This window comes from Toxorhynchites rutilus, chromosome 3 (assembly GCF_029784135.1).
Source record: "Toxorhynchites rutilus septentrionalis strain SRP chromosome 3, ASM2978413v1, whole genome shotgun sequence".
Taxonomy (NCBI): Eukaryota; Metazoa; Arthropoda; class Insecta; order Diptera; family Culicidae; genus Toxorhynchites; species Toxorhynchites rutilus.
In genome coordinates this window covers 80,089,986-80,162,074 of record NC_073746.1, presented here as the reverse complement: position 1 = coordinate 80,162,074, position 72,089 = coordinate 80,089,986, and the positions used below count along the sequence as shown (strand labels likewise).

Sequence of the window (72,089 nt, the reverse complement as noted above, 5' to 3'; positions counted from 1 at the left end):
ATGAATGCTCACGGGACGACGGTTTATGACCGAGCTGAGCGGCGTTTTTATTTGGATGTTTTTCCCTCTTCCTGTCTCGCTTTTTGTTTGCCAATGTACCGTGAAAAGTTGCGCGATAATGGATGGCACCAAGTTAAGCGAAACAAGCTGAGGTAAATATGTCCCAGTTGGACTATTGGAGGCTTAAACGAGCGAATTAATAATTTCAATAGACCGCGACCGTATTTTAGGTAGAGTTGGGGGGAGTGGCGGTATTGAGTGAACTAAACTTCGCGGTTCAATATGACCCAAAGGGGAGTTGTTCGAGTCGTTAAATTGCAATTCATGTTTTCCTTGTATAATTGTTCTCGAGGATTGGCGAAGGGAAACTTTCAGTTGAACAAGAAAACATTTGAAAAGCAGCAGTTCAACATTGCATCGTAACAGCTGCTCACCCATTACTGAGCAGACGAGAGTTTGCAAGCAATTATTGCACCCTCTTAACTTTTCCGCTAGCTTAAACTAATGATTATTCTTCATTAGCGTACGAGAAACAGAGCAAGTGGAAGACGGAGAGACAGAGTCGGGAGAAGTTGCTCTCTGATTTTCCTGCCCTTGTTTAAAGTCAACAGCGTGTGAAGGGAAAAAAATCTCGACAACTAGTCCTCGAACGATGGATTGCTGAAGGGTTGAATATTTTTTCCTGCCCCCTCCGATGCGATCATTCCGTCACCGTCAGTGCTCAATTTTTCGCAAGAAAAATGCACCAAGGAACATCTTTCAACAATTTCAAAAGCAGAATTCAAACTTCCACGATTTGAATAAATTAACTTTACCCACCTCATCCGGTTTTCCCGAGAGGAAAAACACACTTTATATTGCATGAAGAAAAATTAAGAATATTTCGTGCCCAGTGATCCAGAAAAGTAAAGATAAATCGGCGCAAAATGATTGGTAAACTTTTCGGAATTGTGCGCGGGAAAATAGGACCAATTTTTCCACCGAAAAGCAATCGGAGCAAACTTCTACCAAACGAGTGCATTTTCCGGGGTACTTTTCCACTTATTCGTGAACGACAATTTCCATTTGTGAGGAGCCAGAGCGCGACTGTGGCAGTGAAGCCACGAATCGCTTGGAAAGCCGTTGGGACAGGAATCGTCGTCGTCGGAAGGGAAACAGCATTCGGTTGCATATCTCGCGCTGAAATCACGCCGACAATGCGAAAGTTTTTTTTGCGTCACACAAAAGATGCTCATCGCGTGGACACACGAAATGACGACCGGCTCAACTCCCGGGACGGCTCCGATAAGGACGTGTTTTATTCGTAACGGGGCGATGTTCGTTTCGTCGCGTCGAGAAGTTGGATTCATGGAAAATACGAAGGGAGCGAGAAATCAAAACATGACCCGTTACTGCAAAGCGGCAGCCACCGGCGGCTCTTTTTATAATTGGAAAAACTTTTAATTAGGAGTTCGGAAAGTTGTAACAGAGCTCGTCGCGACTGGTAAAAGCATGCATATAAAATTCTAGCTCACACTGCCGGTTGACTTGTTGACATCGCCGGAAAAGAAGGTAGAGAGTTGGGGTTTGTTGTCAGTTGACGGATCTCAAGTTACAGCACACGCACATCACAGGGGATATAGACAACATACTTTGAAGGGAACAGAATACATGCGTTTGCTTGATAATGTTGAACGTGAGTTCCCAATATACGCTAGGATATTTCGAATCAATCATATGGTAATCATGATTATATTGTCATCAAAACGAATAGGGGAAGGGTGGTAAAGACGGACACCCTAAGTAAAAGTTGTTTTTTTTTTGTGAATTTCACTAAAAACATATAGCTATCTCACCAGAAATTGATAGTCTAGGTCTATTTTTCAAAAATAAATTGTCTTTGAGGCAGAAATTTTGCAAAATGAATGTGTACGGCATCTTTGAGAAAATAAGATTGAGTCGTGAAAGAAAAAAACTTGGCGGGAAAGATGTACTCGATAAATTTTAGAGGTATTCAAATATGCCTTAAAAATGATCTAACGAAAAGGCTACACTAAAATCACCTAGAAGGGCTTGTAATTTTTCTCATTTCTTCGTGTCTAAAATAGCTTTCGGCATTCGGAACGAGCAATTCGGATTACGTTTAAAAAATCGCTCTGCTAATTCGTCCATGATATGTGTGCTCCCGTGGCCGAGTGGTTAGCGTCATAACTAACATGCCGGGTGTTCGGGTTCGATTCCCGTTCTAGTCGGGGGAATTTTTCGTCAAAGAAATTTCCTCCGACTTGCACTGTGATCACGCGTATTCTAGAGCTTGCCACACAGAATGCATTCAAGGCGTGTTATTTGGCATAGAAATCTCAACTAAGTAGTAATAAAAATGACGCAAGTAATACTACGTTGAGACGGCGAAGTTCCTCTAGAAACGTTAGTGCCATTGAAGAAGAAGAAGAAGAAGAAGAAGAAGAAGAAGAAGATGTGGTTGCACTAGCAAACGTAGTTAGTGGGCATCATAAAAGAAGGAGTAGATAATCGAATTGCTTTCAAAACAATGTATTCGTCTTTTGTCTGCGGAGTGTTCGTCTTACCCGACATGATTAATATTTTATTTCCGTCAATATTTCTGGAGTAAACATGAAAAAACTTCACCGCTGGAAGATAAGTAATGGTAAAACATTCACCGTACCCTAACTCATCGGAATTTGATGTAGTATCCAGAAAATCATCGCGCCACCTAGTGAGAGTAGTCTACTTCTTGCAGCTGTACGGCACCCGCCATGTTTTTGGTGCCAACATCTCAAACGTCAACAGTATTTGTTTCCTTCAAAACAGCTATCCGCGTTGACGGCAATGAGCTTCGATAACGGCAAGGAGTTTAGGAGAGCGTCAAAGAATAGCTGATTTTCAGTCGGAATGAACGTTTTCAAAATTAAAATTATGAATGAAAATTAGCTTTCCCATATCAAATTAGTATTCTCTTTAAATTAAAAACATTTTTGTTTGCAGGTGGTGAAAAAGTCTCATACGAAAAGTGTTTATGAAGACAACTTTATATTATAATGAAAAAATGCTATAACAATGTTGGAATTGTATAGCCATATGGTTGAATGGAAGTCAGAAATACGTGTTTCAAGTAATTAAATAACATGATGTGAAAATTTTCATTCAAATTTTAAAATTTAAAAACCGGCTTCGTGTCTTCTAATCTGATAGAGTTTACACTAACGCAGTGGTTTTCAATCTTTTTCGCTCAATTCCCCCTTCACGAAAATTAATCCCAGTGCTTCACCCCTATCAGTATTTTGTAAAAAAGTCTGTAGCATATCAGGAAAATTATGCAAGAATACAAACGGTTTTCAAGATATATTCGCAAAATAATTGATTTGGAATCTCAGTATGGCACATGCGCCTGAACGATTTCCGCCAAAATCGTAATTCTTAAAAACGTTGTTGAAAAGCACACCTCATGTCTTTGATATCCACTCTGTTACTGTGTTTTTTCCCACCAGCAGCATTGTAGGAAATCCAGATTCACATAAATTCAACGCAAAAGACAATAACACTCGTTACGCTTATCCCGCATATCATAAGAATAAGAATCGATCATTTGTAGATCGATGAGTTTGGTCTGAAATTGATCCGAAACATTCGTCACTGCCAGTCGAAAAGCCATGTTTAAATTTATTCTTTGATATAAGGGAAATATGTTTCAAGTTTAACTTATTGTAAAAAGTAGTTGTTCAATTGAACATTACAATTCAGATTTGGAAATGTTTGCCGAGGATCGCAAATTTTAGCGTATCCAATGAAATTTTTGTGGTAATTTTTGCTAATCATTGTCATCTTCGAAGCGAACTAATGTGCAATATTCCCTTGCACAATTCCCCCCTTTTAATGACCAAATTCTCCACTAGGGGTGAATTCCCCACCGGTTGAAAATCACTGTCCTAAGTTTGGGACCCAAATTATGACCCTAATTTGAAGTCTCCACCAGACGTCGACCCATACCACTGTCATCGCCAATTACCAATTTACCACCATCTGACATATCGTGACGTCTATGATGAACTTTGATAGCAGAGGGATAGTCAGATAGGTGGTGACGATAGGTAGAGTGAGATAGCGATAATCGTGCCATACACCTGGCTTCTTGCTCAAGCTCGGCGCTCAAGGTCACTAAATTCGAAAAACAAACCCGGTGAGATACGTGAAAAATAATCAAATCTAACACTATCGAAATGAACTTTATTTGCTAAGTCTAAACCTGGGTTCACCATTCTCGAAGCCGAAAAGTGGAAATTCACATACGAAAACTTGATTGTACGATCACTGACAAAAAGAAACAAACTGTTTTGTTAGTTCGAGGCATTGGATTGTGAACGAAACGATGGGAAGCGACGTAACCATACCAATACAATTCTACGTAGTTGTTTACCAATATGAAGAATAGGAGGTGGGAAGATTAACGGGTTTTGGTTGTGTTAAACTTTGATTGTATTAGTAGTCAGGAAGATATGAAGTTCACATACCAGGCATATCAGTCAGCTACTCAAATGGCACAAAATTGAATGTGTCAACGAATAAGGCGTGGGGCACAAATTCCATAACGCGAGTAGGAGTGGAGAGGGGTCGAGGTTGCGTTACTTACTATGTATTAGGCGTTACGTAATTTGTGCATGACGCCTAACGTTGAAAGAGGATATGAAGGAACTAATTACATATTTCCAAAAAATATTGTTCGTATTCTTCTTCTTCTTAATTGGCACTCACGTTCCTAGAGGAACTTCGCCGTTTCAACGTAGGATTACTTGCGTCATTTTTATTAGTACAGCGCGGACTCGATTATATATAGTTTCTGATTTCTTTTCACTATATATAATCTAGTCAAAAAAAATATTTGTTTTATTCGTTTTTTTGCATGTATTTTTCGTTTTTTGAATATAAAAGAGGAATTAAAAGTCAGAAAACAACTTTCTCACATGGAAAAAATAAATTTATCCAAATTCTCTCAGGAAGTGATAGACGATCAAATTTGATGAAAAAAGTCATAGAAGGGTTGTGCCCGAGACACGACCGCATAGTTGACGTAGGATTCCGTTAGGCTATCTGTTGATTTTGGATATGTTTGAAGAATTACATCGTTAAACTCTTTGATAATGATTTGGTGGCACTCCGAGAAGGGCCGTTTTGTTTGGTGGTTGGGTATTGTTTGTTCACTCCATCAGTGTTTACCGAGTGATGATGACAGAAGGATGGTAAACAGTCGTTTGATGGTGCGTATCAGATAAAAGAGACCGAAGTGAAACGAGATATGAAGAAAACCGCCCTCTGTGATCCTAGATGAGATGCCTCCTGTGTTATGTATGGATGAAATAAAGGAAAAAAAATGTAAGGGGTTGTAGCTAGGACACGACCGCATTTTCGACGTAGAACTACGCAATTATATTATGCAATCCACTTGTTTACCACTTCGAATATTATTTTAAAATGCATCGAAACTTTTGAAATAGATTATGTTCTTCGTTACAAGTAAATTTGATGAACGTCCTTTTACGTTTGATATGATGCCTGGGACTACCAAAATATGTGAACGGAAGAATTGTTAAACGATCATTGTATTTTACATTTCCCTCCGAAATTATTGCACATCTCATGTTTACGTAGTTCTCGAACTGCGAAAGTTCATTCACCTCTAGTATCTGAAATGACGATTTTCCCAGACTTCTCAGTTTAAAAGTACGTTTAAGGGAAATATATTCCGGTCTGCACAACGACAAGCGAGTAGAAAAGTACTCAACACCAAAAAATACCCCCAAATTGCATATATCTGTAAAGCGGATTCCCCCAGGCACATTAATTTTGAAGTTTGTGTTAGAGAAGTTGGGGTGTAGTCTGTGTTGGGGAAACAGTAAATCGGGTCAATCAAGGCCGTTTAGATAACCCATGACATTTTACAGTTATTCAATTGTTCATCTCATGAGAAATAACATTTTATTAATTGTGATAGACGCGTAAAAATATTTCCTATCAATTGATGCAAACGTCTTTCCGATCTATTAAGAAATGTTCGAGTTATAAGCATTCGAAATACGGGCAGAGTTAGCAAACACATATCGGGAGAACAAATATATGGGAAAACTGAAATTCTTCCAGTTTTCATTAATTTAAACCTTTTAGAGATTAGCGAATTGTAATGTATAACATATCAAACAAATCTTAGAGAATTTCCGATTCGATTGGTATCATGAGAATCATGAGAATTCGTTCACAGTGAAAATAGTTATTAACGTTAACTTTATTTCATAAAAACGTGACCTGTTTTCCGATTTGGCACCCTTCCTGAAAGACGTACTTCTACGTCAAAACTCACCGATGTAATATAAGATAATTACAAATACCGAACACGATTATCAATTTCTCTCGTCAGTAAAACATGTTACTTTAATATAGAGAAAACATATTTGAAATGGAAAAGGTAATTTTCTTTCATAATTTTTACTTTCTGAGTGTTTATTCAACCCAATGTGAATTTTAATTTGACTAACAACACCTAATACTATATGTAGAGTATATGGGAAATCACTTTTTCTAATATTTCTTAACTTTTCCAATTTTTCTCACCGTACAAACTTTCCTTGGGTGAAAATTACCACGACAAAATAGACAGCTTAAACCAAACGACCCGTTCTAGAGCAGGAACGCACCTTGGTGTGCTCATTTATGAAAATTGAAATAAATCGTTTCATATATCAAGTCATTTTTAACCCAACTGCTACCATATGCAATTTTGATAAATTATTAAAATTAATTAAATTTTTCACAATACACGATCGGTCATTGAAATGAAATTTCACGAAGCAACCAACATTAAGGTTCCAAATTTCAATTTTATTTGCAAGAATTAATCGTATCCCTCACCTTACTTGCAATATAAAAATGCCCCCGACTTGCAAATATATGCAGATGTCCCTCGGGTAGCTTGGTTTTGATGTCTCTGTTAGGGAACACATTTCGGTAGGAATGAAAGTTCCCCCCAGGTTCCATGTATTTGCAATGCCGATTCCCCCCAGGCAGCTTGGTTTTGATGTCTCTGTTAGAGACTCGCCGCATGTGTCGTCAATTTCGACCAATCAGGAGTGGGTTTTTCCGTTAGGATAGGGGTTGAAATTTTTCAATTGTTCAATAGTTAGTTTCATGACATATATTATTTTCTTCAATATAAAAAATTGTTATGTAGTGCCAAAATCGATTGAAGCAAAAATTTAATCAATCAATCATGAAATTACTGTGCAATAAGCGTTTGAAATTGGACAATTTTCACGATGTGCTCGATTTCCGATTTCCAAATTGTACTCCAATATGTTCTCGAAAGACGTAATCCTACGTCAAAAATCGTTCTACGCATATGTTCGAATTTCAACAATTACAGAGTTATTGAACTTTTTTTCCGGACTTTGTTGCCTCACACTGGCTCTACATTACAAAGTAAGCTATGGAACACAATCATGTTGCTTTCATTTGAAATATGAGGAAATTTAGTACAGGATATAGTGGTAGAACATCTAAATTAGTGGATTTTAATAACATTTTGGAAGTGAAAAACTTAAAAGTTAATAATTAATAAAAGGTCATAATTTGTTTCATTCTAAAAATGTATATTAAACTAGATTGTTTCTATCAATTAAATTGAAGCTCTCTAACCACTCTACTATTTGTTCTTTGACACCCAACTTCTATCTTTATTAATTTGGCTGCTCGATATAAACAATTTTTTTCTGAAAATTCAAGCAAAATTTTCAAAAATCACGATTTTTACCCCACTGTACATGTAATAACCATTTAAATTACACTTTAACGATGAAGGGTTAAATTTATTCTTGAAATAAGTCATATCTGAAATATAAAAAAAATTCCATACTGTATATAATCGAGTCCAAAATTATATATAATCGAATCACATATAATCGAGTCTGTATATAATCGAGTCCGACCTGTACTTAGTTGAGATTTCTATGCCAAAGAACACGCCTTGGATGCATTCTGAGTGGCAAGCTCTAGAATACGCGTGACCACAGTGCAAATCGGATGAAATTTCTTTGACGAAAAATTTCCCCGACCAGAACGGGAATCAAACCCGAACCCCGGCATGTTTGGTGTGACGCTAACCACTCGACCACGGGAGCACATATTTTTCGTATTCTTCATTTAAAAAAAACTATGGATGGGTTATACCTATGATATAACCGCAAACTTGACGTAGGACTGCCGTTGGCTTAGTAATCATTTGTGTTTTTCAATTAGCAATAATCCCACTTCGTATGTTCCTAATTGGGTACGATATCACCGCTGCGCAGAACTATTGATTATATTATTCATTAAACTAGTGAATGAATGAAACAATTTACGAATTCAATTGTAAACAAATCCTAATTTAGGTCAATTCATGCATTATGGTAGCGGAAATCGCAGCACATAGTTATCAACATTTTGCCTAATCATCAAAGGGTATGCGTAGAAATTCAGTGAGCTGGCGACATGGAGGGACATGCAGTCTTGAATAACAGAGCCAAAACGTTGCATTTGTACCCGCTTTTGTAGACCGTGTTAGCAAAACGCATTCCGCAGTGTAAAAATGCATGGGGTATAAAAAGTACTGCAGAGATCTGGAATGCCGATTTTCCCAACTCATTGGTTTCGGAAACTGTGTTGGGAAAACACATTCCGGTTTGCAAGAACGCAAACGAGTACAAAAGTACTCGCTGCTTGCATCTATTTTGCCATGCCGATTTCCCCAGGCTTCATGGTTTTAAAGTCGGTGTTAGGGAAATATCCCGTTTTGTAAAAGCACAAACGAGTACAAAAGTACCAGCAGCTTTCATCTATTTAGCAATGCCGATTTCCTCAGGCTCCATGTTTTGAAGTCTGTGTTAGGGAAACATTCCGATTTGCAGAAACTCAAACGAGTACAAAAGTACCCGCTGCTTGTATCTATTTTGCAATACCGATTTACCCTGGCTCCATGGCTCCAACGAGTACAAAAGTACGTTGCTTGCATCTATTTTACAATGCTGATTTCCCCAGGCTCCATGGCCATGACATCCATTCATTCCTGCGATGGTACCTCAATCGCTGCTCAATTATAACTGAGTGGATTTCCGTGCGGCGCTCGCTTCTATACCGATTGGTGATTTCAATAGCCGGTTTTGAAAGCAATTTTAAGACTATTGAAACAAGTTTTTGGATCAAAAAGTAACAAGTATATAACGCATAGACATTTTATCTTTCGAATGAAGTGTTTATCATACCATTTCGTTCAGTTGTTTAGGAGCTATTAACGCTCAAAATCTCGGTCTCCGGCGTAACGCTTTCGTTTTCGTAACTTTGATTTTACACCCCGGTATAGAAATGAAAGACGTAGTCCTAAGTCAAAACAGAATATGTCACGAACTAGAATGTTTTATTTCTTTGAGCTCTTCTTATATCAGAATTAGTGTTCTAATGTATACTATGTTCGCATTTTAGAGCAACTTCATGGAAGTTTATCTCTTGTCAGCAATTGTAATTACCTTTTTTCACCATTAGGGTACAGAACACTTCATTCGTCTAAAACTAGGTCGCAAGCGGAAAACTTTTCATCTCAATCTAGGTCATACGGAGTCAATTAAATTTATTTTTCAAGTGCATTGCACATAAGAAAAACTTGCAACCTTTTTTCCCACGCACCGTGGCCTTATTCGAAGCAAACTGTTGTTTTGATTGGAGTGGCGAATGGATACAAATCTGCTTCTTCATTCAGTTTAGCTTCACTGCTTTTCTGTGTCGATTCGTGTAATTTGTAATTTACTGCAATTTGTGATGGAGAAAAAATAATTTGTAACATGGACTTTCGGACAAAACACGCCGAAAAGACAAACAGCGACGGACTGCAACAGGAATAAAAACCGTTCAAACCGTCATCGAAAAAGCCGAGGATTATTCCTAAACGATCATGCGCTGTGGATGAGCGACTAATCATTGAAGCGTCAGTAAAGCTGGTTACAAATCAAATCCTTCCTTTCCTTGCGTAGGGAGCCATACGCCTGGTTTTCGATCTTCTAACAGCAGCGGTAGGTATGACGGATGAATACCCGGTACCTCAAGGGTCACCTTTAAGTCAGTGTGGAAATGATTAAAGATGTGATTGCTAGCAAAATGAAGGAACCCTAGGTTTCATAAAAAAAAAGTCAGAGAAGGGTTGTGTCCGTGACACGACCGCATAGTTGACGTACGATTCTGTTAGACTATCTGTTGCACGATGATTTTGAATACGTTTGAAGAATTACATCGTTAAACTCTTTGATAATGATTTGGTGGCCCTGAATAGGGCCGTTTTGTTTGGTACAACCGAGAGATGATGACAGAAGGATGGTTATTAGACGTTGGATGGTGCGTATCACGATAGAAGAATCATCCATCCATCTCATCAATAAAACATGTTACTGTATCATAGAGAAAACATATTTTAAATGGAAAAGGAAATTTGCTTTTATTATTTTTGATTTCTGAGTGTTTATTCAACCCATTTCCATTTTCGCTTCAAACCCAACGTAACACGATGGTAGATGCCTCAATACGAATTTTAATTGGACTAACAGCAGCTAATACAATATGTAGAGTTTTTCGAATATTCCTTAACTTTCCCAACTCTTCTCGTTGTGTGAATCGTTTCATACGTGAAGTCATTTTTGACACAACTGTTACTATATACAATGTTACACATACACTTGTGCTGAATGTTTTACAATACACGATCGGGCATCGATATGGAATTTCACGAAGCAACCAACATTAAAGTTCAGGATTTGAATTTTATTTGCTGCAATTAATCGTATCACTAATTTTACTTGCAATATAAAAATGCCCCGGACTTGAATATATATATTAGGCTGTCAAAAAAGTCCTGCGGTATTTCCGCGAGGTGTCGTTGTAAGCGCGTAGTTCTAGTTGTATTCATTGTATCGAGTCATACTATAGCTTGTTGGAAAGGTATTTTTATAATATAGTCTTTGACAGTGTTTTGTTTGGTTAAGTCGTTTGTGAGTTATAGTGTCGCAAATATGGAGCAAAATTAAGAGAAAATCCGACATATTTTACAGTACTACTATGACAAAGGCAAAAATGCATCTCAAGCTGCCAATAAAATTTGTGCAGTTTATGGACCCGATACAGTTTCCATTTCCACCGCACAACGGTGGTTTCAACGTTTTCGTTCTGGTGTAGAGGTCGTCGAAGATGCGCCACGCTCCGGAAGGCCTGTCGTCGAAAATTGCGACAAAATCGCTGAATTAGCCGAGAAAGACCGGCATAGTAGCAGCCGTAGCATCGGCCAAGAGCTGGGGATAAGTCATCAAACCGTTATTAACCATTTGAAGAAGCTTGGATTCACAAAAAAGCTCGATGTATGGGTGCCACACACGTTGACGCAAAAAAAAGCATCTTTGACCGTATCGACGCATGTGAATCGCTGCTGAATCGCAACAAAATCGACCCGTTTCTGATGCGGATGGTGACTGGCGATGAAAAGTGGGTCACTTACGACAACGTGAAGCGCGAAAGGTTGTGGTCGAAGCCCGCTGAAGCGGCTCAGACGGTGGCCAAGCCCTCATTAACGGCCAGGAAGGTTCTGCTGTGTGTTTGGTGGGATTGTCAAGGAATAATCTATTATGAGCTGCTTCCCTATGGCCAAACGCTCAATTCGGACCTGTACTGCCAACAACTGGACCGCTGGTAGCACTCATGAAGAAGAGGCCATCTTTGATAAACAGAGGCCGCATTGTCTTCCATCAGGACAACGCCAGGCCACACACTTCTTTGGTGACGCGCCAGAAGCTCCGGGAGCTCGGATGGGAGGTTCTTTTGCATCCGCCGTATAGTCCGGACCTTGCACCAAGTGACTACCACCTGTTTTTGTCCATGGCGAACGAGCTAGGTAGTCAGAAGTTAGCCACAAAAGAGGCCCGTGAAAATTGGCTATCCGAGTTTTTTGCCAATAAGGAAGCGAGCTTCTATAACATGGGTATTATGAAGTTGGCATCTCGTTGGGAACAAGTCATCGAACAAAACGGTACATATTTGACTTAAAACAGATGATTGTAACTAATTTAATGAACAAATGAAAATTCAAAAAAAAATACCGCAGGACTTTTTTGACAGTCTAATATATTCGCAATGCCGATTTCCCCATGCACCTTGATTTAGAAATCTCTGTTAAAGAACACATTTCGGTGGAAACAAAAGCTCCCCCTACTTTCACGTATTTGCAATGTCGATTTCCCCCAGGCACCTTAGTTTTGATACCTCTGTTAGGGATCCCATTTCGGTAGGAACAAAAAAACCTTCTTTTATGTATTGGCAATGCCGATTTCCCCCGGGCAGCATGGTTTTTGTGTCCCTGCTAGGGAATAGAGTTAGGCTGTGTCTCGGACACAACCCTCCTGTGACTTTATTGTTATAGATCGATAAAGAATACCAAATCTTTTCAAACAACTGCGAAGTTTTGCAGAAATGTGAAAAAAGGACCCCGTAAAAGTTTGAAAACGGAGTGGCGTAGGCGTATGCTCCATTTCCCCTATGATGTGACGTAATTTGATTGTGATGCGATGTGATTTTTTTTTATCTGTTTTGATAACATAATAGAACGACCAGGGACTGCAAATTTCACACAACATCTTCCGTAATGGACGTTTAGCATAATGAGAGTTACATGTCTTCTTCCTTGTAAAAAGCACTTTCTCGAAAAGCTTGTCATGTCTAATATTTTGATCAAAATAGCCCATCCCAATGCAGTGCTACATTTACAACAGCAATTTTTTTTTTAGAACTATAAAACATGTACATAAAATATCCGTTTAAGAATCTCGTCAAATATTTAAATTCATTCCTCAATAGCGTATTCTATCATCAGGCATCAAGGGACAAAGCTTCTTGATGATGTTTAATTAACTCACCTGCTCAATTTTCTCTTTCGGATGGGTTGAAGCCGAGTGTTGATTGAACGGTAAATGTCGGATTTAGTGAAAAGCTGTACTCTTCTAAACTCTCCATCAAGGCGAATTTTGTAACAAAACTCAAAACATCCTCGCGTAAACTGTATCTGCTTTACATCGGATAAATTCGGATAGCATTATCTTATTTAACACGGATGTTTTCAATTGCATTTTGGATTAGAAAAAATCGGTGCTGTCCATAATTGTTTCAATCGGGTTCTCAACTACATTAGCCTGCTCGACGCATGCTAAAAAGTCGAAAAATGTTTAGAACTTTTCTCCTTGATGCTTCCTAGCTAAGATTATTTATACACGTTTGTGCTGTTCGAAATTTGAGACAGAAGAGTTCGGAAACTGAATTAGTGACTAAAATGGTGTTTGGAATATGAGTCAAATATAATTGAAATTATTGTTAGATTTTTTCCATGAGTAGGTTTTAGCAAAACAATGTTATTGCAGACAAGTGGAAGAAAAGGCTCGCATTCAAAAATCAAATAACTTTCGCGAAACAGTACCATTATGAGTAATAAGACACTATTTAATGATCAACAACGCGTAAGTGTTCGGAATTTGAGACAGAACGGTACTTTCAGAATCAAAGTGTCGGTGTTTTTCTTTGGACGCGTCAGCAGAATTTAGACGAAGCTTGTCGTTCAAATGATAATTATAATAATTCGCTACACGTCTTTTAGTGTTTATGTAATGTAACGGGAGGAAGGATATCGAGGACAAGGAGGCGATACAACCTTCACTTAAGCGCCAGGCAAGTTATTACACTTGCCGTGAAGGAGCGAGATTTGTCTCTTCAGTTTCCCGTGCCCGACCGTGAGACCTCAGGGCGAGTTCCTGCCAACGATCTTCAACCCACACTTGAATTGTCTTGGCGCTCACCAAGGAATAGAATTCAATCAAATTGGTATTCAAAACATCCAGGATGGAAAGGTTTCCTTTGAAGGTTTGCCTTCCCAGAGCCTATGCTACCTCGAACCCGAAAACCGAACAATTGAAAAGCCTCCAAACAGCCAAAATTCAATCAACATAAATTATAATGTGAAATACAGTATCTATACAGTTGTTTTCTATTAAATTCAAATTATCCCTAATCACAAATTTGCCTTAACTCTAGTACTTGCAAGTATTTTTTTCTGTGGCTCCCTCGGTGGTCGAGAACAAGTGCACTTGCTGCTACGCTGAGTGGTGTCTTCGCTAGATGGTAACGCACGTAATGGTGTATGCGCTTTCTCCGGATTGTAGTGTGACTTTTTCCGGGCTTATCGTGCGCGACACACGGCCTTCCCGGATGCCAAAGGTCGAACCGGCCAAAGTATAGGGATTTCAACACTCCCAGATTGGCACCTTCGCTTGAAGGAATTTCATCTTCAAGCGAAAACTCAATTAGGCCTAATTGTAAATTCATACTTTTTGTATAGTTACCTTAACTAATACACCACTCAAAATAAAATCTTTCTCTATAATTTTCTCGACTTTCACTGTGATTCTTTTACTTCATCTAGATCTAAATTCAAATTCAAATTTCAATCATTAATCACTTTATACTTGCAGAACTTCTATCACCTTATAACCACTTTCTTTGTGTATGAACTCCTATTGTTTCCTACTAACTCAAACGTAGATCCGTTCTCTAAGCCGGTTGAACTGAAAAAGACCTTTCAATCCTTTTCAAACCCAATATTGACCCATGGCGATCGACCCGAGAATCCCTTTCGTCAGCAATCACACAGACAACCGCATGTGGATTTAAATCGCTGACAAAACCCTTCTGGCGTCTTTCGGTACAACAGGATAGAGACCGCGATCTAGTACCTCGTAAAAGTTGTATCGAAGTTATAGCGTTAGTCTACAGTTAATACTTTTTTTTTTAACCGTATGGTAAATGTGTAACATCGTTACAGTAATCCCACATACAGATAACCACATTCCATCAAACATCTTCTCATACCGCGGAATAAAAGTTTTGCTAACACTGACAAATCCGTAAAAATCCGCACACTCGTAAGCCTGCAGAATCTGGCATCTCTGGTCGCCTGTGATATTTTTCGAACTCCACCTAACCTGGGAAATCAGTCAGGAGCGGTCTCTCGAACCCGGAATAATCTGTAATCAAAATCTGAAGACTTACCTCGACTCGCACGGTGAGATTGTACTCCTTTATCGTTTCGAAATCGAGCGGATGGTTGACTTTTATATCCGCCCACGTATCGCCATTGTCTGGCCGCTGCTGGAGGTAGAACGTGTGCAACTTGTTGGTCTGCGCCGTCGATCCCGGCATCAATCTGTAAAACACCGTGGGATTTCCCTCGATGCCGGAGCTGTACATTTTGTTTCGTTTTATTTTATTTTTTTTCGGAAGGATTTCGAGTTGAAATATGGGAGATTTTTTTTTCCACATCGCGGTCGACGGGGATACGGGAAGAAAACGAGAAAAAATATATTAGTATTATGAAGCTTGGGAGGGATTATGTTACGATTGATTGCAGATGGGAAATCTACGGCAGCTGTGGTTTTTGCCGGGGAAAATTTATCGACCTCCTATAGATTTCCCATCCACGCGTGGAGACCGTGTGTGCTCTCCCCCCCTTATTTTTCCCGAACTCGTATCGTCCCCCTTTCGAACAAAAACAATCCCACAGCAAACAAACAAAAATCAAAAACCAATATTGGAATTGGCGGGAGAAAAAATCGATCTGACGTTTATTGCAAAACTCGAACGCAAATATTCAAAAGTCTAAAGTTCAGAACCACAAAAAGCAAAATTTCCTTTCTTTTTTTGTCGTCGCAGAACTGAGGGTCGTCTGCTTTTGGAGCCTTTAAATTTTCCTACAAGAATGTGGGCAGCCAAGAATGGTTCGAGAAGGGGGACTTCCGAGGGAGAGAACCCGACCGAGAAATGTGCTAATGAAGAATAAAAACCAAACTCGCCATAACACGACACAGAAAAAAAACAATCAACTTCACCAGACCGGAGAAGAATTCTACTCAGATAAAATGAGTATTTTTGGGGAAGTTGCTTGTCCCAAAATCTTCCCGTAATTTTGTTTTTTCTCGTTATAACTCTTTCGTCTCCTGAAAGTTCTTCTCCCCGAAAGCTACCCGAGGGGTTTACGGACGACGGACAAGTGGTGCAATATATCGAGAAAGGGCGAGTTTGGTTTTCACTTTTCCAACAGATATGTTGACATATTGAATTCGGTTATAAAAACAGCTGAAGAGGAAAACGAAAATGAGCAAAGGATTATTTGGGGAAAGGAAAGGGTTAGACTCTGGGTGCAAAAAGGAGGAGGGGAAAGCATAAGGTTCAAGAGGAAATGGGAAAAAATTGAAATAGGATGGTCAAACGCTATGTTGATAGGTAGTTCGCTTTTCCGCTGCCAGAAACTGTCTTTTGTGGCGAATCGTGGAAAATTGAGTTGAAAAAGTTTGAGTTATTGCGGAAAGGAAAAAATGATCTACAGAATAGTTAAACTTGGGCTAGTGCATCGCTGTTTAGAAACTTAATTTTTATTACATTTTTGTCGGAGTATCAACATGTCTCGGTATGGATATGAAAAGAATTGAGAGCTTATAGGATATAGATCTAAGAATCTTGCAATATTTTCTCAATTCAATGCTTCGATGCTTGTATGACTCTTCGACAGAACAAAAAGTGTACATCAATCGAATAGAAAAAAATGGCACTCAACATACCTTAAAAGTCTACAAAATTGTACAAAGAAAAAGCATAACATTTTCAATGCATCTGTTCGAATTATTCTTAGTAAGTTTTTGTGGAGATAGAGTGAACTCGTGAGCAGATCTCGTCTTTTTCGAAACAACGAAATAAAAATGTTTTAATTTGTTCCTTTCACGTCAGCCATCATTTTCGATTGATTCATTTAGTCTATCTACCTACGTGAGGTGAAACCGGTATATTCTCTACGCATACTGAATCACCATTTCTTATGTTTCGTTCATTTCTGCTGCCGTTTCCTTTCAATTTGTAAAGCAGAAGCTTTGATTGATTTTCAAAACTGCTCGAATAGACTATATCAATTATCATCGTAAAAGAGTCAGAGAGCGAAATGAATTCGCTTGTGAAACAACGCTCGCAGTATTCAATTGAAGGTTTCATCTGTTTTATTTCACAAAAAATGATTAGCCTAAACCACATCTCAAAAAAGCAATATTGAAAGGACACAGCAGGACACAACAGTCACGTTTACCATCACATCACCGGTGCCGGTAACTGATTACTGATTACTAATTTCGTCTTGCCGTTTTCACTAGTTTCAGTGACTACGTTTCGAATACAACAACAAAACCTTCATTTGAATATTAGTTGCTCGAATAGATGAATGTGTCAATTCGCTCTGGAACGATTTTTGAGAACTTCACTGACTTCAACGTGGACACTGAGTTCGAGCGCGATCTTTCATTTACTTTGTTTCCAGTGTTCTTCAGTTTATTTGAAGTGTATTTGTCGACATTGGTTGAAATATCGAACGAAGAATTTGTCGGAAAACATTTGTATTGCGGATGAATAATTTGCTTTGCCCAGTGCAATGAATCGTTTGTGTAAGTTCGAAGGAAGTACACTAAAAAACCAAAAAGGAATAGTCAACATATTTATTTAATTCAATGAATTGTGATTGCGGGTTCGGTAGCGCAATAGTGCTCGATTTTTCTGTTTTTAGTGTAGAACCATGACTCTAAGGTCCCTTTCCGTGATTTAAAAAAGAATAGTATAATCAAAATCAGAGATATAAACCAAAGCAAAAGTTTTTTTGTGGGATTTAAGTGCGTCTAATTAACGATTCAGAGTTATTAATACTGTTACAATAATGCACTAAATTAACAAAAACAATCCCACTTATTTTGTATCTTTGTATCTACGAGAGTCATTATGCTGACTCTGAATAATAATTTTGCTATACTAATAGGAGTACCGGTAAGTTTCTTCTTTTTTCAAAAATTAACGCGTTATTCTGCAAAAATGGTCGTCGATGTTGAGGCATGGCCGGGGTATCCATACGTTGCCCGACGTTTTGGATTGTCGTAATGGACCCACGATTCGATACATCCTTTCTTTTATGCCGTTGGAGCAGTTGTTCGCAATTCATACGACACCCAATGTCCTATCTTTCGGATCATTCCCATTGCTTTTCAACGATCGGATATGGCTTGCTGAGCTACTCCAAGTTAATCTACAAATTCTGGTTGCGTTTGTGACGGATCTTGATCGAGTAAATTCTCCAATTCTACATCTTCAAACTTTTTTGGTGGTCCAGAACGTTCTTCGTCTTCCAAGTCAAAATTACCACTTTTAAATCGGGCAAATCACGTCTGACACGTTCGCTCAGTTGGAGCATTGTCACCATAAACTTTCACAAAAATGCGATCACTTTCCACAGCGTTTTTCTTCATATTGATGTAATGAAGTAAAAACACTCTCGTTGGTACGAAATTCGACATATTCGAAGTGGCAAAAAACTATGTTGTTTACTCTTCAACTTTTTAACATATACTGAAAAAGACGCGCAATGACACGAGCATTCCAACGAATGTATGGAAACTTGATTCACTGGAATAATAATCAAGTTATGCGATCTGTTGTAAAACCGAAGAAACTTACCGGTACACCTAATACAAACGGAGAGCCGGAGAAAGCATTTTCACCAATTTCGTCTGGGTGAGATGGTCATTCCAGCACTAACTGCCAAAATAGCTATTACTCAGTCGATAGTACAGAAATGATTAAACGAAAGGTACCTACTTCCAGGACACATTTTTACACAAATTCCGTTCTCAGATTTCCGTGAAAAGTGGTAATTTTGTTCCTTATCATAAAATATTAGATCCGTATTTTATTATTATTTTTTTTTATTAGGGTGCTGTTCGTGCCAGAAAAGTTTCGAGCATCCCCAACGAACGTGATCCACAATGTTCTCTGAGTTTATTGATTTCTTCTTTTCGATCTTTCGTTGTGAGAGAGAGAACAGCTGACAGAATATAGACAGAACAAAAGAGCAATAGGGGGATTCTGAATAATACCGACAAGTGCATTCACTGCGCGTTCGCTTAGTAAGCGATCGATCGTGAGTTCAAAACTCAGGGCCCTCATTGACCATCTTTGTGTTGTTACAGAATAGCTACGTCCACGCAACAATCATCAGCGATGGAGATCGATCCACGGTCGAAATAAGATCGATTCATCCATACAACTGCTCTGCTCTGCAAGACACATCGGACTGCTGTTCTATAAATAACTCAACAATGATCAATCAACTGTCTCCGCTGTCCGGTGGTCCAACTGGATAATGGAAGAACAGAAAGAATACTCTTACGCCTAAATGGCTACTGTGTGAATGTACCATATGTAATGGTATAGAAGGAATACTGGCGAATGACAATTGTGTAATGTGCTAATTATAGATATGATAACCATGTGACATGTACACGATTAAAATTCGGCTCTGTTACAGCTAAAATGCTAATAAGCCTTAAATAAATAAATGGGATAAAAAAAAAGTAAATTCACTTTATCCAGCGCAAGCTTCTAGCAAAGTATCAACATTTTGGCTCTATAAATATTCGTTTAATTTCAGGTAACGGTACTACAAATTATGCCATTGTTGGTGAATGCCCATCGTCACTCGCAACCCAAAGTTTAGAGACCAATAACAATAATGTAACACGGCGTCGATATTCTTTGTTTGGCCTTTTGATAGACCGCACACTAGGATCAAACGCAATTCAAAAGAAACGTTTACGAGAAACCGCAACATGCAACCAAACTGATTTGATCAACAAGATACCCATTTGTAATAGTGGAGAGAAACCGACATTTTCCAACCAGTATAATGTTACATTGAAAGGTATGTTGGAAGAATATTTCATTCATAGCTCATAACTTACCAAATAAGTTACCATAAACTTTTGAACCAGGTTTTCATGAGAGCCTCAACCTGAGCAGTCAAGGACCATGGTCAAATCTGATCCATCCAGGCATCGATCGTATTGCATTTAATGACACATCGAATTGGTCCACAAACTCCGAGCGAAAAAGACTAAGCTCAATCAGAGTTAGCTACGGTAAATTGAATTGGGTGATCTTTTCAAAATAGAGCAACTTATCAAACCGCTTAACCGCTTCAACAGATTCCATTTACCATTTGGATGAACACCCATCATTCCAACGTGTCCAAACATCCACTCCGTTGGACTCATTTCCTTTGAATCTTTCAATAAGCGAAAATTCCGTGGACGATACACCGTTAAATTTGGTGGTTATTAAGCAAGTCCAAACAAGTTCGTTCCGTCAAAGACGATTGTCAACACTGTTGGATTTGCGGAGAAACAAACCTATGATTATCCAGGATCAACTTGACATAGTTTCTCCTCAATTGGCGCAGGAAGAAAGTCGTAGATTCCCTCAGGCAGTAGATTTCAGCGATTGTGAACATGCAGAAGATTTCTCAGATGACAACATGGATCCAGATTGGTTGCCTGACGGGGATGCTACGACATTAAACGATTTATCAATTTATGAATATTTTGAGCAGTTTAAGAATGATCATTTATCTGATAATAATTCTGAAGTTTCATTGGCTATAGAAGAAAATGAGCATATCTTTCAGGCAGATGTAGGAGAACCACAGGCAAAGAAAAGTAAATCATTTTCGCCAAAGGAAAACAGAAAACTCAAAGAAAAAGGACTCCAGTATATAAAAAGAGATGGAACTCTTGTCCCAGCCAGGCATGTTCAACCCCCATGTGCTTGTAGGATGAGGTGCAATGAAAAATTTTCTGAACCTGTCCGAAAAAAACTTTTGGCCAGCCTACTTGACCTGACATACCCGGGACAAAATCAGTTCTTATCAAGCCACATAACTGTAATCAGTACAGTTCGTCCACAGGTAATAAAATACAACACAGTTATATTATTTATTTAATTTATAATTTTAACGGAATTTATTCGAATAATTCACTCAGAAAAAAATATAATAAGTTATTGTTTGCTATTTTATTTTCTCGTTCGTGTAGGTTCTTATTTCGCGGCGTACTTGGTCTCGGATCTATAAGCTCCCAGGAGTAGGAGGTGCGGTTAAGGTTTGCAAACGAATGTTTGTGTCTACGTACGACCTCAAGGAACGTAAAACTCGCGTTCTTGCCGATAAACTGGTCTCGGGTGCCGGGATCGCTCGAGATGACATGCGGAAAGATAATACCTCGAGAAAGAAAATTGATCCCGAACATGCTCAGTACATAGTCAAGCACATCAAATCATTCCCAGTTGAAGAAAGTCACTACAGTCGTGAAAAGTCATCCTGTCTCTATCTATCTTCTGATTTAACAATACATCGAATGCACGAGCTGTATCAGAACCAGTGCGGTGTAGATAACATTATTCCAGTACATTATAACACATACAGGCTTGCTTTTAATTCGCTGAATATTAAATTTCGAAAGCCTAAAGTTGACACATGCAACACGTGTGATATGATCAAAGTAGAGTTACAGGTGGAGAAGGACATTGTTAAACGAGAGGAAATACTTGTTCGAAAGGAAGCACATCAGTTAGGAGCTGGACGCATGTATGATGAGAAGAAACAAGATAGACTGCAAGCGAACACTGATCTATCAGTACGGACAATATCTTTTGATCTGCAAAAGCAATTAGCCACACCCTATTTGACTTGTGGTCGTTCTTTTTACAGCCGTCAGCTGTATACATATAATTTGACAATCTTTGAAACTCAAGTGGGTAAGAATATACCACTTTGCTACATATGGGATGAAACCCGAGCGAAAAGAGGATCAAGAGAAATCGGATCGTGCTTGTGGGCATACATGAAAAATTTACCAGTTTACGTTGAAAAGCTTAATATGTATAGCGATCGTTGCGCTGGACAAAATAACAATCGCATCATCTTATTTCTGATGATGTATGTTGTCGAAATAATGGCGTCTGAAGGGCGGAAATTAACTCTTCATCATAAATTCATGACTAACGGCCATAGTCATATGGAATGCGACACAATTCATTCTGCTATTGAGCGGGCGAAAAAAAGGACGCATGCCAACATAGAAACACCTCGTGACTGGAATTTATTCATTGCATCCATCAAACGAAACCCTCCAATTATTGTGAAAGATATGGAACAAAATCGGTTCTTCGATTGGTTAGCTCTGAATGAGCGGTACACAGTACCTAAATTCACCATGAATAACGAACCATTCAAATTCAAATCAGCTAGGATCTTCTCGTGCTCTACGGAAACACCCGGTATCGTTGCATTCAAACAAGATGTGACAGAAGAAAACCCTAATCACATTAATCTATTGACGTCGAGATCGGTTCCGTTGGAAAACCTTCAATTGAAACCCTTATATACAGCACCCATCCAATTACCTACAACGAAGTTGGAAGATTTACGACGATTGCTGCCATACGTCACACAAAAGTGGTATTATGAGGCTTTCCCTAAATCCTTGAAAACTCCAGGCCGAGGAAGGCGGTCAACACTTGCAGGAAATATAGGATTTGACTCAGATATGGATTCAGATAACGAGGAAAGTTGAACGTTATTATAAAATCTCGTGTTTAACGAATGAAATGCTGTTCAAATAAAATACTTAATAGAAATTCTTCTATATTCATTTATGGATTTTAATATAATTATCGCTAATTCACAAACTACGTTACGCTATTATTAGCTAAGTTTGCCGTCTTACTTCTTACTTCGCGTACAATTTAATTCTCGATAGAGCGGACCAAATCCAATTGCTTCGATGGGATCATGCTTCATGAGGCATGATCAAGTAATTTCTCTAATCTGCTGAGCGCCTTAGCTCCTTGTGATATGTAAGCGCACCACGAGAGAGATTCGATGTTGTACGTTTTGGCACAATCATTTGACATCGAGTGAGACTCGATGTTGTACGTGAAAGGGTTAACATTGTTTGTACTAGAAATTTGAAAATTTCGTATGCGTCCCAATGTTTCACCAGACCCTCTGCTTCTGTTTGCGCTTTATAGAATTTGTGAACACGCCGTACGCCCTAGAAATGCTTCAAAACATTCGCACATAAAAGAAATCAAAATGAGCTATGTACAAATAATATACACAAAATGACCTATGTGATATGTCCAATATACAACTCAGTTGATGAAAACGACCTATTTGATTTTTTTCACGTTTTCCCCATAAATTCATCGAATATAGATTTGGTATTCATTACTACAGTTAGTATATCAACATTGCTTGCCTGTAACAGCAACAGTGATCAAGAAAATTGATTCAGTTTAAAACACTTTCAAACAATATTTCGTCATCCTTTACCCACGATTTTCTCTGAATTTACGATTTGTTAGATAGGTCCTATTGAAAAGTTACGCGAGATATACAGTTTGGAAAAAAACATTCGTTTTATATTTCAAATATGGCTTATTTCAAGAAGAAATCTAACCTTTCAACGTTAAGGCGAAGTTTTAGTGGCTATTACATGTACAGTGGGGTAAAATCGAGATTTTTCAAGATTTTGCTTGAATTTTCACCAGGAATTGTTGTTCAATTGATAGAAACAATTTAGTTTAATATAAATTTTTAGAATAAAATTAATAATAACACATTAAAAATGATTAACATTGAAGTTTTTCACTTCCAAAATGTTAATTAAATCCACTAATTCAGTTGTTCCACTACTATATCCTGTACTAAATTTGTACCTGTACTAAAAAAGCGTCAGAATCGTCTTCCGTAGCGTACTTTTTAATGTGAGCCAGTTTGAGGCAACAGAGTCCAAAATAAAAAAAAATACTATAGCTCTGTCATTGTTGAAATTCGAACATATGCGTAGGAGGATTTTTTTCATCAAATATGATCGTCTATCACCTCCTGAGAGAATCTGGATATTTTTTTTTCATGTGAGAAAAGTGCTTTTTGACTTTAGGGTGATGAATTAAAAATCGAATTCCTCTTTTATTTTCAAAAAACGAAAAATACATGAAAAAAAACATATAAAAAAATTTTTTTTTACTCGATTATATACAGGATTCAATTAAATCCAGTAAAAGGAAATCAAAATCTGTATATAATCGAGTCCGCGCTGTATATGTGTTCGCGTTAATTTCTGCGTTTGAATTTAAATACAGGTCTGACTCGATCATATACAGACTCGATTATATACAATTTTGGACTCGATTAGATACAGTTTGAAAAAATATATTTTTTTTATGTTTCAAATATGACTTATTTCAAGAAGAAATGTAACCTTTCAACGTTAAGGTGTAATTTAAGTGACTAATTCATATACAGTGGGATAAAAATCGTGATTCTTGAAGATTTTGCTTGAATTTTCACGAAGAATTAATTATATCGATATTGCAGCCAAATTAAGATAGATAGAAGTTGGGTGTCAAAAAACAAATTGTAGAGTGGTTAGAGAGCTTCAATTTGATTGATAGGAACAATCCAGTTTAATAAAAAAAATCAGGATGACATTAATAATAATACATTAACAATTACTAACTTTTATATTTTTCACTTCCAAAATGTTATGAAAATCCATTAATTTAGATGTTCTACTACTATATCCTGTATCAAATTTTCTCATCTTTCAAATGAAAGCAACAGAATCGTCTTCCGTAGCGTTTTTTGTAATGTAGAGCCAGTTCGAGGCAACAGAGTCCGAAACAAAAAAAAAAGTTCTATAACTCTGTCATTGTTGAAATTCGAACATATGCGTAGAAGGATTTTTTCCATCAAATATGATCGTCTATCACCCTCTGAGAGAATCTGGATATTTTTTTTTTCATGTGAGAAAGGCATTTTCTGACTTTAAGGGGATGAATCAAAAATCAAATTCCTCTTTTATATTAAAAAAAAAAAGAAAAATACGTGCAAAAAAAACGAATAATTTTTTTTTTATTCGATTATATACAGGATTCGATTATATATAGTGAAAAGAAATCAGAACCTGCATATAATCGAGTCCGCGTTGTATTTGTTTTTACTGTCAGGTACATATCCGAAATTCAGAACGGTTGCGCGCGAACAGGTGCCCATGTCCATTTTAGGGTGGTGTGAAACATAAACTTTTTCGCTTTTCTTCCAAAAATGACTTTTTTCGAAAATTCATAAGTTTTGAACTACTGAACCGATTCCGATGATCGACCTATGAAATTAAAGCCAATTAGTTTAGCTTTTTTTAGAAAAAAATACTATGCTTGCGAAGAAAGTGTATTTTGTTTTCGTAATTATTTATTGTATTTGTTTTTCATAGTTTACATGGTCTCGGGACCAAGGGAGCTATTTTTTTAATATTTTTTCTTGAAAGATGAGGTTTTTTTTACATTACATATCCAAAAATCAGATAGGCGTTTTTTGTTCCTGAGTTATGATTTTTTCAAAATTAAAGTTATGAATTTTTGAAAAAAAAAGTCATTTTCGGAAAAATGGTGAAAAAATGTTTTTTTGAACCACCCTTAAATGGAAATGGGTGCCTTAATAACAAAAAAATATAAAAATACGGGTCAAATATTTTACGATAAGGAACAAAACTACCACTTTTCAAGGAAATCTGAACACCACTATATAGGTTTAGCAAGGAATGGCTGAACACACCGAACTAGAAAATCCGCACATTTGTGTCATTTAATGTAGAAACATTACCTTATTTACTAGCTCAATCATCCAAACAACCATTAATACTACTTTTTTTAGAATCTTCATGTATCTAAACAAGTCGTGAATATTCAGCCAAAAATGATTAGCCCTTTTCAGAAAAAAGGCAAGTGAAAAAATGTGTTAAGTCGATCGGATTCAAAAGCACGAATTTTATAATAGCGAATTTAACCTTTTATAAGGCAAATATATTTAAAAAAAATTGTCGCTGTACTTGGAATATTGCTCCGTTATTTTGTTCAACCAAAGACTAATAAATGTAAATACATGCCAATAAAAAATTCAAAACCAACATCGATCGTCTGGTCTACAATAGCTAACAAACTACGATCTCGGACGGCATAAAGATATTGCAAAAAAGTAAAACAAAATCAACTTCCGATTCGCATAGAATGTTGGCTCTCGGCAAATCGCAATGTAACGAATTATTAGAAAAGTTCAAAAGTGAAAAGTTTAACATCACCGTTGAAGACACTGGAAACCGTTGAAACTGCCTAAGTGAACGTTTTTCGTTTTCGTTCGAGAAACCATCAAATGACGCTGCTATGAGTTAGTTAATCTCACTTAAGTGGCTCATCTGATTCCCCAGTCGATTTAGCTCGGATTGACGGTGAATTCCCAACAAGAAAAATCTTTTTGTGTTTCATTTTCTGATATTGCAGTCGTTTTTGGAACAGAGCACGGTTCAATTCGATCAATTGCTTCGAGCGTGAAAAAAATAATAGTTTGTGTGAAAATCAATGAAGTATTTGTATGTTCTTGATACAAGACAAAAATCTCGAGTCATTCAGTCATGTGTCACATTTCTATGAAACAGTTTCAACGTAAATAAATGATCCTGCTGCGTATGGGTTCTTTGCATAATGGTGGAAATTTCTATCATAACATTGAATGACCAAAATTTGTTTATATCATTTTCACAAGTTCACTTTAAGTTGATCGTGTCTGGACCTTGATTTATATCATCAATAAAGAATAAAAAAACTTCTTTCTTCTTTCATCTTTCTTCTTTTCTTCTTTCTTCTTTCTTCTTTCTTCTTTCTTCTTTCTTCTTTCTTCTTTCTTCTTTCTTCTTTCTTCTTTCTTCTTTCTTCTTCTTCTTCTTTCTTCTTTCTTCTTTCTTCTTTCTTCTTTCTTCTTTCTTCTTTCTTCTTTCTTCTTTCTTCTTTCTTCTTTCTTCTTTCCTTCTTTCTTCTTTCTTCTTTCTTCTTTCTTCTTTCTTCTTTCTTCTTTCTTCTTTCTTCTTTCTTTCTTTCTTCTTTCTTCTTTCTTCTTTCTTCTTTCTTCTTTCTTCTTTCTTCTTTCTTCTTTCTTCTTTCTTCTTTCTTCTTTTCTTCTTCTTCTTTCTTCTTTCTTCTTTCTTCTTTCTTCTCTTTCTTCTTTCTTCTTTCTTCTTTCTTCTTTCTTCTTTCTTCTTTCTTCTTTCTTCTTTCTTCTTTCTTCTTTCTTCTTTCTTCTTTCTTCTTTCTTCTTTCTTCTTTCTTCTTTCTTCTTTCTTCTTTTCTTCTTTTCTTCTTTCTTCTTTCTTCTTTCTTCTTTCTTCTTTCTTCTTTCTTCTTTCTTCTTTCTTCTTTCTTCTTTCTTCTTTCTTCTTTCTTCTTTCTTCTTTCTCTTTCTTCTTTCTTCTTTCTTCTTTTTTCTTTGATGGCACTAACGTTCTTGGTGGAACTTTTTTATTAGTTTTTAGTGCCATAGTGTAACCACAGTGCATCGATTTCTATAATTTTATCTATTTTTTTTATAATAGAACTTTATTCTCATACTGTTCATTTATCGTATCTATTAATTCTTTTATTCTCATGTTTCTAGTTAGTTCCTAAGCAATTATGATTATTTTTCAATCAAATTGCATGGATTCGGCTGATGGTTTGCTTGATTTTGTTGTCTCGTTTATCCAACTTTGTGACAAACTGGCGCCGTGATTATCAGAAGAGAAATGCAATGAAGAAAAACGATCAAAGCCGATCAGTGTATTAGACTATCAACAAATATTCACGATTGACGAATTAGATTTTATTTCAGTTAGTTATTTATTGAATGACTTTTTTTTCAGCTCGAAACACACTGCCCTCATTATATTGATGACAATAACAAAATGAGTTCATTTTGTTCATATCGCTGACGCATGAACAAATTTGCTATAATGAATGAATGCGGCATTGAGTGGGGTTCATAACTTCGCTGTTATTTATACTATGAATATCAAAAGCAACAAAGTGATATTCATCACATTCGAAACGATATTCATTTTGGCATTGTTTTTGAGGTCAAATTTCAAAAATAAAAAAATTGGTCAGACTGGACCATTTAGAGAACAAAAACGCCAGAGTTCGATGAAACGAACTTTGCAAGAAATCGCGCAGGATTTTGTTTTTTTTTCGAGACAATAACAACGGCGAATATTCGATATGAAAATGGACACTGGGTGGAAAAATGAACTTCAAAACATATTGAAGAACAAAAGTTCATTTGCATTCATTGGTTGTCTGAATCTGTCATTTTGATTTTCGTTTGGAATATATAGGTTTTCGATGCAACCTAGCCCGAAAATCTATGCGTTTGAGCTTAGCGAAGATGATTTTTTCAACACTGAAACAGATAGGTTCTTGTTCGACTGGTTCCAATTTGGCCATAAGGCCATAATTTGTCTGTGCGAAAATAACGTTCATTTTTATAACATCAAACTGTAGTCGAATGTCTTTCACATCTTTTGACAGCATGATGTCTATCATCGATGACTAACTTCTAACTGATGATTTTCCATTCTGGCGATCAATAGTTCGCGTTTGAAGTTCAATTTTGTTCATTTTGGCCCAAAATTAAATACAAATGCACGATTCCATCAGAGGAATACAGACGAGCGACAGGGGTCAAACGAAGGAAAATTTTGCTGTCTTTTGCAAAGCGTTTCAAAATCAGTTCATAAATGGAATCCAAGCTGACCTATGCTTTACCCATGCACCGATATAGACCAACACTTGGGATTGTGGAATATTCACACCGAAATAATATATTTTAGACAGCTGCGGTTTACGAATAAACAACAACATACTTCTGCTTATTTCGACAGTGATGGCACTCGGCATGGGTGGAGGTATGAGCTTCGAAACGGTTGATGAATGCATGGTATTTTTTTTCTCAGTCCTTCTCTCATTCCTCTGAAGAGGATTAAAACCGTACACGTGTGCAATTTTGACGCTGCATTCTATTTATTTTTTTTTTCGCTCCACATTTATTTACATCCGCACACATGAGACTGGTTGGTGTAAACAGTGCACAACCATTCGCGGAAAGCCGCAGCTTCCGTGGCATCATTCATGATGCAGATGGAAATCGTAATCCACGGTAAAAGGGAACCAAGACTCCTGCGGAACTGTATTCTAACGATGGCGTTCCAGTTTCGCGGCATTAACTTGGAAAACTGGTCAACTGGTTCGCTCACAGTGTTACGCTTCAAGTATAATACTTTTTTCCATTTTAGCAGAAGCTTCAAGCTTCAAGGGCAGCTCTCGAACCCGGCGATATTCACAGAAAAAAAAAATATTATTTTTTGTTCAAACTACGATATGGGTCCTTCACCCCAAAACAACCCAAATCCACGTCGATAGAGATTTGGCGCGCTGCAGTAGCAAACCGACACGGAGCGAAACCTTTACGCCAACGCGCCGGAGAGAAGAGCACTTCACCATGGCGATCGGCTCCGTCGTCAGGATTATTATTAATCGTTTCCAGCTTTCACCTTGATATAAGCGCAATAAGCGCACCAGAAGCAGGCTTCGAGCTTTTTCAGCTCACCGTTATCCTCTCTCCCCGGTCCAGGGCCGCGATTTGGGATTTCACGGGAAAGGAGACAGCGCCAGGCCACTAATGGAAATCGCTATCCGACCCTCGTGTGCCAGCGCGGACAAGCACCGCTGTGAAAGCGTCGTTGCTATGGTTGGCAGCCGGATCGCCAGGATCTCGTCCCCGTCTTTAACGGCCCAAAGGGCAAAAAGAAAAGGCAAGCCACTGGGAAAAACTTTTACCATAAATAACAAATTTTTATGCCGTCCCCCGTCCCCTTGGATCGTCCAGTCTGCGATCGACGCTACCCTGGGGGGTGGGGTGGTGGTGATTACATTCTTCCAAGGCGACAACACGTCTTCCCTCCGATGATACTCGAAAAAACTTCATGTAACAGTTTTATGCTTCCTCAGCAGTTGCAGATTGGCGGTAACCAAAACACGCGGGATAAACCCTTCCACAAGCCTGCGGCCGACGGCAACACCCCGGCGTCATAATGGACGTCCAAATCTCATGGTGTTAGAAAGCTTAGGCTTTTCTCACTGATGTGAGCCACGATTGCGCGGTGAGCCTGCGACCCTTACGGGTTTGTAGGTTGTTATTGAATGTCGAACCTTAAAGTGGTTTGCGCTTGCATTAAAGAGAAACAAATGTACCTATTCGCTCGTCAACACGTTGAACAAGTACTCAAAACAATGATTATTACTCATCAGATCGAAATAAACACGAGCCCCAGATGAGACCAGGGAAAAAAATTAACACCAACTGTGGGCCGTGTTTATATTCCTCTCTCGTACAGCCTAAGCAATCTGTCAGCCCTCCGAAATCGGAAGAACAAAATTACACCTGATGGCAAGTGATTCCCCGACCAAAGGCGAAAATAATGTTTTCGGCAGCTGCTCTCTGACATCGAGAGTCATCAGATTTCCGTCAAGTCGAGACAGTGGCCGGAAAAGAATTTCATTCAACTATCCGCAGAGCGGAGAGACAGACAGCACCATGGCTGTCATATTTCTTTCCTCGATCGAACCGAGCGAGGACACTCTACCAGGGGGAGGAAAGAAGGACAAAAACAAATTTCCTATGAATTAAACATTCCTTGGCCACACTCTGAGTGATTGTGTTGTTCCGGCATAAACTTCTGCTCGAAGACTGTCAGAAGTTATATTTTATTATTGTTCCTTGTTGTCCCGCGCCACTTGTGCGCGCCAGGAGAAGGACGGCTTTATGATTACGACCCAGTATCCACTTGACGAGGGTGAGATGGATAACTGTCGGCCGTGCGGATGATGCTGCCTGCCTGCCAGCGCTAGAAGAAGGGAAAAATTGCTTTCTTATCTAGTCCCCGAGCAGTTCACGCTTGTTTAACGGGGCTGATGCTGATGGCGCAATCAACGGTTGAGGGGGGGAAGCGAACATACAATACTTAGCCCATTACCATGGAACGGTTTTCCTTGATGGTGAAATTATTAAATGCTATTTTTACCACTATGCGTTATTTTACGATTACGACCTGCGGGAGACAGATCTCTGACCGATGGTCTTTTGATTCCGACCAAGCGGGAAATTCGGGGCCAAACGCCGTAACATATAGCGGACACATACTCACATACACACACATACGACGAACCGAGGCGACGGGAAAATCCACTCATTTTTTTATTATTTGTTTCCCCGGTCGCTCCGTGGCGCCTTCTAATGTGCGAAAAATTATTACACCATATCATGAAGTTGTTCGATGGTCACATTTTTCTTCGTTTATTTCGCTCGAAGCGGCTTAATGGGTGCGTAAACAGTGCGTCCTGGAAGCCGGGCGAGGGTGTGTATTCGACTGCAAAACAGTGGAAGATGGATTGGTCAGTTTTCTGGGATTTTCTTGGTTGGTCTTTCTAGCAACCGGTGCCAGAGGGAGAGGGCGTTGTTTTGAAGATTGATATTGATTGGATCCGGGCTACTGGTCAATGAACGATGGTAAGAATGTATTTTCATTGTAAGTGTATACGAGTAAGTATACGAGAAAAAAAAATCGAAGACTAGCGCTGTGATAAGTCTGTAAAATTTAAAAATATAAATACAATTTTCTGTGAACCAAATTGTTTGCGCATTTTAAGATCTAATCACATGCGCTCAACGATAAAAAATATGCCCTGAATTGTTTTAGTGACATTTTTTTTACCTTCCTCGAAGAGATCTTATCTCTCAAGCAAATCTTAGCGTTGGCTTCGGAATCTTATTTTCACTTTATAGAGCTGGAGCATCTATCATTCAATTTTTTTCCCCCAGATTTTTAATGAAAAATGGAATCACACGCGATCATTATTTCTCTATAACTGAGATATTCCAGACAGCTTCAGATCTGTCTGGAGAAAAACATTGGTAGGAATATAGCACTTGGATTCATTCCGAATGCCAAATAATTCCAAATGAAACAAAACGTCTAACTTCGTCACACATTACACGCATTGTGGAAGTTATTACACTTTAACACTATAGAAATGGTAAAAAAAAGTTGGAGGATTGTGTCCGAGACACGACCGTATGTTTTGGTTGCATGTTTATTTTGAATATTTTTTAAAATAGAACAGTAATCATAATCGACTTTTTCTGTATCAAAAGATGTTGTGGTCTTGAAAAAGACCGTTTTGTTTAGTTTGTATATAAAGTGGACGATATTCAACGGGAATTTTTTGGTGGGCTTGAAATGAGCCGATAGTTTGGTGTGATTTTTTCGCAGTTATCTAGCCATTTTTTATGGTAGCCTTTAAAAAGCGAATTTTCAAACTTTAAAATTGAATCACAGCCTTCAGAAAGGTCTGCTCGCTGGGTAGAGCAATACCGGAATAGATATCTCAAATGACATATAAAGTTGGGCAATTCCATGCGAGGTAAATGAGAATCGATCCGCTTGTTCATGCAATTCAACACCTAGGGGAAGACGGGGTAAGACCGCCCCCCTAAGAAAACCAATTTTAAGTTAAACGTGCTTTAGAATCATTCCAAATCATTTAGTATATAATAATCTACAACTGAAAATGTGTAACTGTCGATTGTATAACTTTTTTTGCGGTTTTTCATTAATTTTTGAAATGATAAAAATTTACTTTTTATTTCACGAAGCGATGATATTTTCAAACAGTTCAGTTTAGCTTTTCAAATAGTTCAGCCTAACAACAGAAACAGTGTTGTCTAAGGTGCTAAATGTTTAGGGGTGTTCATAAACTACACCCAAAATTGATTTTTAGCTCATGTTTTGTCATCCTGATTTATGACATTAAATGAGACATAACATAACAGAAAATGTCATGACTCACAAATACTGGTAAGCATTTGTATAATATACATGGTACAGCAATATAAGATTAATACAAGCGAGCGAAACAAAAGACAAATAAGCTTTCCGCATACTTTGCCACATATACGGCCCAGACCGAGATAGATATTGTTCTCCTTCATGCGCTCCTTTTTTACTCTTAGAAAACACTTCCCAACTTCATTTTATAATCTAGTGCAATATTATCACATATTTGCTGAACAACTGCTGAAGCATCATTAGCCATGTGGATAGCGTGGTCGTGTAAAATAGCTTTGCATTCCAGCCGGCCTTGGTTCGATCCCTATTGACGTCGTATGGACTTTTTTTTTGCACAATCCCAAATTAAATGAGAAAAGAAAACAGAAAGAGATGTCTGCACGCATACATACAAACCATTTTTAAGCTTTTAAAACAGCTCATTATTTGAGCATTTGACTCTCCAGCTCACTAAATGGCATCATTTCTGCCAAAGATGAAATGTTTTCTGCCAACGCTAGTTTGGGTGTACACACAAGCTTCTGAAAAGGCCATCCATATTCCACGTGCAGAGTTTTAAAAATATTCGTGAAGAATTTACCAAACTTTCGGAATCTATAAGGAGGATTATCTACGTGAGCCTAAAATCTGTCAACATCTGTTCACGTGAAGTCTGAATAACCCCGAAGTAGGTATTTTAGTTGCGATTCGATCTGTTGTTTCATTCAGCCAGCTCGAATACCAGTTCCTTGACATCTCACATTGTGATGGCGTAGAATCGATTATCCAGCTGCAGCAAATGCTCCACCAGTTCTTGTTCCTAAGTAGTGGTAAAAATTGGATCAATGGATCCGAGCTTCATCGTCGGTGATTTATTGCCTTTGATTTGTTGGTGGTTCTAGGAAATCCAAAACTGACTGATGCCGTCCTGATGGACATGCCGTTATCCACTCCCGCCATATTCAGTTTATCCAACGTCCATTGCATCCGCGACGACTTCTTTATGTACTTTCGAGGCATTTGTGTATGAAGAGACGAGCAAAAAATGGTATCGTATTTGATTTGAAAATCATTCAATATCACAACGTGTTGCGCTTTTACCCCGTCGAGAATGGTCCGTCTTCCCGCCAGAGCACTTTTTGCATTATTTTGCATATTTACACGCATTTTATATTATATTTTACATACCTTTTCACGCAGGCAGAATCGGAACAATGTATTGAAGAACTGGGATACTGGTAGCTAACGGAATATACAGTTTTTGCTGGAGAAATCCTTATTTTGGTTACCTTGAAAATTAGATCGCTTGCAACAGCAATGGACGAAAACTTTGTTTTGTTTACAATTTTGATATTTCGTGCGCTCGAGTGTTGTAAGGTGCTTCGGAATAGCAAAAATATGCTATTAATGCTTCTTGCGTAACATATTCGCAAAATACTGAAGATTTCTAGACTTACCCCGTCTTCCCCTATAAACCTGAGTTATTTGAAATTCACGCAGAGAACCCAAACACGCATTCTATTAAAAAAAAACCAATTGTCAAAGTACTTTTGAGGGGCTCAAAATGAAAGAGGTGTAAGTGACATCATATATTGCTCTACATCGACTCTCTCTTTTGGTCATAACTTAGCTGCAAACACATTCCCAGCTGTATTTGACGGTTGTGTCCCATTCACCCGAATTCCATTCACCCGAAACACGTTTACCCGAAGCACATTTACCCGAATGTAACGCATACCCGAATGTAACAAATACCCGAATGCAGCATATACCCGAATGGACATTTATCCGAATGAACATTTACCCGAATGCGACATTTACCCGAATGGGATGTTTACCCGAATGAAGAAGGAAAAATTCCGACAAATCTGTTTATGAGTTTTGTCGAATCTGCTGTTAGTAAGTTACGAAGTAAACTGAGAAATTGTAAGGAGGAAATTCGAAAAAAGATGTTGAAGACTTCGCTGTGTTATTTTTAGAAATTAGTGTAGGCACAATTGATTCAATGCCAGTATTTCTCGAATTGTACTTCCCACGAAAAATACTTTTTGAATGGAAATGAAAGTATGAGACAAATATGATCTTTATATAACACTGATCAGAATTAAACATACAAATACAAATACAAATACAGTAAAATTTGTGTATTATTTGAATATATCCTTCTTTTGGGTAAGTGTCGCTTTCGGGTAGATGTTACATTCGGGTAATTGTTACATTAGGGTAACTGTCGCATTCGGGTAAATGTTACATTCTGGTAAATGTTACATTCGGGGTAATGATACATTCGGGTAACTGTTGCATTCGGGTAAATGTCGCATTCGGGTAAGTGTCAATTCGGGTAGATGTTACATTCGGGTAGCTGTCGCTTTCGGATATTTGTTACATTCTGGTGAGTGGAATTCGGGTCAATGTCTTTCGGGTAACTGTCACTCGGGTGAGTGGGTTTCGGTTGAATGTGACACAATCGTATTTGACAATGTGGAAGATAGTTCAGAATTTCATCTATAGTAAACTAAAATTGGAACGTTTTTGCTGTTGATTTATTAACTAAAGAAAAATTTGATGAAGAGAAATTGATCAAGTCGCTTACACTCATTTCATTCTGAGCCCCTAATTTCATTGTAGCGACTATTTTGGAAAATAATACTAAATATTTTTCTCATCGTTTCGAGGTTGGAAAACTGAGTCGTGGTGAGTCATTCATAAATGCAATCAACATGAAAATTCACATAGGAATTAAACACTAGTATTTCCCATATGCATTTACCTTCCTGAGCCGTACTGGCGAAAATGGTCGAATAAATTATGGAGACTTTTTTTAAACAGCAGACAATTTTTTTTTCTATTATAGTGACTTCCAAACACATTCCATTTTTGGAAGAATGTCGGGAGTGAGAATTGAACTCGTGATCTCTGCGTGAGAGGTATGGATGTTACCATTACGCCAGATCGCCTCCAGCAGACAATTGAAAAACTTGAACACCCCTCATTTTGTGGACTTGTGAGTATGGAACATTGATTCTATGTTTTCTTTTCATATTTTCTATTCAGTTAATGAAATACCATTGAAGCAAGAGGAACAACGTGTCTCAATTTTGTTTGCATATTAACAAAAATCAAAATATTCCGTTCCGTAAAATCGTTGAGAGTAGCTTCGGCTTTCTGATGCTTTTGATGCTTTTGATCAACGATAGTATTGAGACAGTAGATAATTTATAAATAACATAATCAGTTGGTATGTAACAATAACTTTGTTTCACCTATTTTTGACCGTTATACCCTTTAGGGATCTGTTGTCAGTGACTGGAAAAACCAGTAATTGTGAAGATTATTTTTTGATTTTATGTTCCCATGTAAGGCAAGTCGAGTCAAGTGAAGTCAAGCAGGTCAAGAGGAACTTCTGAAGAAAAATCTATGAGAATACCGAAATACCGTTATCTAAACGAAAAGTCACCGCAATTAGTGATTTTTTATGTGCATAAATTTCAATGTTTCGAAACTATATTTTCAAAATTTACATGATTCATATCATAAGAAGTGTTTTATCAATCATGCTCATAACACATGTAAATTTTTTCAAAAATATTTTTAAAAATGTTCGTTTCGGAATTTGTGTGAAAAAAATTTTAAGAAGAAATTCAGAAGCAAACAAAATTTAAAAATTTGGTTGAAAAATTCAAGTTTTCGTTATGAAAAATTTCACCCATGATTTTTTGGTTCGTTTATCTTAGCTTCATCTAGAAAATATAACATTAATGAACTCTCAGAACATCTATTTGTTTGTATTTGTACCGCTCACGCTAAAGGTCACGAGTTCAATTCTCTCTCCTGACATTCTTCCACAAATGGAAATAACGTGACGAACCAGCCAAAAGTTTTGAAAGTCACTATAATACAGAAAAAAAAACAATTTATTTTAGCTGTTGTTGCGCTTTATAGACCGGTAGAATCATCCGTTCGTTGTTCTCTAAAATATGATACCTCGCAGCCTTCGAACCCCTGATCACGGTTTTTTTTTTGTACCACAATTGATCTCTCAATGCAGAGAAGCTGTGGTTATAACAATTGGATGGGACATGCCACACAGCGCATGTCCCAATTATTTTATTTTAGGTAACGGAGGTAACCTCCAACATTCATCCCTTCGTTCAGTTTCTCCGAAGTAGTAAACTAAAGTCGATGTCAGATTCAGGAAATTCTCTCACTTGTAGCGTAAAAATGACGGCCTACCCTAAATGCAAACAAGAGTGGAATAATTTGTGTGCTAGAGCGTATGCTGATGTGTACACCTTGAGTGAAATCATGAACTGTGTGTTCTGAGTTAAAATCTCCAAACTTTATGAACTTTATTATTTTTCTCAAGTGGGTTTGGGCAAAACAAAAATGCATTATTTATAGTTTGAATATATCATTTTTTCAATTAAAATCAGATTTTGTACATACAAGAGAAATCATCACACACTGCTTCCAGCTCATAACAACATCGCGTAATGATTGAGGATTGTTCAATTGATAAAGCACAACTTTCCGGCAGCATTCATGTTTTCAGCTTCGCACCTTTCGATAGTTTATCTATCATTTTCCATTGCAAATCAATCAGACAAAACTTTTTCTTGCTGGATTCATTATTGGCTTATTTCCATGCAATCCCCATAGTTCAATGTTGCCCCACTATCGACTACCATTCCAATATAAGACGATGTAACTTGCCCCCCAGAATACGATTAAGCTCGTTCCTTGAGCCTAGATCCTCACTCATCACAGATCTCCGTGTGCTGTTGGTCGACTGTAAAACAACAGCAGCTACGTTTATTTTTCCGGGACTTCGAATAAACATTTCGGGTGAAACGCTTGAAGCAATATTTGAGGAATGGCGATGCTTTTTCTCATTTCATTACGCAAACAGTTTGATCACAACAGCAAACGACTAGCTCAGAGGTTGCAAAACCGAGCCAATAAGTAGGTATGAAAGTATGCGCCACTGTCGTTTGATGCGATACCGGAACGGATAATTCCAACGAACATTCGAGCGGCGAGTAAGTCTGAAAGTATATTATCGTTTCATGAGGAATGAGAACGAATAGTTCCTAGAAGTATCCGGAGCAAACCACATCAACCAAAAAGCGTCTGGGGATGAACTGTTCTAGGATGGTAAGTATTTGATTCCTTCCACCTGGACAACACGGAGAGCATCGAACTCAATTTGTCAACATTTGCATACCACAATAGTGAACATCATATTTCATCGTGAAAAGAAGGAATTGTTTTTTTTCCAGATTTGATACAAAATTTATTTACGAATCATAAAAAGTTAGTTGTTTTCATAAAACGTCCGTTAGAAATTGATATGGTCACGAAACTACTGGACGAAGCTGGTCAACATTCAACACCAACGCTCGGAAATCTCCACCATTGATACGAATGATCTCGAATGATTACTAACGATTACTAACTCTAAATCATCACATTGTCACGAGTTGCGATATGAGATGCGTTCTCTTCCATTCTATACGAAATTTCGACGGTATTTGACTAATAACTAATTTTAATATTTTATGTTCCATATTTACAAATGGGTTTCATATTTGATACTGTCTTAGACAGAAAAAATATATAGGTGTTTTTTCGAGGTGGTGAACATTTTTTATGTGGTAACGCTCCCTAAAGGACATGTTAACATTTTGCGGACCGCTCACGAGATTTCTCGTGTTTCGCGTTCCTTCTTTACGGACTTGTGTGAAATAAGCGGATGAAAGTTTTTGCTGCGTGCAAGTTTCTGTTCAACGACTTGTTGGATTTCATGAATAATGAATTATTTCAGTTGAAATAAATTGATTGTTTATCAAGTAACAACCTTCAAAATCATGCTCATTAGATAGAGAATTGAATCATTGATCTTTCCACATAATTCATTTTTTCTTGATCGTGACAGAGAAAAGTTATAGACTGAAACGTGAGCATGGGTCAATATAGGAAAATACAGTAGAACCCCGATTATCCGCGGAATAGTCGGGCTAGCTCACCGCGGATTACGAAAATCGCGCAATAAAAGACTAATAATTAGGTGCAAAGATAAAAACAAGATATTTGTGCAAGAAAACTATGTTTCATCAATGCAGAAATCATTAAACTATCCATCTGTAAGGTCGTTTACATCAGTAATCAGATAATGTGAAAGACATGACGAAAACAAAAGAACAAGACCCTACCGCTCTCTGGCAATTCCGGGAAGTTTTACAGAATTACAAGTGAACTCGCTTGCGCGGATAATCGAGGATCTACTGTATACAGAAGTTTGAAAATAAAAAAAAAGTTGTTCGAATAGAATTATCGAAGTTATTCGATAGATAAATATTTTACCTATCTTCCAGCCACAATCGGGAAAGGATCTGAGAAAAGTTATAAGCCAATTTGTATGGAAGAAATTAATTATTACGAAAGTTATTTGAAAGAACCCAACACACATTCCCGAGCTAGTACTTATTCGATATAGAATATTTCTATCCATCTTTATCAAAATTTCCATTGGTCGGAAAAGGGTCTAAGGAAAGTTATAGCCCAAAACCTATACAACTTGTATAAAGGAAATTAATTATTTTAAAGAAAATTTAAAAAAAAAATATTTGAAAGGACCCGAAACACATTTTTGAGATAATACTCATTGGATAGAGAACATTTTTTTAATAATTTTGAATTCGTATTTGATAATAAATAATTCAATAAATAATCACCGAAAAACAGTTTCGAAAACTCTAATAAATTCTATACACCCAGGATTTTTTTTTAAGCGGGGGATAGAATTTTGTTATAATTTGTCGCGGTACACCATAGTAGATTACCTTTGAGTATTTTCTCTTCATTTCATCTTTCCTATTGAGAATGAGGGAAAAAACTCATTTTTTCACTATAGCTTTTATAGTGAACCATATAGGAGAATTATCTTATTACTATCTGAAAAAAAAATCACACACATCTATAAAAGGCGTAGGAATACATTTAAATACGAATTATAATAGTACTGAATCTCTAAATCCTCCAAAAAAAATAATCCAATATTTCAAGATTTTTTTTAGTGCTTAAAATTTTTAGGAATTTTTTTTTGATTATATTTCTTGATATATCATACTAAGATGCACATTCAGTATTTTTTTAAATTTTTTATCTCGAAGCTATTGAGAATGGCATGCTACAAATTGAAATGACAAATTCTTACACCAGCAGTTCACACATATAAACAAGATACATTTCATGAGAGTGGCAAAAAGTTATGAGGAAAAAATTTTTTTGGAAAAATACTACAGTTGCAGAAAGCTTGAATTATGTTTTCGTTATTATTGATTGTATTTGTTTTTTTATAGCTTTCATGGTCTCGGGACTAAAGGCGCTATATTTTTCTATATTATTTCTAGAAAACTGAGGATTTATCACATAATATATCTCGAAACCAGGTAAGCGTTTCTTTTCTTTTTTGTGTTATGATTTTTCAAAATTAACCGATGGTCCGAAAAATTGTTTTTTTTTCTCATTTTTTCAACTACAAAAAATCATAACTTTTGATCTACTGGACCGACTCAGATGATCGACATATCAAATTAAAGCCTATGAGCTAGTTTGAAAAAATATTACACTCTGAATAAAAATGGATTTTGTTTTCGTAATTATTGATTATACTTGTTTTTTAAGCTTACATCGTTTTGGGACCAAGGGTGTCATATGTTTTTATATTTTTTCCTGAAAGCTGAAGTTTTTTCACATAATATATCCGAATACCAGAGAAGTGTTATTTTTCATTTTTAAGATATGATTTTTCAAAGTTAACATGTATTCAGTTTTCGTTCAATATTTCTATACGGCTGGACTGGATGTACGTGACTATAATCCAATTAGTTGGCAAGTGTGTTATTTTTACAAAAAAAAAAAACAAGCTAGTAGGCTTTAATTTAATATGTCGATCATCTGAATCGGTCCAAAAAAGAACCGATGGTTAGTTTGTACTATGGAAGTAACTAGAAATGGTTCATAATTCATTCTTGTTCTCGCGAGAACAAAAGGCGAACAAAAGGCGGGTCATATATCGCATTGTTCTTTTACTTATTGCAAATGAACAATTACGATTTTATATATATGCCACCAACCTTCTTTAACAATGCATAAAATCCACAATGCTTACGTGTAATTCAATCATGCACAAACACTCTCTTCCTAACAGTATAATGTGAAAGTCATGAAAGGGGAACTGACTATGTTTGACGAATAATTCATTCGACGTAGTCCTACGTCAAAAACAAGACACAAATGAGAGCGAAAAATGTTCCAATTCATTAGAATCTAATGCTTGCCAAGTTCAAACGATTGCTGCGCAATGAAGATACTGTTTTAATTAGACACTTTTAAAAATCTAACTTGTCTTTGGAATCTCAAAACTGGGTTGCTAGCAGACATGCAGTAAAAAAACATACTCAATATACTGTATCTGTTGAAATGTTCGATGAGTAAACTGCTCTCTCCCAGAAGTTTATAATAAATCAAGTACAGAACTGGTGAAGCAACTTTCATATCTCAAATCATAAGAACTAAAAGTTCAATCAATACAGTCAGATCCTCGCTTCAAAGACAATAGCAAGCACAGCGCAAACTCGATTATATAGAGTTTTTGATTTCTTTTCACTGTACATTATCAAATCCTGTATATAATCGAGACAAAAATTGTTTTATTTGTTTTTTTTCTGCATGTATTTTTGGTTTTTTGAAAATAAAAGAGGAATCTGATTTTTGATTCATCCCCTTAAAGTCAGAAAACACATTTCTCACATGGAAAAAAATAAATTTATCCAGATTTTCTCAGGAGGTGATAGATATTTGATGAAAAAATTTCTTCTACGCATATGCTCGAATTTCAACAATGACAGAGTTATGGTACTTTTTTTTTGTTTTGACTCTGTTGCCTCACACTGGCTCTACATTAAAATATACGCTACGGAAGACGGTTCTAATGCTTTCATTTGAAAGATGAGAAAATTTAGTACAGGATTTAGCAGTGAAACAACTAAATCAGTGGATTTCAATAACATTTTGGAAGTGAAAAATTTAAAAGTTAATAATTTTTAATGTGTCATTATTAATTTTATCCTAAAAATTTATATTAAACTAGATTGTTTCTATCAATTAAATTGAAGCTCTCTATCCGCTCAACTTCTATCTTTCTTAATTTTGCTGCAATATCGATATAAACAATTCTTGGTGAAAATGCATGCAAAATCTTCAAAAATCACGATTTTTACCCCACTATACTTGTAATAGCCACTTAAACTTCACCTAAACGTTAAAAGGTTACATTTCTTCTTGAAATAAATCATGTTTGAAATATAGAGAAAAAAAATTACAAACTGTATAAAATCGTGTCCAAAATTGTATATAATCTAATCACATACAATCGAGTCCGACCTGTACAAACTGTCTATCCGAAACTATCTGTCCAAATGGTCCTAAAAACCAATCCAAGTTATTCTAAAGCAGAAAAAAATTACAACAAACGGCGGAGTCATATATTAAACGTAACCGCATGCGTAAATCAAAATATACAGTGGAAATGAATCAGTTGAAAATATTGTAGGACATTGTATTAGCCAAACGATCTACACAGAAAAAGCTCATATCGTCAGCACTAGAAGCAACACAGAAACGTTGTAACGCGAACAAAGCTCGTATTTGAATTATCAATATCATCATAGAAAAGCTCAAAATCATCATGACAATATCATTGTAACCCAAACAAAGTTCATTCAAGCTATAGAGTAGTGCGGGGCAAAAGTGCGCATTGGCCTTTTTGAAACAAACGAGCATAAAAATTCAGCAACAGTGTATTCGTTTGACACAAATTCTTACTTTTTATCATATAACGTTGTTTTTATGCATAATCTTACGGAAAAACACCAAAAAAAAATAGTTTATTCCCAACTTTACATAAAACAACATCAAGTTCAATTGTCCCATGTCGATATTCTTTTCATAACTGTCCCACAATGTATTCCATATCGAATAAGTCGGTTCAAGTACAAGAATTTCATGTCACACTCTCAGCAGGCCTAATGCACTCTTTTCTGGTTTGGAAAAAGGAACTAATTCTCAAACAAATAAGAAAAAGTTTAACAGAACACGTGTACACCTTGTTAGCGAATACCTAATAACAATGAGATTTATATTCTGCGAAGGTGTTGCAGATCACTCATTTCTTCATATAACACGATGTTTCTATGCATAATCTTTCGGAAAAACACAAAAAAAAAAGTTTGTTCCCAGTATATCAAAAAACCATATCAAGTTCAATTGTCCCATGTTGATATTCTAGGCATAACAGTTCCACCATGAATTTTTAAACCAGTAATCAAGCTTGATTGATTCAATGAGGGGATCTCATCACATTTCATTAAACAATAGTATAGTGCTAATAAAAAACCCGGTGTATTGCTAAATTGAAATGCTTAAAGCTAATGGTAGACAAATATGCGAGAAAACTTTGATTGCGTTTTTCTTAGTTACTGATATTGGAACATGGGACAACTATGCGTAGAACGGCAGAGCAGATCACACATATAAACAAGATACATTTTATGAAAGTGGCAAAAAGTTATGAGGAAAGAAAATTTTTGCGTTGTTTTGATCTATTTTTTCAATTTTGGGGATGACGATTTAGTTACCTAAAATAACTGGAAAGTTCCAAACTACATTGTCAAGGAAACCTTCATTCTATAGTAGATAAAAGTGCGTATTCGTTTTTGTAAAAAAAAATTCAAGAGCTTTTTTTTCAGAAATTCGATCAGTTGAAAAATTGCGTGTGGGGCAGAAGTGCGCTGCGGTTGTGGGGCAAAAGTTTCAAAATTCTGTTTCAAATGTTGGACATTTTATATTGTTAGTCTCCTTCCTCCCAAAAATTGTGAATGGTCCATTATCATATTTCTAGGTGGCAAGAATCAATCAGCACATAACAAAACCATGTTCGACCATAACACCCTCCCTTCTCCAGCCATGAAACATCATTCAACACCCTTCTCCTCCCCACTGGGTGGTGCCAACACGCTCTAATAATGATGCTTCTTCCGCTGGTAATGATAAAGCATTTATTTTTGTTACAAGTTATCTCAGAAGCTCAATTCAATGAGTGCACACTTTTGCCCCCACTATGGGGCAATGATGATCGTATTTGTCATTTTGTCTTGAAATAGGTATACAGGTAAACTTCGATATAACGTACCCTCGATATAACGTACACATTTCCAAAGTGCAAAGGAATTTTTTTTTTGAATATTTTTTATCTGAAAGAACATCTGTGTTGTGATGCTAAAACATGGTTTGTACCTTTAATCAATCCCGAAATACAGCTGGTTTTGTGATTCCGGATTCTAAATGAATCAAGCTTTAATCAACAGTACGGAGGGAAACATCATGAGAAAGTCTGGCTTCGTCTTCTAATTGAATTTATTCATTAACTTTACTAAAATAGCAATACAATAATGTATTTTAGGCTACGTTTGTGAGTCCTTTATTATGCTTCGATATAACGTACAATTCGATACAACGTACAATTTTGAAAGTGAAATGTACGTTATATCGAAGTTACCCTGTATGTCTAATTACAAACAAAACTCGAGAAATTCTTTTACTACGTTTAGAAGGTAATATACATATATAGTTATAATTTGGTGAGCAAACTGAATTTTATTTGCATTTTCTTGAAACAATTAGGTGCGCACCTTTGCCCCGCACTACTCCACCATTATCAGCATAGAAAGCGAAACAATCATCTTCGCACAGATTTTTTTTTTCAAATTTCATATCTTTACGCCCATCCAAACGCGACACAATCCTTATTTTCCGGGTCGGTTCATCTGTGTGCCGAGTAGTAATACCAGCCGGTGCGTTATCAAATATACTAATGAAAAGCTAACATTTTTGTCGTTCTTTGTATAATTTATTGTTTGAAACTTTATTTTAACCTTTTTTTCTATCACTTTTCTTCTTAGAATAAACCACTTTATAAAAGGAGCCGTTCGTTTAATTGCACACGTAGCTCTGAGCCACTCCCTAAAATGAACCGTTTTGCCCATCTCTAGCTTGAACTGACGATTTCATAATTTCAAATGTATGGTTCACACTTTTTAACATTTTTCTGTACCACGCTTTTATGTATATCAACTTCGACCAAGCGTTTGTTGACACCTTTACATTTCAGAAAAATTAATTGTGAATGAAATAAAGTTTTACACAAAACAATTTCATGTTTCATTCCTCTGGTTCCCTTGACACCTTTGGAAGAAATAGTGTTAAAGATCACTCAATATTTATCATTGAGCGCATAATAATTTTTAGTGTTTAAAACTTATAACGTTTTTTTTATATTTATTACCAATCTTCTACATTCAGCAATTTACAAGTAATACATTTGCGTACAGCAGAATTTATGAAAACATTTTTCAATATCGACGAGAAAATTGTATTTGTTGATGCTTTAATACCGCTGTACATTAAACGACTTATTGAAATATCCCATCGTGCTCACAATGTGTTCGAGAGCGATGGAACCATTTGCGTGATTATATTTCCGCGAATGCTCTACCACTATCGACAGTCAACAAAGCGTTTGGAGAAGTAAGGGAGGGAAGATCATATGTAGATATGGAGCGCTAACCGCTAGCGCTAACAAAAAAAAACCGGGGAAGCTCATACACTCACACAGCTTAACCTGGGGGAGCAGTAATTGGATGATGTAAAGGGTGACAACGGAACGTTTCAACGGTAGCACGCAGGAAGTACAAAAAAGCAGCATTGGGAAGGTAGGTAATCCACAGGACGGGAATAACAAACAGAAAGCAAACAAAAAATGTTAGAGAAAGAAACAGTGGGAAACTAAAAAACAAAAAAAAACAAATGCTGCGCGACTGCGGGCACAAAAAAGGCACAGACCTGGCTTTAATGGAAACGACTTTTCCACCGACCGGCATATTTTCCTTCACGTAAATCGGACCATAAACTGTGTTGTCCCACACTGGCGGGTTGTTCGCCCGATCGACGACGTCGATCTGCACCTCGACCGTACGTGACAGTGGCGGGTATCCCTTATCTTGGGCCATCGCCTCCAGCTTGTACGTTTCGCGCTGTGAATTTTGATGTGTGACGGGGAAAGTGTTCGCATGGTTTTTTTTGTAGTGTTTAAGTGCGTATGGGCGAATGGTTGGGTGTGTGGGTGTGCGGTGTGTCCACGCGGAAGGACACACGAGCGAGGGGATGAGTATTTAATCAGACGGGGGAACAAAAAAACACCAAGCGGAGGGAAGGCCCGTAATTACAAAACGTGTCACGTTGGTATATCCCGGTCCCGGTCACAAAAATCAGTTTGACGCATCACAAAAATTGCGTGTTCGATCCGGGGGTGCGTTTGCGGGCAGGTCAATCGAGGCACAGCGGTTGGTGTTTGTGGCGAGCGGTGGAAAAAGTAGAGCAAAAAACAAATTGTTGATAATCAAAAAAGAGTACGATTTTCAATTACTGAGATTGAGATAGCATTTGATTCTCGGGGGTAAAATTGTTCCATAATGAGATGGCAGCAAGTACAATGAGATTGAACGATTACAAAAAGAAAACGGAAAATATAAAATAGGTCATTTGAAAGTTTGCCGGTCTCGACAAACCAAAAAAAAATGTTGAACGACGCCCCGGTGCAGTTTAATGGTCACGACGATTCGTGTTGGAGGAGGAAAATAGCAGCAGTCTGGAGCAGCAAGATGGTTTCTGGCACTAGCTTTTTTGTTTATTATATTGTTAGTGGGAAGAATTGTTATGAAATATTACTCAAGGAAGGCTACAAATTGCGGCAAAACAGTTCCGCTCGTAGAAAATTTCTCCGTCAAAAATCGAGTTGAAGAAATGTTCTGCGGTGCGAGAACACGAGATTAGTAGTATTCTAGCCAGGGAAGCCATTGTGACTTCATCGTTCACAGTTCACAAACGCTTGGATAAATCAGAATCCACCCCAACCACGCCCAAGAAAGGGGGTGTGCGTTACCGCGTGTTACGTTCCATCCACCCACCCAAGTGGTGGGCGGTGGTAGAAAAACGATGAGAATCACAACGGCTTCACCACTACCAGCAGATCGATCGCTGAATAACGGCGCATAGCTGTGCGCGTGTGAGTGCGAACGCGCGATTGTTAGTCGAGACACCGCGTAACGCACTCTGCACGGAGTGCTAGCGTTTATACCAACCTTGCTTTGATCGATGTAACTACTGTACCGACAGTGACATTTTCTTTAATGTGTATGGGGCCATATACACTGCGATCCCAAATCGGCGGCTTATTGTTCCGATCGACCACATCGAGCTCGACATCAACGTCGGCGGTGGAGGGCGGATCGCCCCGGTCGGAGGCGTACACTTTAAGGCGGTAGCGTTCACGCTGTTCACGATGGGTTTTACATAGAATTTTTTGTTTTGTGTTCAAACGTTTTGCCATGATCGATCGATTTTTGGTTTTTGGTTCGAATTTTGTTCGGTTTTCGTACGTAAACGGTGATATCGAATTTGCATAGATTAATGGCGGTTTGCGAATCGGTTGGTTGAATTCAAACGAAAAAATCATAGAAGAAAAAGAAAACAATGAAAGAAAACACAAATTAAAATGGTTATATGATGGTACACATGGCTGCTAGTTAAGACTAATGATAACATACAACTAAAAGATAACAACTAAGCAAAAGATTTAAGTCTAATCCTATGATATACATGAAACAAAAGCTGCGAAACATAAACATGATAAAGAATGAACTGAGGTTGGTTGTATTCCTGACATCTGATTTGGATGCTGTATTTACGATGAAGAAGGAGATTGTGTCTCGGATGAAACATGCGTATTTTTGGCCGAAGCTTCCTCTAGTCACCACTTGAGGGGGCGCTTCGAATTTTCGAATTTTAAATGTTTTCTTCCTGTATCTTAAGTGTGTTAGGTGGGACAGTGCGTGACGTGTGACAGTGTTGGCAGTATTTCGTTCTGTTGACATGTCAGCTAAAGGGCTTAAATAATAGCAATAGGGTAAAAGAAGGTAAATAATATTAACGGGAAAACTGTTGGAAAATGATTTGACACAGAGCTTTTTCACCGCAAATGACGATTTTTTTCATAAATTTTATTCTCGTTTTTTCTTTATTTGGCTCAAATTTTGCAAACACATATTAAGGACAATTTGCATCATCGGTTTTCCATTCTGACTCTAGCCTTACTTTTGAAGAGAGCCTAAACAAAAATTGCTTGAAAATGTAAAAAAAAATACATTTCAGAAACGGTTGATCCGATTGATTTGGTGTATTCCGCAATGTTTTAGGTTATTATTGGAGCTATATGGAGAAAATATGCACTGCTAAAAAAGTGACTCCAACTCAACAGCGAATCCAATTAACCTTATCAACCAGCTTTCAGGTGGTTCCTAGAACGTTCCGAGTTCAAAAAACGTATGAAAACGAAAGTTATGGATGGTTCATTGTGAGAGTACGCATAGCATTCTGCATTTCTGGTACAATTTGCGATGAAGTGCTCCTCTAATTTAGTCCAAATTTTGATCGATTGGCTAGAAAAAAAACGGCTATACGTATCAATATGAAACGTTTACAGATGTATAGGGAAATACACCATGCTAGAAATTTGCCTTCAAACATTAGAGCTTACTCAAATATTTGCAGAATTACAACAGATTTTGTAAAGTACTATAAATATCCTGTGTTTGACACTTTTTTGAAATCGATGTAAAAAATTGAAACATATTTTTGCTCGTCAAAGTAACAAATTATTGTTGTGCAGAAACTACTGGAGTTCTCGATTTTTTTTTCATTGGAGTTTCGATTTGCGGTGCGATGATTATTTATTAAATTATTTATCATCAAAGATGAAGGAGTGATTTTTCATTCAAACTTAAAATATCCCTGTATGGAAGGGTCCCAATGGAACGTTCTAGGAACAAAATGAAAGCTGATTGATAAAATTAATTGGATTCGCTGATGAGTTGGTTAGCAAAAAAAAATGTGTTAGACCACAATTTTTTTGTAAAAACAGAAAAAAAAACTATTTTTTATTTCTTCCTGGAATTGTTGTCCACTTCACCTACACACATCAAGATAAAAATGTGTACGCTTTAAAATGATGCATATTCCATCGATATGGGTTGATTTCTCACGGAATGACAGCATGTCAAAAATCACTTAAAATTTCCGTCTTCGCACTCTGCTCCTGACTTTTTTTTTGTCGAGTGTATATAAAAAATTGCAGCGGGCAACTAATGAAATTTATTTCACAGAGCGTCAAAATGAAAAAACAATGGACAAAAAAGGTAATTTAAAAAAAACGTTGGATTTTTGAAAACTGTTGTAATGTTTCTCACCATTGTTGTTAGACCCAATTTTATGGAAATACGCACAATTTTCAGTCGAGAAAATGTACGGAAAAATGTTGCTAAATGCTACTGTTTCTGAGATACAGTGATGCTAAAATAAAATTTACTGAAAATTCTCAACTTTCGATCGTTTTCGAATGTTTTAGTAGTCTTTCTAACCTAGAAGTAAATTTTCCTTGAAGAGTAGATCATTTCCGACTGTAATGCTTGAGTTGATTTAGTAATGCAGTTAATTTTTATGGTGTGAGGTTGTGTAAAAAATAATTTTATAACAAATCTCATAATTTTGTTTATTGTTCAAATTTCAAGAATAATTTTCTCAGAAAACAATCTTCTGATGTTTGAATTGTTTTGGATGTTGCAACAGATAACATATATTACTTATTGCAAAGTGAATAAATATGATATTAAATTAAATACATGTTTCATTGTCTTGAATTGATTCAAATACATTTCACAAATTGATTGCTTCGTGATTTTTTTTTTATGAACCAATAATACTTTTATCCTCCATTTTTTCATATTCATCCCCTTTGCAAGAAGTAAAATTTATTATGCGTTGCAACATCCAAAACTATTCAAACATGAAAAGATTATCTTCTGAAAAAATTGTTCTCGAAAAATAAAGAAAAATTATAAGATTTTTTTTTTTTTTTATCTTCGCTTATTTTTCGTCGGCCTATTTCCGCCACTTCAGTGCCAATCACCGACATCAGGGAGGCGACTCCACCTGTTCCTACCTATCAGACTCAACAACTCATAAGCCGGGCCAACTTCTTTTACTTCCCCTCCGAAGGAAGACGTAACCAGAGATTTTTCGCCTCAGAAAATCCCAACGACGCCAGCTGGGATTGAACCCAGGCCGATCGGATTGTGAGGCTGTTACGCTAACCACACAACCACTGGCGCCGTCAATTATAAGATTTGTCATGATGTATTTTTTTACTCAACCATATACCATAAAAAATTACCACTTCACTTAATTAATTCAAGTGTTGTAGTCGAAAATGATCTACTCTTTCAGGAAAATCTACTTTAAGGTTAAAAAGTCTCGAAACACATTCGAAAACGACCAAAAGTTGAGAATTTTCAGTGTTACGTACCCTGCTTAGATAGCGGGGCTAAAAATAGATTAAAATAATCAAAAACAAAATAATGCCAGCAGGAGGAAACCACATGTTTCGTTTCCTTTTGTTCAATTGTTCTTCAATAGCTCCCAAGATAAGCGCGCCAGAGATAGCGCATTAGACAAAGGAATAGAAGTGAATATTTATTTGCCGGCAATTAGCTAGATGTTTCCCCCTTTAACCTTTTTCATGCAAAGCATGTTTTGATAAGACCCAAGGCGAGGGCGCTGTTGGGCCACCCGAGAGGTGATAAAAATTGTTTTGTTTTGGCCTCGCTTTTTATCGCACATGGAATGAGCGCGAAGAGCAGAGCAGGGATAGGGCAAAGAAATAAAAGTGTTTATGTAGGATCCCACGCGGGTGGCGTATTGGAGGATGATAACAGGAAAGTATAGATAGGGATTCCTTTGCTGGCAATCAACAAAGAGATAGGTCGTAAAATCTTCAACACATTGAGCCCCTTTAGCGAGAACGAAGGACGGAAACAAGTGGGATGAATTTTATGTAGCAAATAGGCAGGCAGGTAACCGGTGCGGTTTCGGTTATCTGAGTAGGAAAGGGAGATCTTTTCTATTATTTTTAATTTTAACCCGAGGCCAAACATTCTCAAAAACAAAAAGCCCAATAGCATGTTCATGTGCTGATGGCCGATCAAATAAACTAAAAAAAACTCAAAAACAAAAACTAGAGAAATTTAGATTCCGTACCGTACATTTAGTAAATCTTATTTTAAAATCGCTGTATCACAGAATCGGTAGTATTTAGCAAAATTTTACCGTATAGCTTTTTGACTGCAAATTATGCATACTTCCGAAAAATCCGTGCTAAAAACAATTAAAAGAAACATTTTACAAAATTTCAAAAATTCTATTTTAAAGAAAACATAACTTTTTTGTTCATTATTTCTCCATTTTGGGGCACTGTGCAATAAACTTCATTCGATTTCGTTGCAATATTTGTTATATATAAATAAACTATCAAAAATAAAAAAAAACACTTTTTCTCAAAAAATAGATTGAGTTTTAAATGTTATTTTTGTAATTTAATTAAAAAAAATAGATTTTTGACGGTGCTTATTTTCTCCATATAGCCCCTATAATACCTAATACATTGCGGAAGACACCAAATCAATCGGATCACCCGTTTCTGAGTTATATATACCTTTTTTTTGTAAATTCTCAAGCAATATTTGTTTAGGCCCTTCTCAAAAGTAAGGCTAGTGTCAAAATGGAAAACCGATGATACGAATTATCATTTTTGGTCATAAAGAATGCGTCTGCCAAATTTTAGCCATATCAAAAAAAAACATAAAAAATCGACCTTCGAATTCAGATGGAATCGCTCCACAACAAAAAAAATTAATGATGTTCAAAACGGTTAACACTAACGGATCTCAGTTAAAATTTCTTTAACGATTGGCTACCACAGATGAATTTTTCAAGGACTATTTACGAATGATCGCTAATGAACATAAGGTTAGGAATTATATCGTGATAAACAGATAGCGATAAACAGTGACAAACTGATATTGTTATTCGCTCGGACTGCTTGGTATTTTTATGAGCTTAGCTTAGCTGTACAATCCGAGTTTTGGGCTACTTACGGGGTAGCATCCCTTCGATTGTTCAATTTGTTCAAAGTCCCGGATGGATACGGTTGATAATTTACCAAGAACAAAAAAAACGAAAAAATTAAGAACGCAATAGAATAAACAAAAACAAACGGAAGAAGGTGCAGTTAAATCGATAACTTAAGTACTAAGGGAAACTCAAGGGCACAATCAACATAAATCAGATGCAAAATGTCGTCTCGGTTGTGGTTGTTGAGAATTCAAGAAGTTTGTTCAAGAAACATTGAAAAGCCCACAGCATTTTTCAATCTTCCTTCCAGGCATTCATTATCACTTAATGTCAAGCAGAACTAAAGTCATTATCTTCTGTTGACATGCAGGAAAAAGGAAACAGGGGATCGCATTCCAACTGAAACATGTTCGGATAACCTAAAAATTAACGCTCTAAAATTATCACTGCTCACAGGTGTGTGTATTCTTATGTATATTTATATATAGTTAGTTCCGAGGGATTTTGAAGAGAGAGGGTTAGGAAATGTGAGTTGAAACGAAACGATCACAAAATAAGAGTTGAGAATAAAAAAAAAAACATTAACGAAAATCAAAAACAATTTTTTTACTGTGCGCAAAAAACCGCCTCTCGCTGTCGCGCTACGTTTCCGACGAAGCTCAAAAATGTTGCGTGTTTCAAAAAATTTCTTTTCCAGCGTCCAGCTACGCCCCATTACAACATGTTGTGAAAATGTCACCCGCGTTAACTACAACTATCGAAAAGTTATTTAAAAAGGAAAAAACAACGTCCAAACGGAGATTTTTTGCTAAAAAAAAATGGCATTCCCCGTCGTTAAACATATAAATATATATTTATTTGGCAAAAAATGTGTGCCTCTTGATGCTTGCAAGTGCTCCTGAATGTTGGATTGGAAAATACACCTCTATCCGTTTCCTAAAACATTTAGTGATCAGTATAACGTTTTCGAAAAAATATGGCGCCTTCACCAAAATATCAAAAATGCTTTATTTTGGAACGCCCAAAACGGGAAGAGCAATGAACAAGTCTGATTTTGGGTGATGTCACGATACATAAAATTTATTGTAAATTAGTTGGTTTATTCTTTGGTCACCTTCCCCCTAAATCAAGCGGTTTCATTGCTCTCCCTCTGAAATAAAAATACAACCGAATTCGAAAACAACTAAAGACAATAGAAACTGCAAACTTGGTGCCGAAGAACGAGAGGATCCCGAAACGCGTTGGGATGCGATATTACACGACCAACATACTCATAGTCACAGATAATCACAAGACGTAACTCAGTGGTGCGCTAGAAAGGTTGGTAAAGTAACAAAACCAAAAAGGGCATGTGAAAAATACGGTGCATTTGAAATTCAAACGAAAACTGGTGCCAGAAGTGCAGAGAGACTGTGTGCTTTCGATTTACTTTGGGTGCAATAGTGCGACACTAGCAAACGGTGCACAGGTAGACCCCCCAGGAGTGACTCCACATTTTCACCCCCGAGGGCGGAGGCGAGTGATAGATCCTTGCGACGCTATACAGAAGAGTAAGTAAAGTGCAGCTAAACGTGAGGTATAGCAAAAGTAAAACAAAAGTGGTGCTGAAAAGTTAAGAAGCAATATGCTATAGTTAGTCGCCGATGGTCATCCTTCATTGGTTACATATCCGAATCACTCGTGGTATAAATAAAGCTGGAAATGGGTTATATCTGTGGTATAACCGCAAGGTTGACGTAGGACTACTGTTGGCTGATCAGTTGTTTGAAGTTACAAAAGGGTTTCAAAAACGAGTGCGTTACGTTGAACCACTACAAGTTGTTGAAATCCTAAAAATCTATAAATACCTGTTTGACATTTGATCTGACAGTCATTATTAATATCAGAAACGCTCAGCTGCTTTCTGTGGCATCGGTGTTTTCAGCTTGTTTGCAACGGTTTATTTCCTTAAGCGGAAGCCTTTTACAATGCTGGCGTTTCCTTGATCGCCTTCTTAGCGGTTCCATACTTCTTTCCGGCTGACTTCTTTTTGGTCTTAGGGAGAAGCTTGAAAAAACGCGACGCACGAGTACCCTTCGTTTGCACAAACAGGCTTTTCATGAGACCGTTCATCAGCGTTTTCTCGATGAACTGAAAGGTGTCCCACATCAATTTGCGTCACGAAAAAAACGCTGTAGAAAATTAGCCATTGGATATTTTCGCTTGAAAATTTGGGTAGGAGTAGTTTAGAGTGTATTGCTTACACTGTATTTTTATCGCTGTCAATTTTTCGAAACAGGCGTCACCAGAAAAGCAACGTCGCGAATTGATTTCGCGCAAGCACCTGGAAAATTCTCAACTCTCTCATTGGGACATCGGAGAACAACTCGGAATCGGGCAGTCAACGGTGAGTCGTGTGATCAAACGTTACTACGAAGCTCTGAGCATTGAACAGAAGGAGAAATGCGAATGGATGTTCTATTAATGATCAGGATCACACGCGTATCGGAAGAGCGTTTAAGCGGAATCCCAATAGTTCGGTCAGAGATGCGGCCAAAAAGTGGAATTTGTCCAAGTCTTTCGTTAAGAAGGTCAAGGACCGGAAACGACAAAATACGATGGTCACGTGCCCGTAAACTGTGCGCCCAGATGCTGACGAGCCTCATTATCTCATCATGGATGATGACACCTACGCCAAAGTGAACTTCCGGCAGCTTCCGGAGCTACTGTACTTCACCGCCCAGCACAAGTTTGATGTTCCTGAGGAAATAAAGAAGCAGAAACTTTCAAAGTTTGCCAACAAATATATGATATGGCGAGCGATATGCTCATGGGACAAACGAAGTGCGCCGTTTGTGACTACCGAAACTGTAAACGGGCAGATCTACCTCGAGGAGTGTCTACAGAAGCGTTTGCTTTCTCTGTTGAAGCAACACGAGGGCTCTACAATCTTCTGGCCAGATCTTCGTACCACTATTCAAAGGATGTTACTTTCGTACTTAAGGAAATGACACCCCCCTCCCCCAACGCACCGGAACTAAGTCCCATTGGAAAATACTGGGGTATTATGAAGCAGCACTACGGAAGCATCCCAAGAAGGTCAAATCTGAGGAAAACATAAAGAAAAAGTGGGGTTTTAGGTACAGAAGAAGCTGCCGCCAGATATTGTACCGAGCCTTATGAGTGGAGTTAAGGGTAAGGTGCGAGCATACGGTTATGGTATTGAAGTTGAATGAAATAAATATGCCTATAGCTTACTAATGGGTTATATTTTATTATCTGAAAGTTTGAAAAGGCTCGGTCAACTAGGTAATTTTCTACAGCGTTTTTTCCGTAGTGCAATTTGATAAGAAACACCCTTTATGGGGATAATTTAATCCAAATTCCTTCTTTAAAGACACTTTGTCGTTTGACGAACCGTGTTCGCTTTCAACAACATCAAACGACGTTATTGGTGGATATCCGAGCGGACACCTGTTTTTATACAGGTTTGTGTGATTTGAATAGTATGTTTTCAAAGCAATTTTCATACTATTGAAACAATTTTTCGAGTCAATGAGTAACAATCACATAAGTCTTGGACATTTTATCTTTTGTCCAAAATGATTACGATATCATTTCGTTGAGCCGGAGCAGAGTCATTAACACTCAAAGAAGGAATCGATTCCTCCTCGGAAATAATCAGCACAAATAATATCCCTCTTTCCACTAATTAGAAACGACAACCGATCGCGGCATTTGTAAACAAATGATTTTGTAACAGCTGCTTTCATCAATGTGATGCAAGAACAGACACTTTAGTCATCCGGGAAATGAAAAAAAAACCCACGAACGACCAATAGTGACGATTAAAAAAAGATTCCAATCGAACCGATTCGACGACGCTTGGTGGAATGGAAACTGAAGAGCTACCTCACCAAAAATCGATCGATGATCAGCGACATTAACAAAAAAGCGACTTCAGTTTGCGAGGGACCATGTCAACAAGCTGCTGAAGTTTTGAAAGTGCGTTATTTGGTCGGACGAATCCAAGTTAGAACTGTTGAACATGAAAAGGCAACTCCGAGTGTGGCGGAAGAGCGACGAGGACCTCCAGGACTGGCATCATTAAGCATCTGCAAATTAGCGCAGGTCCACGGTATTATGACTGTCGATAGTTACATCAACATTTTGTGCGAGATTTTGGAAGAATTCATGCTGAAAATGGGACCGAAGGATAAGTGGACCTTCCAGCAACATAACAACCCGAATAATAGTGCGAAAAAACAGCAGCATTCTTCCGATCGGCCTATACCCTTAAACTGTCCCAAAATTATTTTTTTGTTCTTCGAAAAAATAAATCAACAATACTGAAATGCCAAAATGGTCTACCAATTACCTACTTTTACGTAGTATTGACTGGGATACCGAAAAATATGAAAAAACTTTTAATGTGATATTCCGTGATTTCGAAAGTGGGGTGGATTTTTTTGCGTCCATCACTGTATAACTCGTACATATTTTATCTTGGTTATCATACTATTTCGTTCAGGTATTAGCCCCCAAATTCTTGTTGTTCCGGTGTAACGCTCTCGTTTTCGAAACATTCCACTTACACCCCAATATAGAAATGAAAAACGTAGCCCTACGTCGAAAGTGCATATAATAGCTGTAATAGTGACCACTTGAAGCGACCATTCCGTTTATGAAGCTAAAGCAAATCCGAGATGCTTTCTCGGTGTCCGTCACCAGATGTCTCTGTCTCTGATGTTACAAGCAAAACTCGCAGCTTCCGAAAAACGCGCGTAAAAATATTCGTCGACACAAACACAAACGCAATAATCACTTCAGTGGTGGAAAGCTTTATCATATGTAATTATCTAATATTTGCTTCAAACACAACACACAACTTAAATTTCGTAAATTATACATGTACAGAAAACGGTGCAGTTATTGAACACAAAAAAATTAAACAGATATTTGTTCATAACTGAAATGAAATAGAATTTTCACAGTACAGCTTCATCTGAGGCCAAGTACATTGTTTCCATTGGAAATATTCGGAATCAAACCGTGGTTCAATCAAATTATACTTTTTAATATTTTGTCTGCGGCAGCCATATTAACTAACTCTCAGGATGTACCTTCGTACTCTTAAAAACAACTTTATCTTGCGATCCTAAGAAACAAACAGGTCAAATTCTAAAACCAAAAACTTATGGTATCTCATATCTTCATAATAAAAACCATGTAGTGTGAAAACAAATTCATCGTATGCGTGAGGATTAGTAAAATCAAGCCAACCGAGAAGGGCTACGAAAACACTTACGTCTAGTGGCTTCTTCAGCACGATCCACCCGGACTCCGGCTGGATCTCGAAATACTCGAGATCGTTCGGACTGTGGGGTGCACTGAGCGTGTACACAATCGCCCCGTTGTTGTCGGCGTCCTCATCGGATGCCGACACCCGCAGGATGTTCGTTCCGATGCTGGCATCTTGTTTGACATTTTCGACGTATTTCTACAAGAAGAGAAACCCACATCAGTGATGCAGCGATCAACAACGATCCGCCCAACCGAAATTACCTGTCGATCGAAGAGCGGAGGATTGTCGTTCACGTCGGTGATTTCAACGGTAAAGGAGCAAACCCCCTCGAGACTGGGCTCGCCCTGATCGGTAGCTTTGACGGTAACGGACACAAACTTGCCGTCGTCACCCTCTCGATCGAACACTTTATTGGTGGACACCTCGCCCGTTTCTTCATCCACCGTGAACTTGGTGCCCTTCTGATTGGGTTGCTGAACGATTGAGTATTTAACCTAACAAAGAAGAAATCGATTAGTGGTGTACTTCCACGTAGCGTGCACACGAATCCTACCTGTCCATTCACCCCCTTGTCCTCGTCGGTCGCTTGCACCTTGATCACGGGGCTTCCGTTCGGGGCACCCTCCTCCACCTTCGGGTAGTACGTGCCGCAGTCTTTGAACACGGGCTTGTTGTCGTTGACATCGGTTATGAACACAACGACAACAGCTGTAGATGTATGAATTGTCGCATCACCATTGATACAACAGGACCCATCATCCATAGCTGTCACATTCAGCTCATACTTGTCCCGATCGAGCGAGATTCCTTTATTGTGCAACCGGATGACACCGGTGATCTCCTCGATCACAAACTGCCCACTGCTGGTGCCGCCCCCGACGAACCCGAACCGCACATTGTCACCGTCCTTGTCGGAAGCCACCACCGTCGTGACCAGTGTGTTGGGACCCGCGTTCTCGTCCACGTTCGGGGTGTACACCTGCTGGGAAAACTTGGGCTCTTCGTCGTTCTTGTTTTTGGTGTACACGCGCACGGTAGCGGTACCGGTCTTGGCCGGTTCACCCTTGTCCTTAGCCGTCACCACGAACTCGTAGTACGCGTTGTTGTTGTCCGCATCCAGCTGCTTGTTGTTCACAATGATTCCGTTCGAATCGACGGCAAAGTGGTCGTCCGAAACCAGATATTCAATTTCCGCATTCGCTCCCGAGTCGGCATCCATGGCTTTCACCTTGAGAATGCTGGTACCCAGCGGGATGTCTTCGTCCACGTTGTGGGCTTGGTAGTCGGGCAGTTCGAACTTGGGTGCGTTGTCGTTCACGTCGGTGACACGGATCGTGAGCTGGAATGGATGAAAAGAGCTTTGTTATTATCGCTGCTTTTCTAACGATGTTGGATTTAAGTAATTCGGTGCCCCAAAAAATTACAGAGAAAGGTCATGGTGAAAAAATAACAACTTTTGTATATTACTACAAATTTGTTATGTTTGCCTATACGCCCCTCATACTCTGAAAAAAAAAAATATTTTCAAAACAGAAGTGTTTTATTAGCGCTTTGAAATTCTTCGAAATGTGAACTATCCAAAAAACACATTCTATTAGGTTGGAAGTTCAGAGTGTTTTGTCTTGCTGCTGATTCCCAGATGATACTGACAGTTTGCATTAACCCATTTTAGGCCCAAAAAAAACATAATAAAATGTAAAAATATGTAACTTTTCTACAGTATTACTTTGATAAAAGAACATACATTGTGATGTAGGAAAAAAAACCAATTGATTGAACCTCCTACAAAACCAAAAAGGTAGGTTTTACCCAATGTTTTTGTTTGGCGCTTTTTTGATGTTTTGTCATTTTCCGGGAAACGGAAGAACGGAAAAAAATAATTCTTGAAGTTTGGGATTTCTGTAACGCCAAAATACAAAATTACACTAATGGCTTTTGTGAAAAAAATAATTTTTACAGCTTGGTCGTTAATGGGTTAACCGTTTTCACCTTTTTTTTTTTACGAAAACTCTGAGCATGTCGAAGGAATAATTTTGTACTACTTTCCACCATAATTTTGCTTTTTGTGAAGCTTGAATGATTTTGGAGAATGTCCGGTTCAAGAAATTTTAGCCTGATAGATGTCCCGGAGCGGTCAATTTACAGTAATCCAGGATGGCAATCTGACGGCCAAGTAGGAACGCTTCGATGAATTCTGGCAGCTTCTGGGACAAAAGTTCACAGTTTAAAGTTAAATTCTGCTGATAAATTTTATAGAAAACTCTCACATTTGCAGCTTCGGACAAAATATCCAGACTTTCAATACAAATAAGACTATGAACTCAAATATCTTCATTTGAAAGTACCGTACATACAATGCATCAAAACACACCACACCATGCTCAGTCACATTCCAATGGAATCGTGACAACGGAGTGAATTTTCTAGAAAATTGCCTCAACCCACCAAAATTGGTCTAAACTTTGCTGAATCTTGAAATATTGAGTAGCTAATGGAACCAGAGGCAAGACAACATGCATTGCTATAGAAAGATGAGCTGGTGGAATGAAATGGCCGGATTTATGAAAAACTGGTACCATCTGAAAACCAAGACACAAACAAAACCAGGAACTCGAAAATGTATAGAGAGGAGTGCTTGCAGAAACGTCTTCTTCCATTTATTACGGCTCAAAATGTTCCGGTGAAGTTTTGGTCAGATTTGGCACGCTGCCATTACAGTCGAGAGGTTCAGTGGGACACGGGGTCGATTACATTGAAAAAGATCTCAATCCTGCAAATTGGTCCCAATTCAACCCAACCGAGAAATATTTAGCTATTGTTGAGTGGAAATCGAAGAAGGGTGCCAGATGGACTCGGGATACTGCAGACATGAAAAGATCGTGGAATAAAATGGCCGCTAAGGTTGACCAACAGAGAGTCCAAACTTTACTACATCGTCGTAGACTTTCGCCTATTCAGAATGATTCCCTGTACAATTTATTATCAGAAAAGCACATGATCTTCTCTAATGGCAGCTCGGAATCTTTTCGATATAATTACATCGGCCTACCGCAAGGCTCCTGCCTAAGTCCCTTTTTGTATAGTTTTTACGTCATTGATATGGATGATAGTCTGAGACAACTTCCAGACGATGGAGTTATATCCATCACGGGTAATATTCCCGGCGTTCACGTGAGTTGTCAAACTGGGTATCAAACTTTCTACAGAGAAAACCGAAATTGTTGTTTTTTCGTGAAGTTCGTGAAGTTGGATCTGATAGTTCTTCAATGACGGTTCATTCCACTGGCATTATCAAACAGCTAGTGCTCTGAAAGTTAAATTTTTATTTTTCAATTTTCCGCAATGGTTAGGTTTGTATTAGTGAAAGCATCGTTATTTTTTCGACACTGATGCCAGACAACATCATCGTAACAGCTATAAAAACCACTCAATAGAATGTTATTCCTGAGTCATAGCGTTTTATGTCATGAAAATCAATAAAATAAAATTTTGTTGATATCAATACAATTATTATTTTTACGCTTCATGGGTCTATAATGTAAGTTTTACCAACGTTAACTTTGGTTAAGAAAACCGTATTGCAGAGCTCGGAACACTGCCATGGATGACGGTCGGAAAAATATTCAATTATTTTATTGCTTCCTCTTTTTTTGCAAACTGACTCTAAACAGACCCAAACTCAACTGAAGGCTAGCACTTTTTTGTCCGAATGATATTTGACCCCCAAGAATTTTCAATCATAAAAAATACAGGTTTTCCCCAAAATGACTTATTGGAGGTCACATATTATATCACATTTTTACATCAGAATTTCCAAATCGTACATCTGGTTATAATTATTTCTTCTTCATATATCATACTGCTATTATAAAATAAAAACCAAGGGGACTGGCTAAGTTCAGAAATTTCTTCATAATTTCGTTGTCGTTATTGTCGCTTGTCGCTTGGAATAACCATCAATTCCAAGCAGCTCTTCATTCAGCATGTGGTACATGCTTTGATAATCTCTCCTGGTCAATTCACTTGTTCACTATTTTCACTTGTCGATAGCGTGTTATGAGAGAAAGTTATCACACCGCAGTGCAACTTCCATCCCTTTTTTTAATGATTGGCTTCAAATTATATCGTAAGGTGGAAAGTCTTTGTGTACAATTATATCAATGGTACGAATAGCAGACCACTGCGATAGATGTGGGTTTTGTGTTGACGTTGAGAGTTATTTGGGAATGTTGTTGCTATGTCCATTTTCGCGCCGCTCAAACTCTTTATGCTTGTCGGGGTTTCACTGAATGTTGTATCTTCCGTCCTTTTCTTATGTATGTATCGCGCTTCGATGCAACATGATTCTCTGAGCGGCTCGAAAATTAACATAGCAACAACATTCCCAGAAGTCACGCCATGTAAGCTTACTTTCGAATTGAATGGAATGGAATTTTTCATAACCTTATTTTATAATATATTTATATCTATACATATATAAAATGCTCGTGTCACGGTGTTTGTTACCGAACTCCTTCAAAACGGCTCGACCGATTTTGCACAAAAAACTTGGTAGGCATGAGAAAAGGATGTAAACTATATACGATACTGCTAGGATACCGATTACCATGAATGATATACCGATTAGGATAAAAAACGCTATTTCAGTATTTTTGTATGAACAATATCCAAATAATTCAACCGTCGTCAAATCGTCAAACCGTCAACCGTCAAACAGAACGATTTTATTAACGTTGTTATCTACTAACGTTGGGTATCTACAAAATACGCCCGAAGAAATCGATAGTTTAATCTCCTCAGAAATTCCAGACCTACCAACTGATCAACCACTCACCCGTATTCTGGAAAACGATTGATTCAAAATGATCCTAACGAATTGCAATTTTGTGTTTTACAATCCGTTCGACTCAAGTCCAATCGAGTTGTGCAAATGTGGCAGCATTGCCATTCGACATTGACAACATTGAGCTCCGTGTTCCATTTTTGTGAAGCAAAAAATGGTAATAGATATTCGGGTGGAAAAAACGCTTTTAAAACAAACATTTCAAACTAAAATTAGCAGTGCATATCAAATATGTGTAAAGTAACACATTCTCTGCAAGTGTATAAAAATCTTGGACGAAAATTGTGTTGGATGATTATTTTATATTATGAATAAAGTTGCACCTAAACTTCCTTGCACCAAATGCGAAGAAATTTATAGAGAAAAAGTTAAATCAGGGCTGTCTTCTATGTATTTAAACAACATCGATTGATAGTTCTCATTCAAATTTCAACAATTCAAAATTGCTTCCAGGTCTGCCAATTTGATAGATAGTAAATTGCTCCACGAATACGGATGAATCACTTAGACGTTTTCTTGCAACAAGACGAGGTTGCCACATTTGCCTAGAACTATTGAATATGAGTCGAACGGATTTAAGAATGCAAAAATCAATTTCAAAAATGAAACACAGAACAACGTTTGCCGAGTCAGCTAGTATTATATATTTTATAACCTCTCGCGAGCAATAAACTGCTATGATTCATACATTAGAAACCTGTCCGTTCCACTCCTACTATATTTCCGTCTTACCCGTGTTATCACTAAAAGTTCTTCTTTTCAGCCTTTTTTTATTTCAGTAAAAAACATTGGCATACATATTTTTGTGAAACATTTGATCGAATGATTCGACAAACAAAATATTGAACTGCAAGGAACTGCATTTATGTTTTGGGAACCATGAGTTTGCAAGAATGTAATCAAATTTATTTTTAACATATTCGTATTCCCGCCACCTTCATAATCCCTTTATCCCATTTCATACAATCTGGTGATGCTAATTTCGAAAACTGGTAACCCCGTACTTACCTCAACCGAAGTGGAGAATCCACCGGAATCCTCCGTTGCGGTCACAACTAGCGAATAAACATGCGGCTGTCGCAGATCCTCAAAGTCCAACTCTTTCGCTAACTTAACGATGCCCGACGTTGGACCAATATTGAACGTACCAGCGCCCTGTCCCTGAGCCTTCAGCGTATAACGAATCTCCCGATCGGCGAATGATTTTGCCTTCACGGAGATAATGCTAAAACGATACAACACAAGTAAGATCATGGTTGTCACACTTACTGAAAATGTGCACTCACTCTGAATCCTTCTTCTGGTTTTCCGGGATCTCCGCCTCGTAGCTCGGCATGTAGAACTGGGGCGCCCGTTTGCCACCCACGATCGACAGTCGTTCCTCTGGGGTGCTCTGGAAGCGCCGATCATCCACCTTACCGTTCTGATCTTCGGCTTTCACGTACAGCACGTACTCCATGTCCAGCTGGAACAGATCAGTTCCCCGGGTTCGTACCACTCCGGAACGTTCATCCACTTCAAATCGGCCACCGGTTCGATCACGAACGATGAAGTAGTGAATGTTATGGTCCGTATCAGGATCGCGGGCCTGCAGTGTGAAGACCGGGGTGTTTGGAGGGGCATTCAGCTGCACCACGGCTTGCATGGGGAGCGGCCGGTTGATAAAATACGGTGGCTCATCGTTGATGTCCTTAACGAGGATAATCACTCGCTGGCTGTCGGTGTCTGTGGGTGGTTAGGGAAGGTACAATTAGTGTTACGCTCCGGTTGCCGGTCGGATTAAGGCATCGTTTAACTTACATTTCAATCCTGCTGCAGGCAGTGTGTTGAATTACCATTGACAAAGTCCGACAAAGGAAGCGTGAAACGAGAGAAGGAAAAAGTATGCAAATTACTTTTCTGGACAAATTTGTTATCACACAGCAGTGTCCTTCCAAAGGCTTCAGTTCGGTAGTAAAACAAGAATTAATTGCTGTCCTAATGGCTCCCCGGGAGAATACTTATCAAGCAGATAGAAATAATGGTTGCAAAAAATAGGGATGACATATGAATGAGGAGACATAAATTCAGTTAAAAAACAAAATGCAAAAGGATATCACAGAAGCGAGAAAAAAAAGTTCTAGCGATGATTACTCGGGTCACGTGTTTTGCTGGTTGAAGGGGTGGAGGTCGTAAAAATTTGGTTTATCAAACAAAACGGCTAGCGCCAGCATTCTGAATAATGTCAACATTGGCAGAGATGCAAGCGAAGGTTCGTGCGATGTGAGAGTTCATCTTTGCAACTTGCCTTGCGTGTTAGAGCTGGCCGTTACATTTTCACTGTGGCATTATAGCCCTGATGTGAGCTTCAATAAAAAAAAAGGACGATGGAAGTGGAGAGTCTCACGTAACAAGCTCGTTAGGGAGCAGAAGATATTGGATCTCGCCCCAACCGTATTACGCTAGAGCATTACGCTTTACCTCCATTACTCGTATTTTTTTACGTCTTCTCACCCCATCACCGAGTGGTGCAGCCGCATTCCTCTGTTTATCTTCCCGTGACACACTTTGCCGCTATTTCTGATATATATAAAGCATTCCAACTTCCGCTTTTTGGAGAATGCTCGTCGTCTTCCCAGCCGATACCATGTCGTGGATTGAGACGAAGAAGCAAGCGAAAAACGCAAGCTGCACTGATAAATGCTATCCGGAAGATATATCCAGCGCTTCGTTCTGGGAATCGCATTTCGAACGCCTTCTTCTCAGTGCACCATGCTGGAGATTGAATTCAGCTAAATGATTGCTTTCGTGTCACCTTCTGTCTTGGTTTTCATTCCACCGGTGCAACCATCCTGTCATGAATCACAAACGCTAAATCTCTGTGCCCAGCCATGCAGCCCCGGGTTGACCTCGAAAATGTTAGGGCTTATCGAATTCGTTTGCGAAACTTCGATCCGTTTTAATCCTTTCTCGGTAATAATAATGAAAACTCTCCACGGAGCCTTCAGCAATTATGCTCCCAATAAATTATGCGTTGATCTCTCGGGTCTAAGATGGCGTTTAATTGATTTCCAATTAAGCGATCCGACGTGAACCAGAGACCAAAGGCTCAATCGAGCCAGTCGGTAACAAGAACCAAAAACCACAGCATCCGAATCTTCGTCTCCCGGGATGGTCCGACCATCCGGGTATGATTCTCATGACCAGCGTCAGATATGGACAAGAATGTGTACTAAACTGGGTCAAAGAGATTTAGTAACTTCGATCATAGCTCTGCCGCTCCCCGCTCCCCGATGGAATACAAATCAATTATCACATGCCACAGTAAAACGTGTTGAAGCACATGAAAGCGATTTGTTAGTTTCCAGCCACAAGCCCTCTTCCCCCGTGGGGTTAGGAGAATGTCGTTCGTGCTGTGTCCGAGTGTTGTTGGGGAGTGATGTCGTGCATGATAAACTGGTGCTGGTGGACATATTAATTTGCCACGATTTGTTCCATATATTGTGGAAATTATCAGTTGCACTGAATAGTTTCTTAATTGGTTATGAAAGACTGTCGTGTCGAACATGCAAAAATGTGCAGAGTTTCCGAAGGAATCTTCTGCGGCTCCCATGCGAGTGTCATCGAGAAGCGGTACTATTCCACGGAGAATCTCTTCCTACGAGTCGAAATAACTTAACTGCAATTCTCGACACCTTGGGTGACTTAAGAACTACATGAAAATTGTTATCAATAAGTACAACAGATAGTAGCAATAATCCTTCTTATCAATAATAAAACATACAGCGAAAACCCAAACAAGAAGGATAAACAAATTTTTGATCAATTTCAGTAGTATCTTCGTATAACATTAACCGAATACATTTGCTCTTTCACCATTCAACTGGAAATGCAATTCAGTTTAATGGCCCAATACTACCAAGCTTATAAAACAAAGGAAATATTCCAAATTTCAGGAGAGCATGGATAACATGCCTGTTGAGTGACGTATATTAATTTGGGATACTGATTGAAAAATTATGTTTTAACATAGAACTGCATTTAATAGGAAAATCTAAAAATTGAACATGTAATGAAATAGTGAAAAATTTTGAACGCTTATAAATCGACCATGTTCCGATATTTTAGGGCGCCAACAATTTAAAATTGCTTTTGTGTGCGTTGTTTACCCATCTTGTTCAATAAGCCTCATTTGAAGGTACTGTATATGCTGGATAATGAATTCTCAATCCCTATAACACAAAATACTCACTAGTAGCAAATTAACCATATAAGTCTTTATATCCTTGATAATATAAAAATCTCACAAGCAGGGTTGCCAACTATAATTTTAAAAAATCAATAGGAATGAAAATAAAAAATGGGTGGGTTATATCTATGATATAATCGCAAGGTTGACGTAGGACTATCTTAGCTTAATAATCATTTGTTTGCATTGATCAAATTTTTGATTAAATTAAACGATTCCCCAATTCAATTGAATTCAATATATTTGCGTTGTGAGTAGAAAGTTTGAACAAATGCCATGTCTCTAGTGTCTGCACGATTTTACCAGGTACCTAAGTTTAGAAGACCGTGTTAGGGAAACGCAATCTAGTCTGCACAAAGGCAAGCAAGTATAAATGTACTCGCAGTTTACATGTATTTGCAATGCCAATTTCCCCAGACACCTTGGTTTAGAAGTCTTTATAGGTAAACAGATTTCAGTCGGAACAAAAAAAACTCCTGATCTGCATGAATTTGCAATCCCAATTTCCCTAGACACCTTGGTTCTGAAGCCTGTGTTGAGGAAACATATTTTAGTCGAAACAAAAATGCCCCCGACTTGCATGACTTTGCAATGCCAACTTCCCCACGCTCCTTGGATTTGAAGTCTGTGTTAGGGAACACATTTCGGAGAGAACAAAAGTCCCCCTACTTTCATATATTTGCAATTTCGATTTCCCCAAGGCTGCTTGGTTTCGAAGTCTGTGTTGGGGAAACCGTAAGGCGGGCCAATCAAAACGAGGTAGTTAGGGCGTTTAGATAACGCTTAACATTTTACAGTTATTCAATTATTTATCTAATGAAAAATAAAATTTCATTAATTGCGATAGATGCGTAGAAATATTCCCTATCAATTGATGCAAACATCTTTCCGATCCAGTAGAAAATGTTCGAGTTATAAGCATTCGAAATCTTGCCTTTTTTCCTGCATGCTAAGTGTTTATGTTTTCATTTTACCCCCCATATATTCCGGTTAGACGTAGTCCCACGTCAAAATCATGATGGATCAGGATTCCTCATGATGGGTTATCCGAAAAGTTAATGTCGATTTTTGGGAAAACAAAAACAAACAAAGCATTATATCTTCATTTTATATCCATAGTTCTGTTTCACAATATTTCGCCATCTTTCACACAGTTTAAATATCCTATCCTTCGGAAATGCTAGTGTTTCGCCTGACCTTTTTATCGTTTATATTTTTTCCGAAAAACCTACAGCATCATTACAGTCAATTGCAGAGAAATCAATATTAAAATTTTCACTGAATTCATCGTCTATGATTTGGAATGAATCTTTACTCAACAAATGAGGAAAGCATATCAGCAGTGATATGATATTCAGTACGGTTATAGATATATTTACCATAGTCCCATAATTAAAGCTGATTCTACTTTGAATCAAACGAAAAAATCACTTTTTTTTTATATTGATTGTGGATTTAAGAATTTTCTCTTGAGTAATTTTACACTCTGAAAGGTATTCCTACATTAATAACTCTGGGGATACCTCTACGTACAATTATCCTCAATAAAGCAATGTTGTTTCTCGAACTTAATCTCGTTGTAATTTCATAAATTCGTCAGATAATCTGGTTTCATGAAATTTTCTAGTACTGTTTTGGAAAGCCACGAAACAATTGAGGGTAGAGATAAAAAAAAGTTAAGTACAGCTTTGCGTCTAGAGAATTTAACTTAATGTAAAATATATACAAGTGTGGACCGGAGAACTATCATGACAGAAAACTTTGACACGGAATCGAATTTTATTACGAATTATGTAAAGAGTACAAAAATCAGGAAAAATCAGGATCATTTCAGAAAAATCAGGAAAAATTGAGTATTCGTTGAGTATTGAGTAAAGTCTGGGAAATCCTGAAAAATCAGGAAGGTTGGCTTCTCTGCTAACAAGTCATCAGCCAAGTGTCCTATCAGCAGCTTTCCTCAACACTTTTCCAAAAACAAAGCTTTCCAGAATATATCTAGAGGTCTTGAAAAATTCCATTTAGAAAACTCAGTTTTCCTTAAATTGGTATTTCTCCAGGCTAGTAGGCGAAATCACTGAAAAGTTTAAAGCTTCTGTAATATAGAATAAATTAATCAATAAAAACATTCTCTTTTTATTCTAGCAACCGATAAAGGAATCGAATGTTTGGCATGTGATAAGCTCCATTACATATTATTGAACTCAACTCTCAAGAGCTGAATGCTGTACAGTAGAACCTCGATAATTCGCGAGCGGATGATCCGCGGTGCGGATTATCCGCGAATGCGAGTTCCTTAGTAATTCTATAAACCGTTCCGAAGTTTGTCAGTTAGTGGTAGAGTCTTGCTCTTTTGTTTTGATCATCTTCTTCTTCTTCTTCAATGGCACTAACGTTCCTAGAGGAACTTCGCCGTCTCAACGTAGTATTACTTGCGTCATTTTTATTAGTACTTAGTTGAGATTTCTATGCCAAATAACACGCCTTGAATGCATTCTGAGTGGCAAGCTCTAGAATACGCGTGATCACAGTGCAAGTCGGAGGAAATTTCTTTGACGAAAAATTCCCCCGACCAGAACGGGAATTGAACCCGAACCCCCGGCATGTTAGTTATGACGCTAAACACTCGGCCACGGGAGCATGGTTAGCGTCATGTTTTGGTCATGGCTTTCACATTATCTGATCACTGATGTAATCGACCTTACAGATGGATAGTTCAACAATTTCTGTATTGATTTCATAGTTTTCATACTAAAATATCTTTTTTTCGTGTTTGTACCTCATTTTTAGCCCTTTATTGCGTTATCCGCGATTTTCGTTATACGCGGTGATCTAGCCCGACTATTTCGCGGATAATCGGGGTTCTACTGTATATGGTCATTTTATGTGTTGTTCTTGCGATGGTTGAATAAGAAAAAAATCTACTAAAGAGTGAATTCTCAAAAAAATGTGTGAGCGATGAATATCGATCTTTATGCCTGAAAGGTACTATTTGCAGCCAGCATGTTGTTTTAGCTACATCGAGTACTTGTAGAAGCTTGATATTGACACCCCAATGAAAGGACTTGGATTTTTAGAATGTGACTCGATAAACCGCTTATATGTTCCAATGTCAAGGAAGTCTGAAAAACTTTTCAATGGCATTGGAAAAATCGAGAGGATGAGATAATTATAAAATAAGGAGATTGATAGCCTGAAGAATTAAAGTTTTTTGTTTGACGTAGGACTACGCCTTTGATTTTTATATTGGAGGGTTACTCTACGATATTGAAAATGACGTATGTAACGATTGACGAATTTTATGCCAACTCGTCTTAGGAGTTGGCAGCACCATCTCATATAGCAGTGAAACTTTGTGGGTGTAAACACATGGGTCTTTTAAGCAACTCGTCATACTTGAAATATCCCAAAAAGAATTAGAACTACTTTTTAAAAAGGGCCAATTTTGACCTTGAATTTTAACAAAAAAAAAATAAAACTAAAAAACTATAATATCTACAAAATTCTAGTCAAAGAATAAAATGTAGGAAATTGTTCAAATTTTCATAAAAAATACCAATTTTTTTAAATAAAATTTTTTTCTCAAAAACTTATTTTTTTAATTCTTAAAAAAATATATGAATGGCTCTTACAATTTCCAATAAACCATCCATACATTGGAAGATGGGAACTTTTACAGGGAGAAAATTTTTCGAGCTCCAACTTTTTCATGATTTTCTTTGAAAGATTATCATTATTGTTTAATTAATAACCTTTTCATTTATAAATTATCACGATTTACATGCTCTGCTACCTTTTACACACAAAAATGTTACGAGTAAAACATTATTTTTTCAGGAGTCTCCATACAAAAATGCCTTATATTCCAGGAACTATAAAAGATAGAAAGTTGACGTTGTTGACGTTGAAGTTCATATTTTAATAAGATCTAAAACATTGTCGAGTACGCTATAGAGATATCATGACTTTTAACAAAATTAGGATTAGTTGTAATTTTTTCAAAGAAAACATGAAAAAGTTGATTTTAGATAAAATGTTTCCCTGTGAAAGTGCCCATCTTTCGATGTATGGACGACTGGTGGGATCTAACAGTTTCCTATTCATTTATATATTTGTTAGAATTTTAGAAGAATAAGTTTTTTAGAAAACAGAATTTTAATTTTTATAATACATTTTTTTAAAATTTTGTTATATTTTTTTATGGAAATTTAAACAATTTCCGGCATTTCATCCTTTGATTAGAAGATATTATATTTTTTATGATGTTATAATTTTTTGTAAAAAATCAAGAAATTTTGTTGGTCCTATTCAAAAAGTAGTCTAATTCTTTTTTTTTTTAATATTTAAAGTATGCAAAGTTGCTTAGAAGACCCATGTATTCACACCCGCAACGTTTCACTGCTATCTGAAATGGTGCTGTCAACGGCCAGTCGATTTGGCATGAAATTCGTTTGTTCACCAATTTTTGCTTCAAACATAATTAGTGAAAATAGTAAAACAAGTACACAATTCAACGAATAAGGTAGTCTGATTTTTACTAGTTGCTTCCGTTGTGGGGGAAGCACAACATACAATTCGGTTTTAGCCTCCATGGTCTAGTTTCGTTATTCGTTCATACGTGTTTTTTTTTTGTGGTGGACAAAATCGCACCGAAATACTACCTTTTGACTATAGCAAACTCTCATCAGTTGACATGATCGATGGAGAGTCAAATCGGTATATGACGACCCTTCATTATCAGCTATGTTTCAACGAGAGCCTGGTTTAAATGATCAAATGTTGAAAAAGATTTTACCGGTTTGGAAAAAAACTGGCTGCCGATTGAGTGGTTCGGAGGGTACCCACGCATACCAGTTCGCGATATCATAGCTAGATGCAATCTTAAGATTATGTTTTCAATATATGTCTTCCTAAAATATATTATTGGTTTCATTTAGTTCTCTGTACATTTATGAACATTAATACAAAAAACCAGTGAATCGAGTTTTTCTTGTTAATGTTGGAACATCTTTTTGATTTTTCTTCATTTTCCTGTTAAATACGGATTTACAGTTCGAAAATTGGTGCATCCAATTCAAAATAATATCTGTTAGACAATAAAGAATTGCCTATTCCGTGATTGAGGAAATTAATTCCATCGACAGAAATGTATAGTAAAACAAGTAAACGATGTAACGAATTAAATGGATAATTTTTTTCCGATTCGACTCGCCGCTCATATGTTTTACAATGCAACAAGCAGCATTCTGTCATGCAATTCGAGAGTTAGCTTACATGGTATGGATTTTTTCTTCGATGTCACGTTGCATCGAGAGAAATAAAGGGTGTGTCACATCAAATTGCATCACGGAATAAACGCTGTAGAAATTCGCCCAGTAGACCGATCCTTTTGAAAATTTTAGACAGTAAAATAATAACTATTAAACAACTTTTGGCATTTTCTTTTTATTCATACTTCGAGCCCAAGCCCGTATGCTCGCACCTTTCTCTTTACCCCGTCCATAAGGTTCTGTACAACGTCAGGTTGTAGTTTTTTTTGAACAGAAATCCATTTTCTCTTGAAGTCCGCCTCCGATTTGACAACTTTTGGGTTCTTCCGGAGGGCCTGCTTCATAATCGTCCAATATTTCTCTATTGGGCGAAGCTCCGGCGCGTTGGGCGGGTTCATTTCCTTTGGCACGAAGGTGATCCCGTTGGCTTCGTACCACTCCAACACGTCCTTTGAATAGTGGCACGAAGCGAGATCCGGCCAGAAGATGGTCGGGCCCTCGTGCTGCTTCAATAGTGGTAGTAAGCGCTTCTGTAGGCACTCCTTAAGGTAAACCTGCCCGTTTA

At 37.6% G+C, this 72,089-nt stretch overlaps 2 protein-coding genes across 2 annotated transcripts; one reads left to right on the top strand and one right to left on the bottom strand.

Moving 5' to 3' along the window:
* Window positions 1–15,195: 15,195 nt before the first annotated feature.
* On the bottom strand, window positions 15,196–63,848 carry LOC129776331 (neural-cadherin-like). The gene is made up of 9 exons (XM_055781918.1): window positions 63,830–63,848; window positions 63,316–63,754; window positions 63,038–63,254; window positions 57,740–58,525; window positions 57,447–57,680; window positions 57,190–57,381; window positions 47,021–47,211; window positions 45,723–45,913; window positions 15,196–15,334 (listed from the first exon to the last, which is right to left on the bottom strand). The coding sequence occupies exons 2-8, from the start codon at window positions 63,672–63,674 to the stop codon at window positions 45,769–45,771; spliced, it is 2,124 nt and encodes a 707-aa protein (XP_055637893.1). The 5' UTR covers window positions 63,675–63,754; window positions 63,830–63,848; the 3' UTR covers window positions 15,196–15,334; window positions 45,723–45,768.
* LOC129773272 (uncharacterized) lies at window positions 15,851–29,967 on the top strand. Its single transcript, XM_055776869.1, has 6 exons — window positions 15,851–15,869; window positions 19,607–19,876; window positions 19,947–20,093; window positions 20,160–20,917; window positions 21,045–21,946; window positions 29,868–29,967. The coding sequence occupies exons 1-6, from the start codon at window positions 15,851–15,853 to the stop codon at window positions 29,965–29,967; spliced, it is 2,196 nt and encodes a 731-aa protein (XP_055632844.1).
* Window positions 63,849–72,089: the final 8,241 nt, after the last annotated feature.

Excerpts from the sequence above, each read along its gene's own strand:
- LOC129773272 (XM_055776869.1), top strand. Across the intron at positions 19,877-19,946 it reads GTATAATGTTACATTGAAAG|GTTTTCATGAGAGCCTCAAC; the intron begins GTATGTTGGAAG and ends CTTTTGAACCAG. Across the intron at positions 20,918-21,044 it reads TCAGTACAGTTCGTCCACAG|GTTCTTATTTCGCGGCGTAC; the intron begins GTAATAAAATAC and ends TCGTTCGTGTAG.
- LOC129776331 (XM_055781918.1), bottom strand. The coding sequence starts at position 63,674 with ATGCAAGCCGTGGTGCAGCTGAATGCCCCTCCAAACACCCCGGTCTTC. Across the intron at positions 63,255-63,315 it reads AACCAGAAGAAGGATTCAGA|CATTATCTCCGTGAAGGCAA; the intron begins GTGAGTGCACAT and ends GTATCGTTTTAG. Across the intron at positions 58,526-63,037 it reads GATTCTCCACTTCGGTTGAG|CTCACGATCCGTGTCACCGA; the intron begins GTAAGTACGGGG and ends CATCCATTCCAG.